Here is a 72,089-nt window from a genome sequence, read left to right as displayed (position 1 = left end):
AACAATTATTATTATTATTATTATTATTATTATTATTATTATTATTATTATTATTATTATTATTATTATTATTAATATTATTATTATTACTTGTACGTATGGCTATGAAGTGCTGTACATCCATTTAGTATTAGTATTATTATTCACGCAGTCGAATGATCTATTTTGTGTGAGGTTATGTCATGAAACATGTGCTGTACATACACATTTATATCAGTTCAATATATCTGTATATATAATTTGTAATCCAAAACTGTGAAACACACTGTATCTTCCAGAATGGTAATAAGTGACGAGAACGATGGAGAATAATCTGTAGATTTTAATCTATGTATTAAGCACTCTAGAATTTTCACGAAGGTAGTGTTTTTTTAATGTATCTTTCTGGAAGCCTGGCCAGGCACATATATAAGGAGACGATCTCGACGGCGATTGTTTAGTAGAATTATGGTCACAGAGTACTGGTTGACGACATGACGAATTATTGGTTAGGGAGTTATTGGAAGAGAGTTACTGGTTAGCGAGTTATTGTTCAGTAGAGTTATGGTGTTGCAAGATTATACTTGTGATATGCTTTTACGCAGTCATCTGTTTCAACTGTGTGTTAAGGTTGTAATCTCCATGTGCAGCGATTGGCAGTTGTTTTAAATGGCAGTTTGTGATGTGAGTGTTTTGTTGTGGCAGCAGTGATTAAGGTTATGTGTGCGTTTAGTTTTTAAATAGATGTAAATAAAATAATTGTACCAACTGACAGCATCTCGTGTGCGTCTTTGTGGATACGTTAAAGTCAGGTGATACAGGTAATATTAGATTAGGAAGTGAAGTTTTAACAGAAGTAGATAAATATTGTTACTTTGGTAATAAAATAACCAACGATAGAAGGTATAAAGAAGACATAAAATGCAGACTAGTACAAGCAAGAAAGTCCTTTCTTAAGAAATTTGTTCACTTGGAACACTGATATAGGAATTAGAAAGAATTTTTGAAGACTTTCGTCTCGAGCGTGGCATTGTATGGAAGTGAAACATGGACGATAACTCGCTCAGTAAGAAAAAGAAATGTGGTGTTACAGAGGAATGCTGAAGGGGAGATCGCATCACGAATGAAGAGATGTAAACTGGTGAGAGGAGATTGATTTGACTGAAGTTGACTAGAAGAAGAAATAGAATTATAAGGCACATCTTAAGACACCCAGGACTTGTTCAATTAATTTTTGAGGGAAGTGTAGACGGTAAGAACGGTAGGAGTGGACCAAGGTATGAATATGCTATGCAGATTAGAAGAGATGTAGGATGTAGTAGTTATGTAGAAAAGTAAAGATTAGCATAAGATAGGGTGGCATGGAGAGCTGCATGAAATCAGTCTATGGACTGATGACTCGAACAACAACAACAACAACAACAATGCATATACGGTAAGAGACAAATACCACTCGCTGATTACTGCATCTTCACATCCAAAAGGCCTATAAAGCTGAAAGGACGAAACGAAGCTCATTCAATGTCGTAAGTCCTTATGGGACCAGTAACCTCGTTTCAAAGCCCTAAAACCAATCGTTTTCGAGATATTTGCACTAAACTGCCACCAGTATTCAGTTTCATTGATGGAGAGCGAATGCTGACACGGTTTTTCGTCATATAAATTGTGTTTGTACTTCCTACCGCCATAACTACACCATCCACTACACCAGGGCCTCACAAACGCCCAAAATCTCGCGAGTGTAAACCGAGGTGCAGAGGTTCCGTGCACCGTGCATCGGTCCGACTCGGCTCGGTTCGGACCAGCGTTTTATCTCGAGGTGATTCGGCTAAGCTCGGCTGAACTTGGCGCGGATGGCGGAACGCTGCTGAGCGAGTCAGGAAGGGGCAGACAGGCGGGGCGAGCGAGACAGGCGTAGGGAAGGAGAGATACAGCTCTATTGCTTCAAATGGAGGAGTGGGGAGGTCTGCACTCTGGTCAACCTAGCGAAGTCGTCTTTTGCACCTTGTGTCGCGCAATGCACCAGTGCATGTACCCTGAGAGGCTATCACACTTACTGACAATTAGAAACCTTTTGAACAGCAACAACAAAGAAATCAAGGAGTCTCGCCTTAAAATAAACATAACTCACAATAATAAGCAAAAAGCGGTGGTAGCGGTTAGGGGGATGAGGAGGGACATCCTCCTCCACCCCTCCCCCCCCCCACTTTATGGAGAAAATTTGTATTTTTATTCCATTTTAGCCACAAAAAATTAGGAATTATAAACAAACGATTTATACAAAACCTGTTGTTTTATCACCCACTTCTTTCATTTGTGTGTGTGTGTGTGTGTGTGTGTGTGTGTGTGTGTGTGTGTGTGTGTGTGTGTGTGTGTGTGTGTGTGTGTGTGTGTGTGCAACCCTTGTCCCGTTTCTCTACGGGGTCGGGTATGAGGTGAGATGAGTCTGTTGTGGCGGGTTTTTATGACCGGATGAGTGATATATGATAGTAGGAAGGGAGAGGGTGAAACCCGGTGCCGGTACGTAGCCTACTCCTGTCGAATACTACCAAGGAGTGTGCTCAAAGCTTAACGTCTCCATCTGACGGACGAATCGCTATCAAGAGCGTCATATGCCCTCACTGCATATGAGTACCGCTGAGATGATTGGAATTTAATCCAGGCTTTAGGCACACAATCTAGTGATTAGAAAATGTATGCCACCACCTCCCATACCCCACCGGCCAAGATTTGGATGGTGAAATGTTTTTCGACCAACGGGACTCGAACCGGCTAACCTCGGTGTCAGGCCGTTTAGACTTAAACGCCTAATTATTTTCTTTAATTTCTTTTTATATTAAAACAATTACTTTGCGGAAATACGCACAACATTTTTTCAACGCAGCTAAGGGATTCGTACAACACCATATACACAAAGCGTCACTTATACAAAGTCTAATTCTACCCATTTTCGACTAACGAAGCGTTATACGGTATACAACAGTTTAAACAGCACACTCGATACCAAATCACAGTGCGCATACAACGCATGTATCCGCGTGCAGAAGCGCGATTACTATCTGATGGTACAAAATCTTAGTTGTGCACTAAATGAGTTTTGTATGCGGACAAGTCCATGTGCTGCAGAACGTTCATTTTGCTGGTTGCTACGGAAGAGTTCACGTTGGCACCTGGTAACTACGTGAGGGTAGAACGGCTTCATTTCACTCCCAATAGCTCAGCAGTAGTTAACCCCTCCACCACCTTCCTTCCCCTACTTTTCCCTTCAAGCTCTACGCGCAGGTGTGTACCATCAGATAGTAAACACATTTCTAGCACGAGCTCTGAGGAAGGGAATCAGGAGTATCCAAAGGGCACTAGGAAAGTTTTGCAATACGCAAAAACGGTTGGCTGGAAACCCCCGTTATGGTGCGGGATGAAAAGAGGGGTGAAAACCGGTCGCACCAGTTGTTACCAAGCAGTGGGACTGAAAGCAAGTTAAGATGACAAAATATGGTCTAAAGGTGAATATCGCGCAATTATCCGCTACAATTTTGCTCGTGGATAAACTGTTGACCAGTGCCTGGAGGAAATTACCCAAGTGCTGGGGAAAGTCGGTTCATATCGGACAAAAATTTTCCGCTGGTACAAAGAGTTCCAGGGGGGAAATTTTGGGGTTGAAGACGATCCTCATTCTGGGCGACCGTCTGAATCAGTGACTGAGGAAAACATTGAAGCTGTGAGGAAAATTTTGCAGCCAGAGAGGCGGTTGACATATCGGCAGGTAGAAGAGACCCTATGCATCCCTGCACCAGCTATTGATTCAATTCTATGCGATCACATCCATGTTAGAACGGTCTGTTCACTTTGGGTGCCCCATTCACTTTCAAAGGAATAAAGGGCACACCGAGCGAAATGGTGCCGAGAAATGCTAAAACAATTTGAAAATGGGACTCCGCGTAACGTCAATAGCAACGTTACAGGTGACGAAACTTGGCTTTGTTATTGCGATGTCCCTACAAAATGCCAGAACTAGGTGTGGCTGTTTGAAGACGAGGGTATTCCTGTGACTGTGCGAAAGTCATGGTCAGTGAAGAAAAGGATGAGTGCAATATTATTCACTAAACGGGGCGAGCTGACTCGGGTTGTGCTAGAAACACAAAGGACAGTTATTGCGAAGAGGTGCAGTGAGACTTGTCTGCCTCAGATCATCCAGGCTCTCAAGCAGCTCCGTCCAAGGTCACGGCTCAACACTTGACTCTTGCATCACGACAATGCTCCAGCACATCGTCCTAATGTAACAATGGATTTTCTTGCCAGATCAGGGTTGGCTGTGCTTGATCACCCTCCTTGCAGTCCTGATCTTGCCCCATGTGACTTCGCACTCTTCCCAGAAGTGAAGATGAAGCTGAAAGGTTGGCGTTTTGCATCCGACGAGGAGCTTCTGGCAGCATGGGATCAAGAGTGTGAAAATGTAACCGAAGAAAAGTGGCAGAGTTGGTTCAGTGACTGGTTTCGACGTATGGAGAAGTGTATTGAGCGTGGTGGAAATGATTTTGAAGAAGTCTAAAGCGTTCACTCACATTGCAAAACTTTCCTAGTGCCCTTTGTATCTATGCAAAGGTCGTGGACAATGAGATATGATCCACCCGCTTGTCGCGCGCATTCGTCAATCTGCCAGTCTCAGTCAGTCAGTCAGTCAGTCAGTGTGTGTGTGTGTGTGTGTGTGTGTGTGTGTGTGTGTGTGTGTGTGTGTGTACTTCTATTTAGTGTCGTGTTACTTTCTTGGTTTGTACTCAACTAAACGACATTTTATTCTATAATCAGGCCGTGCTTCTATTTAATTGCAATACATGTCTAATTGTCCCTTTGTTGAAAGTGTATTGTTATAGTTCTTTCCTTCTTGGGAACCGGCCAAACCTAGGACCACGCCAATACCACTTCACTTCCTTCTTACCATCCCTTCTTCCTTCCTCTTTCTCCACAGTGCCTTCATTCCTTCAGAATGTTGCGCTCCTTCTTTTCTTCCACAAGAATTATGTTGGAACCATGTGTCCATAGAATCGCAGCCGTCTTTTCCTTATTGTTGTTTCCAGATCTTCTGTTCTTTTGTATATCTCCTTATTTGATCGTAATATGTAGTTTCCCTCTACCACCCTTGGGCCGTAAATCCTCCTCAATATTCTCCTTTCAATCTTAAGTAGTTTTTCGAGGTTCGTTGGTGTTGCTGTGTCTACCCCATACAGAATCACTGGTCTTACCACAGCATCATAATGTCTTAGTTTGACATTAATGGGAAGATTCTTTTTGTTATAAATGGCTTTGGTGGCAGTGTTTAGCCTTTCCAGCTTAAGTCTCCTATTTTTCATGGCCTCTTTATCCATCCCGTTGCTGCTGATAATCTCTCCCAGGTACTTAAACTGCTTTGTGACCTTCACTTCGCCATATTTCGTCTTCATTGTTCTCTTCACATAATTCCTGTCCGTGCTCATCATCTCTGTTTTTTTGAAAGAGATTATTAAATCTGTTTTCTCGGCTATCTCCTGTAGTTCATTTATCTGTGTTACTGCTTCCTGTTCTGTCTCAGCGAAGAGTGCCAAATCATCAGCAAAGGCCAAACACTTGGGTTTGACATGTTTATTTTTACTACCTATTATAGCACCTGAGTCATTATGTTTCAACAGTGTTTTATGACCTTATCTAGAACCACGTTGAACAGTGTTGGTGATACGCTGTCACCCTGTCTCAGACCTGTTTTTATCTGGAAGGGTTTGCTGATCTCTCCTCGAAATTTCACTTTCGATATGTTGTTTGTTAGTGTTAACCTAAGTTGAGTGTTTTTTGATCGATGCCATATTCTCTCAAAATTTCCATCAATGTGTCTCTATCTATTGAATCGTATGCTTTTTGAAAGTCAACGAAAGATATGATTATCATTTTTAGATTCAAGGTTTGATCCTGGCAAGAGCGCCCTTTCCTGAAGCCACCTTGATACTCTCCCAACTTGTGGTCAGTTTGCAGTGTCAGTATGTTCAATAGGAGTTTAGAAAAAAGCTTATACGTGACAGATAAAAGTAATATTCCTCGGTAGTTGTTGACGTCTGGTTTCGGTCCCTTTTTATGTAGCGGGTATATTAATGCCACTAGTCAGTCTTCTGGTATGTTTTCATCTCTCCAAATATTCCGGAACACTTCTGTCGCTTCAGTGATAAAGGCGTCATTGGCTATCTTCCACAGTTCTGCTATTACTCCATCTTCACCAGATGCTTTGTTGTTCTTTAGAGGGAGTTTATTACTTCTCTTACCTCTTACTCGTCTGGGTTCTGGATTATGTCCTTCTCAATCTCCAATTTTTCCCCGTGGCGATTCACAGTTAAGGAGGTCTTCAAAGTACTTTGCAAGGATCTCACAGTTATCTTTATTGTTCAGAGCAAGAGTTCCGTCCATTTTCTTTAAATGCAGGCTCGGTGCTGTATAGCCTTTGATTCTATTTTGAAAGGCCCTATGGAATAATATGGTTTTTTTTTTCTTGAAGTTCTCATCCATTTATGTGACTTCTGCTCTAAGGTGTTCTCTTCTGACTCTTCTCAGCGTTTGATGTGTTTGTTTCCTTATTTATGGTGATTTTTTCCAAATTTGTCACAGTCTTATTCTCGTTCCATGGTTTCCACACCTCAAATCTTCCTTCGATTGCATTCCTTTTTTCATTATTTTCAATGTCTGATTTCCTGTTCAAAATTAGCTTTCATGACTCATAAATAAATTCAAGTTCATTGTCTGTATTAGCCGGGCTGAATGGCTCAGAGGGTTGAGGCGCTGACCTTCTCACCCCAACTTAGCAGATTAGATCCGGCTCAATCCGGTGGTATTTGAAGGTGCTCGAATACGTCAGCCTCGTGTCGGTAGATTTTGTGACACGTAAATGAACTCCCGCTGGACTAAATTCCGGCACTTCGGCGAAAGCCATGAAAATAGTTAGTGGGATGTAAAACGAATAACATTATTATTATTATTATTATTATTATTATTATTATTATTATTATAAAGTTGCTTTACGTCTCACCGACACAGATAGGTCTTATGGCGACAACGGGATAGGAAAGGGCTAGGAGTGGGAAGGAAATGCCCGTGGCCTTAATTAAGGTACACCCCCAGCATTTGCCTGGTGTGAAAATGGGAAATAACGGAAAACCATCTTCGTTCTTCTGTCCACTTGGCTCCTGTTTTCTTTTTGTGGTTTCTCTCTGACTCTAATTCCCACTTGCTGATTTTCGTTCTGTAGCAGGTTCGGTCTGCGATGTCGCCCACTTTGTTTCCTGATTTTTCCAGGTCTTGGCGGATTTCCGTTGTCCACCTACTTATTTTGATGTTTTCTGTTGCCTCTAGTAAGATTCTTGTCAGTCTGTTTTTTGTAAGGCGTTTGATGTGCCCGTAAAATTTCAGGCGTCTTTTTCTGATGTCGGTCGCAAGGTTTGAGAGCTCCTCGGTTTTTGTACGAGCTTGCAGTCGATATCTTTTGTCAGTCAGTTTTAGGCCGAGAATTTTTCTGATGATTTTTTTACATTCCTCTTTCAGGATGTCTTCGACTACTGTTTTTCTGTGGAGATCCAGTGTTTCACTCGCGTATAGTGCCTATTTCAGGTTTGACCACGGTGTTGTAATGTCGAATTTTGGTGAAGACTGAGAGGCATTTTTTGTTGTAAATGTTTTGCGTTTGTCAAGGGCTCTCTTCATTTTCTGGATGCGGACCTCGAGGGCCTTCTGTTCTTTTCCTGTTGGTACTACAATTTCTCCAAGATATTGGAACTCAAGTTACTTTTTCGATTGTGCCAAATGTTGTGTTCCAATCCGGGAGGCCACAGTGGTTGCACATGACCTTGGTTTTCGAGAAGGAGATTTGCAGGCCGAATTTTTCTGAGCATTTCTTGAGGGTGTCGATCTGGCTGATTGCCTGTTGTTCGTTTGTTGCGAGGATCGCAGGATCATCTGCGAAAGCGAGACAAGAGACCCTGTAAAAATCTCTGGTGTTGTAGTTGCGGAAGTTCTGTTCGGCCGACTTCAGTTGGTCTTCCAGGTATTTCTTCTTGGTTTCTCTGATGAGTTTAGAGGTCTGTCTGCGGACTTCGCAGAATTTTTCCTCGTTTTCAGGTGTACGGTTGCTGATGGACGTCTGGTATACTTTTTTCTATTCAATATGGCTTGGTCACATTTGGTGTTCCAAAAATGGTGTCTGCACTTTTTCTTTAGTGGGATTTGCTCTGATGCACTCTTCATGATTTTGTCGTTTAATTCCTTCCAAGTTTTGGCTGGGATTTGTTCCCACGTTTTCCTGAGACTTGATGTTTTTATTGTGTTATGTACAATTTTTGTTTTCCTCGGATTTCTGGTAGAAGCGTTTTGGGGTAAATTTCATTTTAATTCTCGTTAGATGATGGTCCGAGCCAACATTGGCTCCTCTGCGGACTTGGACGCTGTGCTGGGAAGGAGATGGCAACGTGATCGATCTGGGTTTGCCGCAGCAGGTGTTGGGTGATTCCCATGTGAAGAGCTATTATTATTGTTACGGAGTTGTCCGTGGTAGTTAGAGGTGAAAGAAGGTCCGGGCGGGAATAGGTCTCAACTACAGAATTAAAGTTAATTTAAAACTTTAACAAAGGTTATATTTTCTTTCCACATTCAACAAATGACAACAAATAACAAAAGTGTAACAGGTACCAAGTAGCAGATCAACAATTTAAGATTTACAGATTACAGTCGTTACAAGATTTGGGCTTCGAGCCCCAAGTTTAATTCCTGAGCTCTCAGCTCACAACCACCATAGCTGAAGGGCAAAAAACCCCTAAGTACGAGGAGCACTTGCTCCTAATTACAATGTTAAGAGGAAAAGAGCAGACCCGCTCTCAATTTTACAAGCCTATCAAAGGCTACAACAAACTTCATTCCTAACTGCCCTCAAGACACACATACAGTGAAACAGGGGTATCTTGTACCCAACCTACAGGGCCTTCACATGAAGAAAACAAACTCAGGGTTAATTAAATGGCCCAAAAAACCAAATTGACTGGAGGCGTAGCCTGCACTCCTACATGAAACTTCTTAAAACCTAGGTGGCACTCGGCCAGTTATACAGGGGCTAATCCCAAGCTAGGGAGGTGACACGTATGAGAAAACTTTACTACATAAAGAAGAGCAGAACGGTTATGACAGCGTAGTTACCTCCTTTTTCAAAAATGAAGGTGAGTTCGAGAGGGTGAAGCACTCTCTATCCCCGCTTTACAGATTTGTCATTTATAGATAGACAGAAAATAATTTACATTTTAAGAAGGTAGGTTACATACTAAAGGTTTCGAACCCTCCCCGAGAGTTAAACTGCTGAGCTAATAAGAAATAAAGATGTTAACAGCCATTACCTTGTAGATGAACTGCCGCTTGAAGAAGGAGGCGCTTCCCGCCCCCTGCTACATATTCCACACTAAGAGAGATGTTACTGAAGTGGCCCGGAGACAAGAAAATCAGCAGTTTTTATACCCTCGTGGAAAATTCGAGACCTTTCAAGAATGAATAGACACACCCGTTCAACTTTATTGGTAGATTAGGAATTACACATGGAAACCTGAGGAAGAAAGCTATGATTGGAGGAAAATTAATTACAGAAATTACTGATTGGTTAAATTCAAAACTGGCGGAAAGAGAAGGGTTATACTGCCAACCCAAAAAATCAATGAAAGAAATTTAACAAAGAACAAACTTATGAATACCAAATTTCTTCAAAAAACAGTTCCTTCACTTCGCACTAGGGTGCATAATTATAGTTCTTAGGCAGTGACATCTAGAAGAGGACGTCCACACTTCTTGCTAGATAGTAAACAAAAACACGTCGGAATAGACACAGTTCAGAAAATTTCAAAATTACACCATTTACCGTAGAGACATCTTTTAAGAAATAGTAGAATTAGTTCAGTTTTCAAAGTTCCAAACTTCTCCTGTAGAGGAGTTTAAATTGGCGCAATATTTGAACTAGCGGCGTGGAGGTGTACCGCCCGGTACAATTATTATTATTATTATTATTATTATTATTATTATTATTATTATTATTATTATTATAGACCGTTATGTCTTTCAGCGTTCAGTCTGCAAGCCTCTGTGAATTTACTATACGTCGCCACAATCCTCTATTTGCAACGAGTGATGTGCCCTCATTTAGTTCTATGTATCTTATCTTTAAATCGTTAGAAACTGAGTCTAACCATCGTCATATTGGTCTCCCTCTACTTCTCTTACCCTCCGTAACCGAGTCCATTATTCTTCTAGGTAGCCTATCCTGCTCCATTCGCCTCACATGACCCCACCACCGAAGCCACTTTATGCGTACAGCTTCATCCATCGAGTTCATTCCTAACTTAGCCTTTATCTCCTCATTCCAAGTCCTCTCCTGCCATTGTTCCCACCTGTTTGTACCAGCAATCATTCTCGCTACTTTCATGTCTGTTACTTCTAACTTATGAATAAGGTCTCCTGAGGCCAGCCAGCTTTCGCTCCCGTAAAACAAAGTTGGTCTGAAAACAGACCGATGTAGAGATAGTTATTATTATTATTATTATTATTATTATTATTATTATTATTATTATTATTATTATTATTATTATTATTTCAGGATGACTTGTAATGCATGCATGTCACAATGTGAGTATAACTGTAACGGTTCAAATCCCGTTACAAGATGATATCTGTATTTTTATTATTGTATGATTTTATCTGTATTTTATTATTATTATTATTATTATTATTATTATTATTATTATTATTATTATTATTATTATTATGTCAGTATTATTATTATGTTATCTGTGATATTGTACTATTATTGTAATTATCCGTTTTATTCAATTTTGCAATTGCCTGTTGCTTGCAAGATTGCACTTAGATGTATACATATATACGTATGTGTAGTATAACACTCAATACCTGTACAGTGAGAATTATTGTATACATCAGAGATTGGAAGTGACGTTGGTGCATTGTGCAATATTGTTGGCGATTCTGCCAAGTCATCGCCACTCCATGGCTATGTCATCGTATTTATTTAGATATGCGCGCACGGACTCGTCGCCGCGGGGCTATTTCACCACTGGATGTAATATCTGTCGCGTAGGTGGGAGTATGTCATTGTTATTTCTGGAGATTACGTAGTTGTGTCAACCAACGTCTATATAAGGTGGATGCACATTGTAGCGTCAGTCATTACTTATACGGATGCAGTACAGTGAAGTAGTCTACTAGATCAAGAGGCCTTAAGTGGTCAGCCAACCAGTGTGAACGAGAGATGGTGAAGACTCAGTGAGCCATTATTGGTCATTGAGAGAGTGAGACCAAATGGTTGGTCCGTCACTTAGTGGAAGACGCGGACGCAAGGCTTACCAAGGAGTCAGAGAGGGCAACCCTGGACCTACCAAGAGGTCATACCATATTGACTTACAAAGAAGTCAGATGATATGGAGAAGAAGCAGTCTCAAGGATGTATCACCACGTTAGGCGTGACACATCTACAGTAAACACCAGAGCAATGGATTACGTCGTAATTACACTAAAAGTGTTGAAGGTACAGTCAAGTGAATCAGTGAGGGAAATATTTCGTATAAATTGTTAAATGTCCGGTCAAGAAGAATTCAAATTCATGCCTAGTTTCTTTTAGTTGCAATGTCATGATTTCACATTCTCATCTGTTTTATCGCAACAAGACTCACTATTTTTTTTATATATTATTTAAAGAATATATATTGTTCTATCAAACGAATTCATAGTTTCATTTCATTGACAGTAAAATATCTTAACCTCAAAATTAATGGGGAAACCGAACGCCAATCTCCTTTTCCCAGAACTTATATGGTATGTTGTCAAAAGTAAGCTTATTACCCCACACCCTAGAGATGGTCAAGAGTCTCATTCTATTATTGCTGTACTGAGTGACAGCTGGCGCCCTTCAAATAACGTATGTGTAAGTAAGCAGGTAACAAGTAAGTGTGAGTACAGGGTTCGAAGAGTGTGTATTTTATTTAATGAATGTTAATTTTCAGATTTTCCATTATAAATGCAGATATTCAGATTTTCCAATTAAATGCAGAGTTTTATATATGTTTCAAAAGTTAGTCAGCAACACAGGAAAAACTTACAAAGTGTCGACGCAACGTGGGACTCGAATAAATTCAGAACTTGGTCTGAATGACAGCATATCATGGGTTCATTTTGAGAAGAGTATGCGCATTTAAGCCAACGGAAATTATTACCGGTAAATTTCAGGACTATAATTTTGTGATATATATTTGTATTTTCGGGATATGTCAAGGGATTTGAAGAGGGAAATTAATTTGAGATCGCGTACTATCACTAGTGAACCAAAGATGGACAAGGAAGACAATAACAAGTCATGTGACGACGAGGTCATTGCTTCTGCGGACATCCAAGGTGAAATTCAGAGTAGGGAGCAGGTGAATGCGATGGAACCTTCTGAGAAAATTCAGGAAAGTGCAGAAATTGAGAAGCACACTGAAACTCAGAAGGAAGTCCCAAGGGGGATGAACCAAGATCAATTTTCCTTGCTGATGGCCGCAATAATTAGTAGTAATGAAAGTCAGAAAGAGATGAAAGAATTAATTAGTACTAATAATGATAATTGCAATAAACAGATTAGCTCTCTAAGTAGTAAAATGGAACAAATAATTAGTAGTAACGAAAATAGTAAGAAAGAGATAAGTAATAAAATGGAAGAAATGATTGGTATTAGTAATGAAAATAATAAGAAAGAGATGAAAGTATTAATTGACAATAGTAATGAAAATTGTAATAAACAGATTAACTCTTTAAGTAGTAAAATCGAAGAATTGATTAATGGTAACAGTGCGATTAATGATAAAATAGATGGGCTAAGTGAATCACTTAATTCTAAAATAGATACTAAGATAGTAGAGGTAACTAGTCAAATATCTAAGTTAGAAGATAAGGTAAATAAAGAGTGTGTTGACCTTAGAGAAGAAATGGAGTCGAGTCGGAGCGATCTTCATACTCAAATTGAGCATGTCAAAGGAACTTGTACAGAGAATATCAAAGAGTTAAGTAATAAAATTTCGAGTAATAGGGAAGAAATTCCTGAGGTAGTCGAGAAGAGATTGGACAAGATTTGCAATGCAGTTGGGGAAGAGATGGGGGAACAGGTTAGTAGAATCGAGCAGATTGAAAGCAAACTTGTGGAGGTCACTGAACTACGGAAAGAACGGGAAACGCTATCACAGCAGGTGAAAGAGGGAGAGGAAGAATTGCAGGAAGACGTGAGAATAGTGGAAGAGAATGCTGAGAGAGTAGCGGTAGAAGAAATTTTGAGGTGCCAGGAAGTGATACGGCAAGAAGGTACAGGTGAGATGACGGGAGAAATGATAGTGGCGAGTGGTTTGTTCAGTAGGGATTGTGATTTAACCAAGTTTTCTGGAAAACAGTTTAATACTATACAGTTTGTGAAAATAGTTGAGAAAAGATTTGCTAGTAAGTTGAGGAATAATAATACTGAATGGGAATACGTACTGGAAATCTTGTCGAATGTTTTTGTTGGTGAAAGTAATATGTGGTTTCGAGTATACTGGAATAATATGTCTAATTTAGGAGAGATTAAAGGCAAATTCATTGATAGGCTTTGGGAGGAATGTGTGCTAGGGCGCGCGCGAGAGAGAGAGCGCATGATAGCTGGGGAATGTAGTATAGTAGAGAGAGAGGGAAAAATGTTAGCCGTGTATCAGAGGAGAGGGGGTGATCATGATCCGCAGAGGATTAATAGTTGTGTTGATGGTGATAGTGGTCAGAAGAGTAACGAGAGAGAATCGGAAGATGGGAGGCGTATGTATTTGAGTTATGAGAGAGAAGGTCAGAAGAGTAATCAGAGAGAATCGGAAGATGGGAGGCGTATGTATTTGAGTTATGAGAGAGAAGGTCAGAAGAGTAATCAGAGAGAATCGGAAGATGGGAGGCGTATGTATTTGAGTTATGAGAGAGAAGGTCAGAGGAGTAACCAGAGAGAATCGGAAGATGGGAGGCGTACGGATTTGAGTTATCAGAGGGATTATGATAGTCTTAATATGAAGGTTATCAAGGTGTCGTTATCGAGCCAGAGTATCTCAAATTCACAGGGAATCGGGTAAATTAAGTGAACAGTCTGAAGGTAGTAGATGAACAGGTATTTAGTATAAGTAGTTATGTAGTGAAAGTAAATTTAAGAGTAGTGTGATTGTAACCTAAGTAATGTTAAGTGAGATATTTAAGTAATGACGTAATCGCAGATAATGAAGTAATTAATAGTAGTAGTAAGGTAGACGTAAGAAGTGTTCTGTTAAGTGATGTAAGTACTTGTAATGCCGAGAATGTGATGTAAGTAGTGAGGGAATAACTCCGATGATGGAAATTGTGATATGAAGAAGGTAAGTGAAGGTACTATCAGATCTTATAACAGCCGTTGGGTGAGTCAAAGTGAGTAAATAAAATGATAGCGTTACCAATCATAATTGAAGATAATTGTAAGTTTCAGCCACGCCTTGTTGTACCAGATCTTGTGTATCCAGTGATTTTAGGAGCTGACGTGGTTGCAAATCATGGAAGTAGAGTAGACTTTAATTTAGGTAGTGTGTGTTTGTTCTGGGAGGAAACTAGCAAAGAAGTACGTGTTAATTATGATGGTCTGAGGTAAGTGTGTCGGTGACGTGTGTTCTTTGAAATATATGAGAGGTAAGTGAAGTTGTTCCTAGTGAGAGGAAATGTGTTGAAGTGTGTCAGGTGTCTATAACGACCAGTATCCGAGGGATAGTCGGTATGAGGCAGTGACGTGAGGTAATTTGAGTGAATTACAGGAGGAGTAATTGTGGTCGATGTTAGGTAAGCATCGAGATGTATTAAGTGGTAAGTGAGGAAGAACACGTATATGAACATAAATTTGTAGTAAATGACCATAGATCGTTTGTGGGAGGTAAGTACCCCAGTCAACTTAAAAATGCTAGTGACGTTTAAGAACAAATAAACATTATGCTGGATTACGGAATAATTGAACCATCTTGTAGCTATGGTATTGAACCTTTAATTATTGTTGCCAAGAAGGATGTGATTTATTGATATATGTAAGTCAATGAGGGCAAAATAGATTCAGTTTGCGTGACAGAGTGCTACTCAGAGTTCCATTTCATCATCTGCAGAGGCGGGAAATATGTTGAAGTTATTATTTTGTATCAGGGGTATTTCACTATTGTGAACCGTATCGGGAAGTGTGCATATTCCTTAAAAGATCAGGAAGGGGATATTGTCGGTATTTGTAGTATATTATATGTAAAGGAGTATTTCACGTGAGATTTGTTGAAATAAGAGTAAGATGATTAAATTTTTGTAAGAAACTGGCAAAATAAAACTAACATCTGCGATATGCGTGTGAACCAAGTGTCGTATTGGTGTATTGGAAGAATAAGTGCTACATTGTCATGTACTGTGTGACAAAAAAACGGAGAACAGGACATTGGACAGTTAACTGCGATAACAATATGCGAGAACAGTTCTCATATAAGTGATATTTCACAAAATATTTTGATATGTTAAAAAAAAGGAGAAGAATGTTGTATATTGATTGAAAATTATTTGTGTGTGTTAAATCAAGTGCTATACTCTTGTGATTTGTATGAGAGAAAGAGAGAGAATGGGACACTGGACAGTTATCTACGATGGCAATGTGCGAGAAGAATTCTCATATTTGTGATATTTTATAAAATGTATGGATGTTGAAAAAGAAAATTATTGTTGTATACTCATTTAAAGTGTTTATCTGTGTCAGTGTTATATATATAATTTTGTTCATAAATCAATCGATTCTTTGTTCTTCGATTTATTTATGAGGGAGGCGAATTGTAACGGTTCAAATCCCGTTACAAGATGATATCTGTATTTTTATTATTGTATGATTTTATCTGTATTTTATTATTATTATTATTATTATTATTATTATTATTATGTCAGTATTATTATTATGTTATCTGTGATATTGTACTATTATTGTAATTATCCGTTTTATTCAATTTTGCAATTGCCTGTTGCTTGCAAGATTGCACTTAGATGTATACATATATACGTATGTGTAGTATAACACTCAATACCTGTACAGTGAGAATTATTGTATACATCAGAGATTGGAAGTGACGTTGGTGCATTGTGCAATATTGTTGGCGATTCTGCCAAGTCATCGCCACTCCATGGCTATGTCATCGTATTTATTTAGATATGCGCGCACGGACTCGTCGCCGCGGGGCTATTTCACCACTGGATGTAATATCTGTCGCGTAGGTGGGAGTATGTCATTGTTATTTCTGGAGATTACGTAGTTGTGTCAACCAACGTCTATATAAGGTGGATGCACATTGTAGCGTCAGTCATTACTTATACGGATGCAGTACAGTGAAGTAGTCTACTAGATCAAGAGGCCTTAAGTGGTCAGCCAACCAGTGTGAACGAGAGATGGTGAAGACTCAGTGAGCCATTATTGGTCATTGAGAGAGTGAGACCAAATGGTTGGTCCGTCACTTAGTGGAAGACGCGGACGCAAGGCTTACCAAGGAGTCAGAGAGGGCAACCCTGGACCTACCAAGAGGTCATACCATATTGACTTACAAAGAAGTCAGATGATATGGAGAAGAAGCAGTCTCAAGGATGTATCACCACGTTAGGCGTGACACATCTACAGTAAACACCAGAGCAATGGATTACGTCGTAATTACACTAAAAGTGTTGAAGGTACAGTCAAGTGAATCAGTGAGGGAAATATTTCGTATAAATTGTTAAATGTCCGGTCAAGAAGAATTCAAATTCATGCCTAGTTTCTTTTAGTTGCAATGTCATGATTTCACATTCTCATCTGTTTTATCGCAACAAGACTCACTATTTTTTGTATATATTATTTAAAGAATATATATTGTTCTATCAAACGAATTCATAGTTTCATTTCATTGACAGTAAAATATCTTAACCTCAAAATTAATGGGGAAACCGAACGCCAATCTCCTTTTCCCAGAACTTATATGGTATGTTGTCAAAAGTAAGCTTATTACCCCACACCCTAGAGATGGTCAAGAGTCTCATTCTATTATTGCTGTACTGAGTGACAGCTGGCGCCCTTCAAATAACGTATGTGTAAGTAAGCAGGTAACAAGTAAGTGTGAGTACAGGGTTCGACGAGTGTGTATTTTATTTAATGAATGTTAATTTTCAGATTTTCCATTATAAATGCAGATATTCAGATTTTTCAATTAAATGCAGAGTTTTATATATGTTTCAAAAGTTAGTCAGCAATTCAGAAACATGTTACAATAACATTATACAAAATGGTAAAATGTTCGACTATTATTCTTTTAAGTACTCGTAGCTTGTGAAATTCTTTATTGCCGAAAGCGTTATTGCAGTCACTTGTCACAATCTGAGCCGTTTTACAGATCAAGGCCACCTCCTCGGAAACATGAAACGGTATTCACAGCAGCTGATCCCGAACGTGATAGTGGAGGGGGCTTGGAGAGCTTCAAGGTCTAGACAAGGAAGTCAACAACTCTATAGCGGAAGCAAGCTTATCATGCGGAAATGGTAGTCTTGTGGCCTTGAATACTGTCAAGTTCTTTGATTGCGAGCATTCTGGATGTTCTAGATCTGTGCGAAAGGAAATGTCTGTGACCTGCTCTGCATAAAACATTAGACAAATGCGTAATTTTACAGGCGAAATTCCTTAAATGCATGAAGCATTAGTTTTATCAGTCAAGCCGTTTTATTTAATATGGATGTAAATTTGTCTCATGATTGGAGGTCATCTGAAATTTGCGACCGGGCAAGTTGGCCGTGCCGTTAGGGGTGCGCAGGTATGAGCTTGTATTCGGGAGATAGTGGATTCGAGCGCCAGTGTCTGCAGCGCTGAAGATGGTATTCCGTGGTTTCCCATTTTCACATCAGGAAATGCTGGGGCTGTTCCTTAATTAAGGGCACGGCCGCTTCCTTCCAACTCCTAGCCTTTACCTATCCCATAGTCACCATAAGACCTATCTGTGTCGGTGTGACAAAAATCCAATTAAAATATCCAGAGTCCTAGTCATTCAGGCAAGCAGCTCAATATTGAAAACATTCTAGGGATATGAGCTACGTATTTTAGGGAAATAAAATATATATAATAAAGTATGAGAATGTATTCTTTAAACAAACTTTCATCCTATTTCCCCCATCTAGCGACGAGAATAGGAATTGTGCCGACTGCCGAAGCCTGTCGCACTCCTCTGAGGCAATGATTATTGACTGACAGATGAAATGAAATGATAGTGGAGAGTGTAATGGAAGATGACAGGGAAAAGCGGAGTATCCGGAGAAAAAACCTGTCCCGCCTCCGCTTTGTCCAGCACAAATCTCACATGGAGTGACCGGGACTTGAACTACGGAACGCAGCGGCGACAGGGCCGGCGCGCTGCCACCTGAGCTCACACGAGACCCACCTCCCAACTCCTTCAACATAGCAAATCTCCATCCCTCTCTTTCAAATCCATCAAATCCTCCAAACCCCGCCAAATCTCTTGGCCAGAAAGAAGGCGTAACCTTCTAGGTGGCCCGCCCCTTCCCTTAGGGAAGGGGAATGAAAACTTTTTTCTTGGTCCTTGGTCCACTGAGGCTCATATTCTTTATTTACTCCTCAAATTATAATCCTTTCCTTAATCATCGCTATTCGGTCGATTAGATTAGCAGTTTGTTTTTTCCTACCACATCGAGGGCTAATGTGACACAGTGCAATTCTTTCACTTAAGCCCTTATAATTTTAACTGCATTTCGTGTAGACATTTTTCAAAAAATCTGAGAGGTCTGAAGGTATAGAACCAAGGAACACATTACAGAAAGAATTATGTAAATAAGTTCATTTGGCTAGGATCTGAATATTAAAAAAAACGAGTAAGGAAACAGGTAATTCAGGTTGTTTCTTCGGAACTGCATTTTTTTCTTGTTATTTGCTTTACGTCGCACCGACACGGATAGGTCTTATGGCGACGATGAGGGAGGAATGGGCTTGGAGTGGGAAGGAAGCGGCCGTAGCCTTAATTAAGCTACAGCCTCAGCATTTGCCTGGTGTGAAAATTGGAAACCACGGAAAACCATCTTCAGGGCTGCCGACAGTGGGGTTCGAACCCACGATCTCCCGAATACTGGATACTGGCCGCACTTAGGCGACTACTGCTATCGAGCTCGGTGGAACTGCATTTAAGCTGGAAGTGATTTTAGAAATGTGTGTTTTGTTTGATAGAGCTATCCAAGACTCACAATTTGAAACCCTTCCGGGTCCTTTAGCCCTTCAACTTTCGGCACAATTGAGGAAATTGCTTAATTTTACATTTTCCGTGGTGTGGGGACCTCTACTTTGTCTGCTAGGACATGTTTTCAACATTAAAAATAAATTTAAAAGAAATTAGCGATGCAAAATGGGTGACGTGGTTTTATCAAATACGCGACACTTGCGGATTTAGCCTTGCTAAAATGGGAGGCAATTCGACGGTGGCGCTCCTAGTGACTTGACCTGAAAAGTCGCGCTCAATTCATATATCAATGGAAATGCATAATATACGAAAATGGATAAATAAATTACGTCTAGAAAGAAAGTATTATTGAGATATTAACTTCGAAGTTGCTAAAGCAATTCTGGATAAATGAATGAAGAATTATTTAACAGGTTATTATTTAAAGACTGAAATTAGACACATAAACAAGATGTGAAATGGACTGCTGTGAAATGGCTTGATCTTTCATTTATGCATTACATTTTTTTTTTTCTTTAGCATTCCTGCCTGAACTTTTACGGTTAGATTTGTCTTTTTTCTCATTTAAAAACATTGTATCATCACATTGAGACACTTGTCAATAAAAATATCGGCACATTCCTTACACACATGATGCAATAAATTAACATTTAAAAGCTGTACAATTTTCCGCTTAACATGAAGCCTACTAACAGAAAGAAAATCTATAAAATCCCGGCTTTAATCTGAGAAGAGGGATAAAAGAAAGAAAAGTATGAAAATGTTGTCGATAGTGATGCTTTGAGGAATATTTACGTACAATTAGAGTAAAAATTTAACATACCCTTGGCTGTATAGTCGAGGATTTTTAAAGTTGCTGGTCTGAAATGATCTGAACAGATCTTATAATTCTTATATAAGCGTAACGTCCCTTCTTTCTTGTACACCTTATCCAAATCACTTCTGTGACATTTCAAAACCCACAGATCACACCTACAACAACACATCGGTATTGAAGGTTAACTGCTGCACTATACACTATGCACTATACACTATGCGTATTATATTTTAAGCCAGTTAAAATATGGGTCGAGCAGGTCAGAAGATTATGAAGTACTATAAAAATTTCTTTGTCACTGGAAGAATATATATGCAAACACAATATTACTTACATTTTCTTGTCACGAGGGTAGCGAAAGAAAGACAGCGCATTCTTCTCAACTTCATAGTTACTGCACCCAAACACAGCTCATACCTTTCCCCTCATGTTGAGAGGAGATATCAAGGAATGACACACGCTACTATTTAATTATGTCAACTCACTGAAAACGCATAAATAACACCAAAAACTTCACACACAAATACACGTGCTCTTATGGCAGAATCAGTAGTTCTCAGGTCTACCCGCTAGAGAGAGCTCTAATAGCTGTGCCTCGATATCTCGCTGAGTGTCGCGTATTGTCTCTACTGTATTTGGTTTTACCTAGCAACCGTTGATGGATGACCATGACCGGGAGAAATATATTCATGATCATGATTATTGATTGATTTTCCCAAAGAAACGTTTAACACCGCTTTTAACACGGATTATGCTTTCCGTGTATAAGGAATTACGATCATGAGTTTCCCAACAGTATAGTAACCATGGCAACCAGTTGTACACTAGGTCAGTAGCGTCATCTTCTCACTGTGCTCTTTCTTCCTGTAACTAAGAGCTTGAGAAAATCTTGTATAAAGTGAACCTCGTTCTACTCCTCTGTCCAGAATTAAAATCCTCCCAGCGCTCAGCTGTGAGCTTGAATTCAGGAGATAGTGGGGTCCAGCCCCACTGTCGGCAGCCCTGAAGATGGTTTTCCGTGGTTTCCCATTTTCACACCAGGTAAATGCTGGGTCTGTGCTTTAATTAAGGCTACGGTCCTTTCATTCCCACGCTTAGCCCTTACCTATCCCATCTTCGCGATAAGGCATATCTGTGTTGGTGCGACGTAAAAATGTTGTAAAAAATCCCTTGAACTGGCCGGAAAACGAACCCAGGACCTTAGAATGAAAGACAGGCACACTATCTTTGCACCACAGGGATATTTTTTTTGCTAGGGGCTTTACGTAGCACCGACACAGATAGGTCTTATGGCGACGATGGGATAGGAAAGGCCTAGGAGTTGGAAGGAAGCGGCCGTGGCCTTAATTAAGGTACAGCCCCAGCATTTGCCTGGTGTGAAAATGGGAAACCACGGAAAACCATATTCAGGGCTGCCGATAGTGGGATTCGAACCTACTATCTCCCGGATGCAAGCTCACAGACGCGCGCCCTTACGCGCACGGCCAACTCGCTCGGTCCACACAGGGATTATTATTGCCATTATTATTATTATTATTATTATTATTATTATTATTATTATTATTATTATTATTATCATCATTATTCCTGCGTTACGGCCTACTAGGGACTCCGTTCCAATTTCAATTCTTCATCCTTTGTTGTTACTCTTTCCTTTTCTTCCAACATTCCTTCATTGTTTCACTATGTTTCTGTTTTCTTTCTTCAGACCACTTTGTATCGGTTTTCTTTGCCTCCCTCCCTTGTAATCCTTCCATCTTTAAAACTTTCTTCCTGAAAATTTCTCTTTTTAATACTTCTTTTACTCTGATGTTGTTTCTTTCCAAGTCTTTGTTTTTATCTCTTGAATCCAGGGGCTTGTTGCCTTTTTCTTCCAAAGATTCGTGAAGATATTTATCAGCGACCTTGAAAACACTTCTGTACCCATTTTTGTTTCACTCAAATATAATATTTTATTTATGCCCACTGTGCACTATGCAATAATGTTTTAATTTTTGGATTGAATGGAGATGGACCTGGTGACGTGACATAGTCTGAAGGCCATCTCCATCCTTCTCACCCTCTCTTTTAATACTTCCTTTCCATTCGGAGTTAGAATTTCTCCCAGATATTTAAATTTATGATCACGATGAATGTCGCCAAAGTGAGTTTCAATTTTGTCCATGACAACTGCTTTGTCTGAGCCTGTGAACTGTTTTGGCCGCAACGTATTTTAATTCCCCGGCTTGTTTTTGGTTATGTTAGGATTGTCTATTATCAGAACTACGTCATCTGCGAAGGCTACTCAGTCCAACATGAGGGCATTCTTCCCACAATCTAACTTTACCCCATTTTGAGTTTCATTTTCAGTCATTCTAGATCTCCATTCCCTGATGACACTTTCTAGGATGAAATTAAAGGCTATCTCCTTGACTTAAGCCTGCTTTTATCTCAGATGGATGAGTAAGTTCACCCATAAATTAAACATGGGTTTGCCTGATTAGTGCCAAGAATTTGTCATCACTCCAAACTGCCGGAGATCGTTCATCAACAATCCACGATCTATATAATCATACGCCTTCTTAAAATCTACAAAGGTTACGATTTTCATCTTCTGGTTCCTCATTGATTTTATTTTGAATAATGATTTTAAGATACCGTATATTTTTCTTCTGCACATGAACGCCCTTTCCTGAACGACTAAGATTATACCTATTCATATATTGCTGTCCGCTCTCTAAGGAGCACGTAGAACAATTAATTTCTTGTTCTTATTCTTCTTACATACGTATATCATTATATACCGTTATGCCTTTCAGCGTTCAGTCTGTAAGCCTCTGTGAGTTTTCTCAAAGTTGCCACAATCCTCTACTTGCAACTAGTTCTACGGCTCCGTTTATTTCTGTACTTCTTATATTTTAATCGTTATAAACTGAGTATAACCTCTATTTCCCTTACCCTCCATAACAGAGTCCATTATTCTCCTAGGTAACCTATCTTCCTCCGTTCGCCTCCCACGACCCCATCACCTGAGCTGGTTTACGCGTGCAGCTTCATCCATCGTTTTAATTCCTAACTTAGCCTTTATCTCCTCATTCCGAGTACCCTCCTGCCATTGTTCCTACCTTATCGTACCATCAATCATTTCCGCTACTTTCACGTCTGTTACTTCTAACTTATGAATAAAATATCCTTAAGTCCACCCAGCTTTCACTCTCATAAAGCAAAGTTGGTCTGAAAACAGACCGGTGAAAAGATAGTTTTGTTCGGGAGCTGACTTCCTTCTTACAGAATATTGTTGATCGCAACTGCGAGCTCACTGCATTAGCTTTACTGCACCTTGATTCAAGCTCACTTACTAAACTACCATCCTGGGAGAACACATATCCTAAATACTTGAAATCATGTACCTGTTCTAGCTTTGTATCACCAATCTGACATTCATTATCCTTGATTTCTTACCTACTGACATCAATTTACCCTTCGAAGGATCATTGCAACTATTTTCAAGTTCCAAGATATTAGACTGCAGGCTTTTGGGACAATCTGCCATTAAGACCAAGTCATCAGCGTAGGCCAGACTGCTTACTACATTTCCACCTAACTGAATCCCTCCCTGCCACTTTATACCTTTCAGCAGATGATCCATGTAAACTACGAGCACAAAAAGGTGAAAGATTACAGCCTTGTCTAACCACTGTAAGTAAGTAACATTTTCATCTTCTGGTTTCTCATTATCTGCAACTAATTGTCAACATGAATGCCTTCTTACCTTCCCAAAAATTCCTCATACTTTCACTTTGGCCCTCTCTTCATTCTTGCGTCCATGTGTTTTTGAGTTTCAAATTCCTTCCTGTTGGCTTCTTGGGTATGAAGTCATGTGTATGTATGTATGTAGTCCGTGAAGTTGCCAGTGAGTCAATATCGATTTCTGTGAGGATGTCCTCCAGCCAGCGGGTTTTGGATTGTCGGGTTACCTTGAAGATGTGGAAGATTTTATTTGTCAAGCGAGAGTCGTCCATTCGTAATTCTGAGCCTTTGGGAAAAGCATCTTGAAGCATTCACTCCCGTAAAGCAAAGTTGGTCTAAAAACAGACCGATGTAAAGATAGTTTCGTCCGGGAGCTGACTTCCTTCTTACAGAATACTGCTGATCGCAACTGGGAGCTCACTGCATTAGCTTTACTACACCTTGATTCAATCTCACTTACTCTATTACCATCCTCGGAGAACGCACAACCTAAAATTATCGACCTGTTCCAGCTTTATCACCAATCTGACATTCAATTCTGTTGAATTCTTTACCTACTGACATCAATTTAGTCTTCGAAAGGCTGACTTTCATACCATACTCATTGCACCTATTTCAAAGTACCAAAATATTAGACTGCAGGCTTTCGGCACAGTCTGCCATTAAGACCAAGTCATCAGCATAAAACCAAGAACTCATTCTACCATCAATTCTCACTGGAGCCCAATTGTCAATATAAATACCTTTGATTGATTTCAATAATCTACCATTAATTGCATAGTCCTCTAGTAAATAAAGAAAATAATCATTTTAACTTAATGGATAAAAAATAACTTTTATATAAACGATATTTTCGTATTACACAAATTTCTAGTGAAAACTCCACAAGCCAAATGATCGAGAGTGTTGCCACGTCCAGTCCTTGCTACTTAAAATCAAGTGCTGGCGGTGATGTATGTTTCAAGAACAAGAACAACTTCGTAACCATCCTTTGACACTAATCAGAAGGAAATTGGAAGAGGTCCGACACTTCGAAAAATGAAGGTATCGGCTAAAGAATGGGAAGGACAAGGAGGAGCTTCAACATGAAATGCTCCCTAGGTCTCGCAAATCCAATAGCGTCAGGGTCGGGGAAAAAACAAGAATTGACCAAGGGGGGTCAGACAGAGTGAGGAACCTGATATAAGTAAGACTCAGCTAGGGGAACCGTGGTCGCCAACCCACACTCCCAAGTGGAGAGGTCCTGGTCCCACTTACGACAGACAGGGGATCCCCCTTTTTTTTTTTTTTTTTTTTTTTTTTGCTACTTGCTTTACGTCCCACCGACACAGGTAGGTCTTATGGCGACGATGGGATATAAAAGGGCTAGTAATGGGAAGAAAGCGGCCGTGGCCTTAATTAATGTACAGCCCCAGCATTTTCCTGGTGTGAAAATGGGAAATCACGGAAAAGCAATGTTCAGGGCTGCCAACAGTGGGGTTCGAACCCACTATCTCCCGAATGCGAGCTCACAGCTGCACGCCCCTAACCGCACGGCCAACTCGCCCGGTACAGGGGATACCGTTGACGTTCTTCTATTATCCCCACCCACAGGGTGATGTAAGATTAAGTACTAAAATGTGAGGCAGATGTGTGTTACGTAGCTTACATTAAAACACCTTTATTATTTTAGTGCCCAATTTTTGTCATTATAAATGCCTATTTTACTATTTCCCAAAAAGTGCAGATTTGCCTGCCTATTTTAGCAAGAATAAATGGCAGAACTTCCGGACTCTACTTATCACCATTACTTTTGTTTTGCCTGAATTTATTTTCATGTTAATTAATTAATAATTAATTTTTTGCTTTACCTCCCACTAACTACTCTTTTACGGTTTTCAGAGATGCCGAGGTGCCGGAATTTAGTCCCGCAGGACTTCTTTTACGTGCCCGTAAATCTACTGACACCAGGCTGACGTATTTGAGCACCTTCAAATACCACCGGACTGAGCCAGGATCGAACTTGCCAAGTTGGGGTCAGAAGGCCAGCGCCTCAACCGTCTGAGCCACTAAGCCCGGCTATTTTCATGTTAAATCCATATGTAATGATGATGATGATTTTTGTCTAAACGGGCCTAATATCGAAGGTCATCGGCCCCAATCCATATGTAATAGTACTGTTACTGTATTTGCGGGTTTATATTGTTCGAATAGAGCCGCACCTTTTCCTTTGTGAGGTAATTTTCACCGTCTCTTGAATCACGATCTCTGATTTGTTAAACCGAATGTGAGTACGTTTGTTCCTCTAATCCAAGCTCTGTGTGAGATCTGTTGCTTTTTTAATGACATCTCTTGTTGCAGATATATGGCTTATGCCTGTTGCTCACGGTAAAATTTTCTGTCAAATTTATTGTACAATAATTTAATTTTATAAAATTTCTGTTGCTCATGGTCAAATTCAAGTTTTATAAAACCTTTGATAAAACTTTTCATAAAATAGTACATGTTCTATTCCGTAAAATTAATTTTACGAAACGAACCAATCAGCGAAGCTGACATCACAATGATGCTGGCGCTACGTCGTGAGAAGATTGCGAAGGTCTATTGTAAACCAACACTTCTTTCTAAAATGGCAGGATCCGGGTGGACTAAGGAAGCTGTTAGTGTTTTACTGACGAATACTAGAAATATCCTTGTTTGTACGAAGTTAAAACACCACTTTACCACAACAGAAATGCAAGAAGAGAGGCAGAAAACACAATCGCCGAATTCCTATATGAATGCTGGTCTTCTAACCTCAACTAATTTTCGACTAAGGACAGCAATCCTCTACCTTCTTCTCTTCTTTTGATTCAATCCCGAGTCCAGCATTTCCTGGCATTTCTTTTCTTCCTTTTTACCACTGTACAACATATAAATGCAGCTAAAGCAGCAAGTCTTGCTTTGTTTGTTGGAGCCATACTCTCAAACACACTGTACGTTGAACAGCTGATTCTTGGTTTACCGATAGATAGCAGCACATACACATCTCAGTTCGAAAGTTTCATAGATGGCCATCCTGATGTTTCCACGGATTTTATAAAATCATTTTACCGTGAGTCCGCCCCTGTGCGGGTTCGATTCCCGGCTCTGCCACGAAATTTGAAAAATGGTACGAGGGCTGGAACGGGGTCCACTCAGCCTCGGGAGGTCAACTGAGTAGAGGTGGGTTCGATTCCCACCTCAGCCATCCTGGAAGTGGTTTTCCGTGGTTTCCCCACTTCTCCTCCAGGCGAATGCCGGGATGGTACCTAACTTAAGGCCGCGGCCGCTTCCTTCCCTCTTCCTTGCCTATCCCTTCCAATCTTCCCATCCCACCACAAGGCCCCTGTTCAGCATAGCAGGTGAGGCCGCCTGGGCGAGGTACTGGTCATACTCCCCAGTTGTATCCACCGCCAAGAGTCTGAAGCTCCAGGACACTGCCCTTGAGGCGGTAGAGGTGGGATCCCTCGCTGAGTCCGAGGGAAAAACCGAACCTGGAGGGTAAACAGATGATGATGATGATGATGATGATGATTTTACCGTGAGCAATAGGCATTACTTTCGAGTGCAAGTAATTATTAAAACTAGTACTCCTGTTTAGATGTTGGTGTTTCTGCCAGCCCACGTCTCCATGTTCAGCGTGTTCAAAAGAATGTATTACAGTGGCTAGCTTTGCAATTCCTTACATAATACTGGACGTGTCACAACAACACAAATATGCTTTACGTGGGCATAACACTGCTTGGAGAAAGTCGGAAGTGAGTTAGCATCAGAACTAGGTCAGACGAAATGTTATAGGGATATAGTACCTGCAATGCCAAGGTTAGCCGGTGTTCTGTCAACAGGAAACAGTGGAGAAAAAGTGTCATCAATCCAGGCACCTGAATGGCGTAGTCAGTTAGATGTTGTCCATGTGTTAGCAACATAGCGGGTTTAATTCCGTCTGGTTTCGAAGTCATTTGAATTTTTCGATTGAATTTAAATTTATCGTAGGGCTTATACATTATTTAAAATGTCGGGTTCGATTCCGGCCAGGTCAGGGATTTTTACCTAGATCTGAGGGTTGGTTCGAGGTACACTCAGCCTACGTGATTAGAATTGAGGAGCTATCCAATGCTGAGATGGCGGCCCCGGTCTAGAAAGCCAAGAGCAACGGCCGAGAGGATTCGTCGTGCTGACCACACGACACCTCATAATGTGCAGGGCTTCGGGCTGAGCAGCGGCCGCTTGGTAGGCCAAGGCCCTACAAGGGCTGTAGTGCCATGGGGTTTGGTTTGGTTTTTAAAATAATTTTTTAAAACTCTTTATTACCGGGAGGGTTGGGCATGCGGTTAGGGCCGCGCAGCTGTGAGCAGCGGCCGCTTGGTAGACCAAGGCCCTTCAAGGGCTGTAGTGCCGGTACATAGCGGGTTCGAACCCCCACTGTCGGGAGCCCTGAAGATAGATTTCCGTAGTTTCCCACTTTCACACCAGGCAAATGCTGGGGCTGTACCTTAATTAAGGCCTCGGCCGCTTCCTTCCCATTCCTAGGCCTTTCCTATCCTATCGTCGCCATAAGACCTATCTGTGTCGGTGCGACATAAAGCCACTAGCAAAAAAAACTCTTTATTATTTAGACTAGCAATTAATAATTGGTCCGCCTCTGTGGTGTAGTGGTTAGTGTAATTAGCTGCCACTCCCGGAGGCCCGTGCTCGATTCTCGGCTCTGCCACGAAATTTGAAAAGTGGTACGAGGGCTGAAACGGGATCCACTCAGCCTCGGAAGGTCAACTGAGTAGAGGGGGGTTCGATTCCCACCTCAGCCATCCTCGAAGTAGTTTTCCGTTCTTTCCCAATTCTCTCCAAGGCAAATGCCGGGATGGAACCTAACTGTAGGCCACGGCTGCTTCTCTCTTTCTTCCTTGTCTATCCCTTCCAATCTCTCCATGCCCCATAAGGCCTCTGTTCAGCACAGCAGATGAGGCCGCCTGGACGAAGTACTGATCCTCCTCCCCAGTTTAATCCCCGACCAAATGTCTCACGTTCCAGGACACTGCCCTTGATGCGGTAGAGTCCGAGGGAAAAATCAACCCTGGAAGTAAACGGATTAAGAAGAAGAAGAAGAAGAAGAAGAAGAAGAAGAAGAAGAATTAATAACTGAATTGAAGAAAAATATAGAGGGTTGAACACTGCATAATTTAATTTTGAATCATTTTTATATAAATGATTTGAACAGATGTAATTTGTAAAAATTGTCTTAGGTATGATAGGTCACTGGAGAGATAGCGTGGAATGACAATGGTAAGCGATTAATTTCAATCGGAGCTTTTTAAAAGTGGGAAAGATTATAATATGAACTCAAAATTGGAATTCAAGAGGGAAAATTGGGGATAATAGTCTACTCGTTTATAGGAAGATGAGTTAGGAATAATTTACCAAGGGAGGTGTTTGATAAATTTCCGACTACTTTCGTATTAGAAGGGTTCCTTCGGAGATAATCATAAGTCACAAACATGCTCTTTCAAAGTTTGATCAAATCGTAAAATTGAGAGGCAATCAGAATACCAGATAACAACTTTGGATTATAATACCTTAACTTGCTACCAGATATCAGCCAAAGAGATATACAGAGAGGTACGTTTGTTGGAAAGCATCACAGCCATTAATCTATACTAATATAATAAAGAGAGAGTGCGAATTTTGTGAAAGTGTTTATGTGTGGAGGGTAATCTCAGAAACTACTGGACCGATTCTAAAAACTCTTTCACTAATAGAAATATGCATTATCCCTGAGTGCTATAGGCTATCTTTAATATTGTTAAATATAAGATTTCACCGACTCCCAAAGGCGTTTAATGGGTGTGGCAGAAAAAAAGGCCCTTTGGTACATTAGCATAGGATAATATGGGCGAAATATTCAATTTGTCGTACAAGGACAAGATCTCATTTTAAGCCTCACGACGCGAAGAACAAAACTCGGTTAGGCCCCGAAAACCATGTTTTATGGGCCTAAAACCAGCCGTTTTGGAGATACTGGCATGACACTACCCCGCTCTGGGAAGTGAATTGAAGAAATGACCAGCAGGAACCATGGCAACGCCAGTTCAAGGATTCTACAGTAGAACACAGGCCTAGTGTTCGAAGTAGGGACGTGCGTGAATGTATATCATATGACTGTCTCGAAAAAATCACTGTGGGGGTAAGGTTGTGATCGGGAGAGGGTCGCGTATACAAAAATAATAAAAGTAATAGAAAACGACTAATATTAAAGTAGAATCCATAGTGTCCACCTCTGTGGTGTAGTGGTTAGTGGGATTACCTGCCACCGCTCAGATGAACTCCGCGCATGTCGTTGAAGTCTACTGTAGGTTCAGTCCCCATCGGCATGGGATTGAGAAGGGCTAGGAAAAAAGTCTGATGTTGTTAAATGGCCCAAGCATGCTAAGAAGGAATGAATGGTGGCGTGCCACTAGCGACCGCATAATCTGTAACCGTGCCGGATGCGACCGGCGTTGACAAGCAAATTGTCATTTGATAAGTTGTGTCATCACCCAAGATAAGGTAAGCTAAACGCAGTGCAATGTAATTTAAAAAGTCTTATAAGCAGCTACTGCCCCTACTTTACATAACACTTCTGGGGGAAACTCGTTTTACAACACGAAATATGGTGATGCGTTTACGTCTTTTCCCACCGGGCGAGTTGGCCATGCGGTTATAGGCGCGCGGCTGTGAGCTTCCATCCGGGAGATAGTGGATTCGAATCCAACTGTCGGCAGCCCTGAAGATGGTTTTCCGTGGTTTCCCATTTTCACATCAGGCAAATGCTGGGGCTGTACTTTAATTAAGGACAAGGCCACTTCCTTCCCACTCCTAGCCCTTTCCATTTACGACTTAGGCCTACTTACTTATCGTGTCCTATTAGTGCCGGGAGTGTCCGAGGACGTGTTCGGCTTGCCTGGTGCGGGTCTTTCTACCTGACGCACATGGGAGGCCTGCGCGTCTGGATGTGAGATTATGATAATGAGGTAGGGAAAGATGAAACCCGGTGTCGGCACGTAGCCTACTCCTTTCGAATAATACCAAGGGGTCTGCTCAATGCTTTACGTCCCCATCCGAGGGCCGAATCACCATCAACAGCATCACATTCCCTCACTTCATTTGAACACTGTGAAGAGGTTTGGATTTGAATCCAAGCTTTTCGTACGCAATCTAGTGATTACAAATTGTATACACCAGCTTTCCTACCCTGCCGCCTACATTAAGATAGTGAATTTTTTTCATCCTGACTAAGTGGCTCGACGGCTCAGACGGTTGAGATGCTGGTCTTCCGACTCCAACTTGGCAGGTTCGATACTGGCTCAGTCTGGTGGTATTTGAAGGTGCTCAAATACGTCAGCTTTGTGTCGATGGATTTATTGGCACGTTAAATAAGTCCTGCGGGACTAAACTCCGGCACCTCGGCGTCTCCTTAAGCCATAAAAGTAGTTACTGGGACGTAAATCCAGCAACATTATTATATTTTTCTTTCGACCAACGGCACTCGAACCTGCTAACAACGATGTCAGACCTTTATTTTAGAAAAGACCAAGTTAGCTACTGATAAACAATCTGCCACTTGGTGACAGCCCTTAATGCAGATAAGTTGTAAGTGATTGATGGGTCGCATGCGGCACGATGCATATCCGCTCGGTCGCTATTGGCACGATAATGGCCGGGTCGCATCCGGCACGGTCGCATCTGGCACGTAACCGAATGAATATACGTGAGTTTCCGTGTAGCCGATGAAAGGCGTTATCTCATGGCAAGCTGATTTCTGGCCTGTGCTTATCTGTAGGTGTGAAGGAGACAGTATTTCCTTGTGGCAGCCTCGGGAGACAAAATCCAATCTTTAGCATAGTGGAGTTCAACATTTCTTTTCAGCTCGTAATCTACCCGGAAGTACATGACGGATGACCGCGCTGTTGAGCGCTCAAACGCAGCAGAAGGAGGCAATGTTGCCCATTGCTTTCTTCATGATATCAAGGGTTATTTATATGTTTTTCTCTTACAGGATGATGTTTTACATCGTTATTTGTGATTGTATACCTTGTCTCGTTGTTTTAATAGGGAACAGCCCGAGTGCTGAAGTATTGTTGGTTTATCTAGTTCTGTCTAGATCTTTTGCAGTGAACCGGGATTCACATTAGAATCAGTGTAGCATTTAAGATTTTACTCGATATCCGATATATATAGATGTGTTTAGTTTGATTATTTGAATTGTTGTAAATATAGTGTAGGATTTGCCCCTAGTATTTTGCATAACTTACATAGCGTCCATTGTGTCTTAATTATTTTTCTTTCCGTCGTAATTTTTCTTTATTATGTAACTTTTATTTTACGGAAATAGTTTAACGACTCTCGGGATTAACTTAACTTTGAAACCGTATCGTTGGGATGCGATAGTGTGAAACTCCATACGGAAATACCACATGTCAGTGTTTGCGTACACTTGTTGCCATACAATTTAAACATTGGGCTATAAGAAGAAACTCAGTCTTGATTTATATAAATGTTCTTTGTTGAACTTGTTTTTTTTTAATGTCAAATTTGGTATGATCATTCAATTAACGTTTCTAATTTCGACTTATTTCTAATACTTTGAGTTCATTTTTTTACAAATTATTATTTTTCTTGATTTAATTATTTTCTTGTGATATGATCGGGGATATTTATTAATAAATCCATCTTACCCCCCTATGATTGTTTCTCATTCGTGTTATACCTCCATTTCCTGTCATTGATTGCTATTTTAGTGTAGAACTTCGACTTTTATCCTGACCCAGTCGACAACCAACCCACACTCTGCCCAACCCTGAGTTAGTCGGATGTTCATACAGGAATGGAGGCATCGTCCTAGAGGGTATTTACCCCTGGGTACGGTACAGTGCCTTTCGGAGGAAGAGATCAAATGTAGGGAAAAAATGAAACTGTACAATAGAGCCAGGAAACAAACTCGTCACACGAAATGTGCCTCAGAATGTCAGCAACAGTATGAAGGTTCGACAGGAATGTAATCGTAATCATAGCTCCTTCAACAATTTATACAACAATAGTTCAAATAACAATCTTTATTTCCACGGGTGTAACGTACAAATATTGATACAAAACAGTACATCTATTCTGTTTGCTAAAGAAATAGTCGCGACAAGTCTATTATATCCTAAACAAAAGAAAGTCTGAACTAACATGTAAAATACAAATTTATTTATCACAGCACCAGATGCAAACAATATAAGTGGTAATTTCTAAATTACACATTTGTTAATACTGCACAAAATGTGATGTTAAATGCATCCATGAGCTGAAGTATGCCATCAGATAAAATATTTCACGGTCAATGATTGTGGCGTAAATATGTACTGGGGTGTAAAGCTATATTTCGTGAACTGCAGAGTTGCGCAGCAGGGCGCCCGGTGAGGCTAGCCTACTGCGGCCGGGCTGGCTTGAGTTAAGTGCGGGCAGCGTACGTTCTAGTCAAGCGAGAGAGTGAACAAAATTGGCACAAGACAGGAGCAGTTCGATCGTGGATGTATTAATGTTGAAAAAAATGTCTTAGCAGACAAAGTAGGGGTCCCAGTACTACGAAACGTAAAATTAAGCGATTTCCTCAATTGTGTCAAAAGTTGAAAGACTGAAAGGCCCGGAAAGGTTTCAAATTTTGAGTCTTGTTAGCTATATCAAACTTTAAAAAAATTGAAAATATCTTCCGGCCTAAATGCAGTTCCGGCAAAAACAGTCTAAAATCGCTTATTTCTTTACTCGTTTTCCCTTTCATTAAATCCTAACCAAATTATTTACGTAATACTTTTTGTGATGTGTTCCTTAGTACAATACCCTGAGGGTTTTTATTTATTTTTTGAAACATGTCCACACCGAATGTAGTTGCAAGGGCTTAAGTGAAACAATGCATTGACTCTCAGTAGCGCTCGTAGTGGTAGAAAAAGGGAAACTGCTAATCTAATCCACGGCCGACTTGATGCGTCGCTCAGGAGCGCAGCGAGGGATCCAGTCGGCCTTGTCTAATCGACGGGATAACGATGATAAAGAGAAGTATTGTAATAATTAGGAAGAAAATATATTCTCATACACTATTATATCTTATTTACCTAGAATTCGTAGCTCATATCCCTCGGTTGTTTTCAACATTGAGTTGCTTTCCTGAAGGGCTAGATTTTTCTGACAGTGTGTGAGATTTTCTCGACATGACAATATACTTCCTCAGATTTCCCTTTTCATCCATATTCCATCTCTACAAGAATTTTCCGTATAATTTTCCTTTCTTGCTCTTCTATGTCTTTGATTAATGATATACCAACCTTGATTAAGATTTCCAATGCTTATAATGCTTCGAGTTTGATTACTGAATTATAATGCCTTAGTTTTGCTTTCCTATATATTGAATTTTTTGTTACATGAATTCCAGGTGATTCAGTAGGTTTTTTGTAATTTAGATATTCTCTCCTTATTTGCCTCACGATTTGACTAAGAGGGTTGAATCACTTGAAAAATCTTGCCGAATTTAGTTATCAAAAGTTGTCCATTTAAATATTGAGGAGCTCTTTTTCATGTACTGAGTTTTCTGCTCCAGGATTTGAAGTCCTGTTTTGATGATAACTGCACGGAGTTTTTCGGCAGATTGAATGGCTTCTTGTCTATTATTGGAAAAAAATTGCTAAGCCATCTGAAAAGGCGAGACACGTCACATCAGTAGTCTGCGGAGTGTCATTCCTTTAATTTCTTTTTCCCAAGTTCTGATTATTTTGTTCAAGTACAAGATTGAATAAGAGAGTTAAGAGAGGGGATAGTCCATCTCCTTGTGGGACCCCTATGTTAACAGTAAAAGGCTCAGTTATTTCACTTGTTTTATTATTATTATTATTAGTAGTAGTAGTAGTAGTAGTAGTAGTAGTAGTAGTAGTAATCGGGAGATAGTGAGTTCGAGCCCCATTGTCGGCAGCCCTGAAGTTAGTTTTCCGTGGTTTCCTATTTTCACACCAGGCAAATGCCGAGGCTATACCTTAATTGAGGCCACGGCAGCTTCCTTCCAATTCCTAGGCCTTTCCTATCCCATCGTCGTCATAAGACCTATCTGTGTCGGTGCGACGTAAAGCAAATAGAAAAATTAAAAATTGTTGTTGTTGTTGTTGTTGTTTCGTTATGCCCATTCATAGAAACGTTGGAACTTTTTTCATCGCTTGATGACTTTCGCCTTCCTATTCTTCAAAACAACTCTTCATGAACTCACTATGTTGCCTCTTCCGTTCTTCTGACCACTTTGTACCAGTCCTGCAGCTAGCTTTCACCGTAAATGTGTGTTTATTTAGCGAGGTCCTGAAGACTTCGCGATTTCTCATGACGTCTTCCCAGATGTTCAATTCATACAGGTCCGCTCTTGCTTACTCTAGCCAATTTATTATTATATTTTGGGAGTCTATTATTATCCATCCTAAAATCGTGTCCAAAAAATTCAAACATCTCATCCGCACAGTATTGATTAAACTATCTGTGTGACTATAGAAGTCTGCAGTTTGCCTTTCTATCCAAGTTCCATTTTCTTGTGTGGGGACGAAAATTTTCCTAACAATTTTATGTTCTTGTTTTTCAATATCTGCAATAATTTTAGAATGACCTTCTAAAGTTAAGATTTCACTGATTCCGGGAGGATAACTATTTTTTAATGTTTCATTTTTAGCAATACGTGTTATTACTCGTGTATTATAACTTAGTGATCCCTTTCTGTATTGGCCAAACTGTCTTATCCCGAAGGAAGAATTATTTCTCCAAGGTATTTCTAAAAGGATGCCTGTGAAAATGTCCCATAGCCGTTTCGATTTTATCTTTCTTGGACTTTTGCTGAAAACTCTGAATGTACTCACACAGTTTTATTATTATTATTATTATTATTATTATTATTATTATTATTATTATTATTATTATTATTATTATTATTATTTCCGATGAGGCCTGCTAAGGACCACGTGCCAATTTCAATTCAGTTCTTCATTCTTTGTTGTTTTCTCTTCCGTTCCTTCCAATATTCTTTCATCCTTTCACTATGCTGTTTCCTTCTGTCCTCGGACCACTTCGCACCAGGTTTCTTGTTCAATCTTCCTTGGAATTGTTCCATACTTACTACCGTCTTTCTAAAAATTGATCTGTCCATAGTTTCTTCTTCTCTTATATTATTTCTTTCTAAATCTTTCTTTACTTCTTGAATCCAGCTAGTTGTTGCCTTTTTGTCCCAAAAGGTACTGAAAATCCTTTTTGTTAAGCTGGAATCATCCATTCTCTAAATATGTTCGAAAAATTGCAATCTCCTTTTTCTTATGGTTTCTGTTATGTTTTCTATGTTCCTGTATATTTCATCATTAGATCTTAATTTCCATACTTCTGTTGTTTTCACAGGGCCTAAGATTTTTCTCATGATTTTCCTTTCTGGTACCTCAATTTTATCTAATCTATAGTTTAATACCAGGCATTCACTTGCATATAGGCATTCCGGTGCCTTATTTTAAGATTTTTAGATAGACACTTTTTGTTATAAAAATTCTTTGTGATACCATATGCTCTTTCCATCTTGTGTACCCTTTCTTCTACAGCAGATTTGTCTAAACCATTTTCTTGAATTATTTCTCCCAGATATTTGAATTTCGTTACTCTTTCCACTGTACCAATATCTGTTGCCAAAAATTTTAGAGCATTCTTGATGTTTGTAATAAATTTTGTTTTTTCTAAGGAGATTCCCAAACCTGTCTTGTTGGCTATTTCTTCCAAGAGATTGATTTGCGTTGTTGCATTTGTTAGGTTTTCTGACAATATAGCGAAATCGTCTGCAAATGCTATTATTATTATTATTATTATTATTATTATTATTATTATTATTATTATTATTATTATTATTACTATTATTATTATTATTATTATTATTATTATTATTATTATTATTATTATTATTATTATTATTATTATTATTATTTGTATATTTATTTGTTTTATTTCTTAATATAAACCGTTTCATATTCCAGTCAGACCTGTTATCGTTTAATAATAGTGTTTTACTGCATTTTATTAAAATGTTCGTAGTGTAAGTTTAGCGATCCTGGCGTTTATTCGGAGCTGTTGTTATATAATTTTAATCACTAGATTGCTTGCCAAAAGCCTGGGTTCAATTCCAAACCTCTCCATAATGTTCATACGGAGTGAGGGCAAGTGATTCATACGTCGGATGGAGACATTAAGCCTCGAGGAGACCCCTTCGTTTTATTCGGCAGGAGAAGGCTACTTGCCGACACTGGTTTTCACCTTGACTCTGCCTCATTATCAACATGTCACACACAGACGCGCAGGTTGTCCATGGCCGTCAGATAAGAAGAACTGTTCCAGGCGAGCCGAAATTGTTCTCGGACACTCTCGATACGCTAGAAAGCCTACGGTTCGACTCAAGACAAGTCCAACGAGGAACTATCTGATGGGAGAGTTAGCGAACCCGATCACGATGATGTCTGACTCAACCAGTATCTGTAGATGATTTAACTGGGTAGCAGTTATCTTGGCAGCCAAGGCCGTAAATGTTTTTGCACCACAATCTTTTTCGTTCTTTATAAAATTTGTAATCAATCTCGCGGCATTAACTACTGATGGCATGTTTCAGTCTCAATACATTTCGGGGAACTAATTCTAAATGCAGGATTTTCTCCCATAGGTTGGCAATACTGCGTTCAGTCTATTCTGGCAGGATCTCGTCGTACGGTAGATGAAGGAAGATACTGTTGGCGATCTGCAGTGCCACTTCCTCCACCGTCTCCTCAGCAACTGGTCGGACGACATCTAACACCTGCCGCATGTTCTGGTTGATGAAGTTCGCCGCAGATTCAGCTGGAACAAACATGGCGTATTACATGCAAAGTGGAACAAACATGGGCGTTCATTCGTAGATCTAAGCAAAGTATTTCTCAGAGATAAGTAATCATCATCATCATCATCATCTGTTTACCCTCCAGGTTCGGTTTTTCCCTCGGACTTAGCGAGGGATCCCACCTCTACCGCCTCAAGGGCAGTGTCCTGGAGCTTCAGACACTTGGTCGGGGATACAACTGGGGAGTATGACCAGTACCTCGCCCAGGCGGCCTCACCTGCTATGCTGAACAGGGGCCTTGGGGAGGGATGGGTAGACTGGATGGGATAGGCAAGGAAGAGGGAAGGAAGCGGCCGTGGCCTTAAGTTAGGTACCATCCCGGCATTCGCCTGGAGGAGAAGTGGGAAACCACGGAAAACCACTTCCAGGATGGCTGAGGTGGGAATCGAACCCACCTCTACTCAGTTGACCTCCCGAGGCTGAGTGGACCCCGTTCCAGCCCTCGTACCACTTTTCAAAAATTTCGTGGCAGAGCCGGGAATCGAACCCGGACCTCCGGGGGTGGTAGTTAATTACGCTAACCACTACACCACAGAGGCGGCCTAGAGATAAGTAATACGACATGTATATATAACATATTAATACTGTACTATGAGATATAAGATCTATTTAAGATATATTTACAATAGGCCAACCAAGTAGGTGGCTCCTATAAATAGAGAAAAGCAAATGTAATTCGCGGTTCTAAACTCCCATTGCTATCGGCTCCTCCATAACTGGAATACTATGGTGGACCACTATGTCAAGTTCCAGGCAATGGGTTAGTACCATATCTGAAATATTTCATTAGTTTGCATGAAGGAGCGGTACCAAATTTGAATGGAGAGTTGAAATAGCAGTTCCAGTGTGCATATAATTACAGTGTTTGCAGACTCTGAGAAAGCATTCCTTCTGATTATATTAGACACATTTGAGAAATTACTAACTACTTTGATAAAAGGTAGTTCAGGTTTAGGAAAGGTTATTTCAGTGAAGCTCAGCTTGTAGGATTCCAGCAAGATATAATAGATTCATGAGGACAAAGGGACTGTATCGCTCTTGACCTATCCAAGGCTTTCGATAGGGTAGATTATGGGATATTACTAAAGAAAATGAGAGCTATCAGACTAAACAAAAGAGTGCTTGAACTCAGAGAATTAAAATAGCTGAAATGTAGAATGTGCCCGTAATGATTAAGACAGCGATGTTTTACAGGACAGTATTATTGGACCTTTACGTTTTCTTATATGTATGGTATGAGTAAAGATCTGGAATCAGAGACAAGGCTATTTGCGGATGATGTTATACTGTGTAGCGGGGCGTCTCAGGGTGCATGCACCAGTGCATTGCGCGGTGCACGATGCAAAATACTACTTCGATTGGTTGACCAGAGCGTACACCCCCACTCCTCGATTTGGGGAAATATCGCTGTCTCTCTCTTTCCCCACGTCTGTCTCGCTCGCTCCACCGAGTCGCCCCGAAACGAAGCGTTGGTCCGAGCCGAGCCGAGTGGGACCGATGCACTGTGCACAGGAACTTTGCGCCTCAGTTTGCACGCGTGAGATTTTGGGCGTTTGAGAGGCCCTGCTGTATAGAGTACTAAATGAGTTGTAGGATTGTGAGCGACTGCAGGGAGACTTAAAAAATGCTGTGAGATGGACAGCAGACAATGGATCATAAATGGGATGAAAAGTCAAGTTTAAAGCTTCACTAAGAGGACAAGTCTTCTCAGTTTTATTTACTGTGTTTATGGGGTAATAGTACCTTATGCGGAACGCTGTAAGAACCTAGGTGATAATATAAGGAATGTTCTTCATTGGGGTAATCATATCAACGAGATTGTTATGGGTATGAGAGTATTTAGGATGTGCTGTAGAGGACGTATGTCTCTAGTAAGATCCCAAATAGAGTATGGTCCCAGTGTGTCGTTCCCACATCAGGATTAATTGATATGAGAATTGAGATCCAAAGGAAAACAGCACGATTTGTTCTGGGTGATTTCCCGCAAAGGAGTAGTGTTACCAAAATATTACAAACTTTGTGCTGGGAAGACTTGGGAGTAAGTAGACGAGCTGCTCAGCTAAGCTGTCAATGGAGATTGGCGTGGAATGACATTAGTAGACGAATAAGTCTAAATAGAGCTTTTAAAAGTAAGTTTTACTAGTGGCTTTACGTCGTGCCCACACAGATAGGTCTTACGGCGACAATGGGATAGGAAAGGCCTAGGAGTTGGAAGAAAGCGGCTGTGGCCTTAATTAAGGTACAGCCTTAGCATTTGTCTGGTGTGAAAATGGGAAACCACGCAAAACCATCTTCAGGGCTGCCGAACGTGGGATTCGAACCCACTATCTCACAGAGGCAAGCTCACAGCCGCGCGTCCCTAACCGCACGACCAACTCGCCCGGCTTTAAAAGTAGAATATGAAGATAAAGTTAGAATTCAAGAGGACAAATTGGGGTGAATATTAATGTATAGGGCGAGGAATAAGGGATTGCAATAATTTGTCAAGGGAAATGTTCGATAAATTTTAAAGTTTTTTGAAAATATTTAAAAAAAGGCTAGGAAAATAACTGATAGGGAATCTGCCACCTTGTCGCATATCATTGATTGATTGATTGATTGATTGATTGATTGATTGGTTGATTGATTGATTGATTGATTGATTGATTGATTGATTGATTGATTGATTGATTGATTGATTGATTGATTGATTGATTGATTGATTGATTGATTGATTGATTGATTGATTGATTGATTGATTGATTGATTGATTGATTGATTGATTGATTGATTGATTGATTGATTGATTGATTGATTGCGATAACACAGCAGTGAGAAGAGCGCAGGTCTGGCTTATTAGAATGTAAAGGCAGAGGTCAGGAGGTGAGCCTGTTAGTCGCCTTTGGTCACATTTCAGTATTCGCGGGGAGTTTAAGGGTTGAAAAGGAGAATCTACGGATAGCTATGATAGCTGAGAGTAGAAATATAACCCACACCACAACGAATCACATTCCCTGGGGCTCAAAATGTTACACACTCGAGTCGTTCAACTTCGTCTAAATATTCATATCAGGACCGGGAATCGAACACAGAACAATCGAAGGGATAGTTCGGTGGTCAAGTGTATATCATCATTACTTGTAGTGTTATAATTCGCCACAGTGGGGTGGAACGCTGGCAATTTGTCGAACAATAAACGGGTCAATCAATCAATCAATCAATCAATCAATCAATCAATCAATCAATCAATCAATCAGTAATCAATGATCTGCATTTAGCGATGCTGTGCAGGTGGCAGATTCCTTATTAATTATTTACTTAGCTTTTTCTTAAATATTTTCAGCGAACTTGAAAATGTATCGAACCTCTCCCTTGATAATTTAGACCAGTCTCTTACTCCTCGTCCTATAAATGAATCTTTTCCCCAGTCTGTCCTCTTGAATTCCAACTTCGTCTTCACATTATGATCTTTCCTACATTCAAAAGCTCCACTCAAGCGTGTTCTTCTACTTGTGTCATTCCACACTAACTCATAACTGACAGCTTAAAACATATCACATACCGGGCGAGTTGGCCGTGAGGTTTGGAGAGCGCAGCTGTGTGCTCGCATCCGGGAGATAGTGGGTTCGAACCCCATTGACGGTAGCCCTGAAGATGGTTTCCGTGATTTCCCATTTTCACACCAGGCAAATGCTGGGGCTGTACCTTAATTAAGGCCACGGCCGATTCCTTGCCATTCCTAGGCCTTTCCTATCCCATCGTCGCCGTAAGACCTATCTGTGTCGGTGCGACGTAAAGCAACTTGCAATATATATATATATATATATATATATCACATATTCGAGAATCTCGTTTCCTTTCTCCCAAGTCCTCCCAGCCCAAAGTTTGGAACCTTTTCGTAACTCTACTCCTTTGTCTAAAATCATCCAGCTGATTTCCTTTGGATCTTTTCCACTTCTCGTATCAAGTAGTCCTAGTGAGGGTTCCATACACTGGAACTGCGGTCTTACCAGAGACTTACACGCCCTCACCTTTACATCCTTACTACAGCCCCTAAATACCCTCATAACCATGTGAAGAAACCTGTAACCTTTCTTAACCACCTCGTTAACATGATTACCCCATAAAAGCCATTCTTTAAATCAACAATATTACTAGGTACTTACACTCTTCCCCATGAGGTATTATCACCCCATCAACACAGTAATTAAACTGAGAGGACTTTTCCTATTAGTGAAACTTACAACTTGTGTTTCATCCCATTTACATTCATACCATTGTCCGCTTTCTATCTCACAACATTGTCCATCTCTCCCTGCAGTCACTCACAATACTGCAGCTCATTTACTACTCTATACAGTATAACATCGTCCGCAAATATCCTTATCCGTGATTCCAGATCTTTGCTCATATCAGTTATATATATATATATATATATAAGAAAATATAAAGGTCCAATAATACTATGGTGGGTGTGGCGCCGGTCTTTCCTGGCGGCTCCCCTTGGCCCTGGGATGATCTCTGCGCAAAATATAAAATAAAAATTTCACCTTTTACGTATATACAAACGTGCCCGTCAGTCTTTCAAGTGTGCTACTGCAATAAATTCCTTCCTCTGGCCCAAGAGCCTCTAGTCCGGCTGTCGGCAATTGGGACAGGAAATGAAATAACTTCTTGCTTCGAATGGCTTGTCACGACGGCGCGGCGCACTGGCTGCCAGCGTCTTGGAATAATATGACAATCTAACTATTGAGCCCACTGAACGACACAATGGTAATTTCAAGATTGAAAATGCCTAAAATTCTTCAATAATTTCATATTCGTAGTTAAATTATGGCTTTCTTCTCGGAAGAAACTTTAATAAGAAATAATAATAATAATAATAATAATAATAATAATAATAATAATAATAATAATAATAATAATAATAATAATAATAATTGCATACAAACTAAATATGAACACTTACAACAAGAAGAACATCGTGATCAATGCAAAACTCAGACAGTCATCCGCCTGGAGGCTTTATATGCTGCTGAAAGTTTGAACCTGATAAAAACAGGATTGGTCAAGAAGTTTAACTAGTGGAGAGAAAGATTCTGAGGAAGATACTGAGACCTCAAAGAACAGAGGGTGGGTCATACAGAAAGAAAGGAAACCAAAAATTATATCTCAAGGTGGAAAAAATCTCAGATAAAATTTGGAAGAAAAGAGCCTAATAATAAGATCAAAGCTCCAAAACGAACATCTTGTACATACAATAAAACAACGTCCATCAATGAAAAGAAAATTAAAATAAAACATTACAAGACGGAGGCTCAACCGGAGGTGACATACGGAAACGAAACTCTTTTTAAACTCACTCATAGAAACAGGATCGACAAAATCCTAAAAGTATAGATAAGAATAACTAGAACAAGTATAAATAAAAACTATCATAAAGATGGACAAATGAAGTGGTGTACAGAGAACTGGAGCCCATCACAGAAACTGTACGGAAAGAGATGATCACCACAAACCAGATTGCCATGAAAATGTACAGAGAAACTCTGGGATCTGAAGAAACAAGTGGGATGGATTAAGGAAATTAGAGAGGATATGAAAAATCTGAAAATAACTCTGAAAGATTTGTGAAACAGAAAATTTAAAGAAAGTGTAAAACATAAAAATAAGATTTGAACCAAAAATATACAAACGACATATAGTGATTAGAGTATTTGCAGGTGAGGAACGACACTAAAGAACAGAATGAATGAAAAGATAATGGGCAATTCGAAAGGAAAACTTATCAAAGAAGATGTCAGAAAATGATTGAAGTGGTCCAATGAAGCCATAAAAGTAGAAGAGGAAGAAAATTTTCAATATTTGGGGGGAAGTAATTGAAATTAATTTTCTAGGCAAAGATGCAAATAAATCAATAGCAAGGAAATTAGAACAAGCTTACCAACTGACCAAGGATATCTATAACAGGAAGAGATTCTCCATAAAACTAAAATCATGCACTACAACACGGTAATTAAAACAGAATGTCTCTATGCTTCAAAGTGTATGTTCTCCATGAAAACAGGAGAAATGGAAGTGATAGAGGAAAAGGAAATAAAACGTTATTCCAAGGAAAAATCTGGAGAGTTCAGACACAGAAGAATGCAGACCTTTAAAACAATAAAGAAACTGAAAGAATGCCCTATACAATCAGAAAGAGGAGAGTTAAGTTCGTTGGTCACATAATGATGATAGATAATGCCAGACTCACAAAACAAATTTTTTATCAGTTTTACAAAAGCAAGAATGACAATCAGTGGATTTCAAAGTATAGAGAGATATGGCAGAGATGGGAATAACAGCACGTATAATACAGGACACAACAACTTTTAGGAGATTGATACAAAATTTCAACTGTTTCCAGGAGGAAATGAGGGAACGGAATAACATATGGACAGAAGAGAGCTGGGAAAAACACATTGAAATAATGAAGAACACTTCGAAAGCAATAAATGAAATAATGAAGAACACTTCGAAAGCAATAAATAAAATAATGAAGAACACTTCGAAAGCGATAAATGAAATAATGAAGAACACTTCGAAAGCAATAAATGAAATAATGAAGAACACTTCGAAAGCGATAAATGAAATAATGAAAAACACTTCGAAAGCAATAAATGAAATAATCAAGAACACTTCGAAAGCAATAAATGAAATAATGAAGAACACTTCGAAAGCGATAAATGAAATAATGAAGGACGCTTCGTAAGCAATAAATGAAGCAGTGAGTTACTTTACACGCTCATAAGTTGGCCAAAGTCGATAAAAATGAATAAATAATAATAACAATGGCTTCATAGAGTAGTAAGATTAGCATGGATTGTTGGTAAAGTACCTTCAGATTGAACAAAAGCAGTAATTGCGCCATCTACAAGCAAGGGAACAGGAAGGATTGCAACAACTATCGAGGTATCTCATTGATTAGTATACCAGACAAAGTATTCACTGACATCTTGGAAGGGAGGGTGTGGTCAGTGGTTGAGAGGAAGTTGGATGGAAACCAGTGTGGTTTGAGACCACATGGGGGCTGTCAGGATCAGGTTATCAGTATGCGCCAGGCAACTGCAAAATGCTACGAGAGGAATAGACAGTTCTGTTTATGTTTCGTAGATCTGGAGAAAGCATATGACAGGGTACCGAGGGATAAAATGTTCGCCATTAATTAAATGGAATTAAAGATAGATTACTAAAGTCAATCAAAGGAATTTATATTGACAATTGAGCTGCAGTGAGGATTGATGGTAGAATAAGTTCTTGGTTCAGGGTACTTACAGGGGATAGACAAGTCGGTAGTCTTTCACTTTAGCTGTTCGTAGTTTACATAGATCGTGTTCTGAAAGGTATGAAATGGCAGGGAGGGATTCAGTTAGGTGGAAATGTAGTAACCAGTTTGGCCTATGCTGACGACTTGGTCTTAATGGCAGATTGTGCCGAAAGCCTGCAGTCTAATATCTTGGAACTTGAAAATAGGTGCAATGAGTATGGTATGAAAATTAGCCTTTCGAAGACTAAATTGATGTCAGTAGGTAAGAAATTCAACAGAACTGAATGTCAGATTGGTGATACAAAGCTAGAACAGGTCGATAATTTCAAGTATTTAGGTTGTGTGTTCTCCCAGGATGGTAATATAGTAAGTTACATTGAATCAAGGTGCAGTAAAGCTAATGCAGTGAACTCGCAGTTACGATCAGTAGTATTCTGTAAGAAGGAAGTCAGCTCCCGGACGAAACTATCCTTACATCGGTCTGTTTTCAGACCAACTTTACTTTACGGAAGAGAAAGCTGGGTGGACTCAGGATATCTTATTCATAAGTTAGAAGTAACAGACATGAAAGTAGCGAGTGTGATTGTTCGTACAAACAGGTGGGAACAATGGCAGGAGGGTACTCGGAATGAGGAGAAAAGGGCTAATTTAGGAATGAACTCGATGGATGAAGCTGTACGCATAAATCGGCTTCGGTTGTGGGGTCATGTGAGGCGAATGGAGGAGGATAGGTTACCTAGGAGAATAATGGACTCTGTTATGGAGGGTAAGAGAAGTAGAAGTAGACCAAGACGACGATGGTTAGACTCAGCTACTCAGTTTCTAATGATTTAAGAATAATAGGTACAGAACTATATGAGGCCACAGCACTAGTTGCAAATAGAGGATTGTGGCGACGTTTAGTAAATCCACAGAGGCTTGCAGACTGAACGCTGAAGGGCATAATGTTCTATAATGATAATATAATGAATAATAATAATTTCGATGAAATATCCATAAACTTATTCCCAGGTACTTACCGATTGCTCTGGTAGAGTTGTCATGGTTACCAAAGTCCACTTCGGATCCTCCGACGCTCAGCTTGGCCTTGATGGTCGTTGCCTCCACGTATTTGACGTCGTCTTTTGTCACTATCTTACCCTTGCCAGACATTTGTACTTTGACGTCAGCTATACAACAAAATTAATATCAGTTAGGAAATCATCGCGTAACTATAATATTGCAGATGACATATAGGCTACGTAGTAGGAGGCCTTGAACAAAATCAGGTGTAGATGTGCTGAGTATTACATTGATATATTAAGAAGAACTTTTCCTCAGTTGTTGGTGCTAGGAACTATTTGTGGTTTGAATATATGTTGCTGACCGTGTATTGGTGTTGCCTAGAGACTACGATCTGTTATTAGAGATATGAGGGTCATATTTTGCTATATTTTTGTGCCCTAAATGTCTTGACATCTTGACTTCTTTACAAACCATTATTCTCTTCATTGTTCCGTATTGAAAACAGCTTTATCACTAAGTTTACACAAGGAGTATTTTATTACACCACCTATTCAATGCAATCCACTGTTGCGTGGTTAAATGATCATAGAAACTACCAAATTTTGAGGTACATGTTTCGCCCCTCTTTTACTGGGCATCATCAGCCTTATTCAATCCTAGAAAAAACATTGGTCTGAAGACCTTATCCAATTTATATAAACTATACTGTTGAATTCTTAATAGTATTGATACTGTGGTTCAGTATATTTACAGTATAAAGATACTTGAGAAAACATATATACACACAATAAAATTACTTTTAAAATGTTCTTAGCACCGATTCTCACCAACACCCCAATGTCTACTAGCACTCGTTATTATGCGATGATTTTTTACCCATATCGTCTTTAATTTGACTACGGATTTTTAACCCTTATATATCTGGAAATAGATCTCACCCTCAACATGCAAGTTTTGACATACTGATCCTATCCATTGATGCCTTGAGTTCGATAATCTGGACCCAAGTGTTGCTTATTGTTCAAGCATTTTACGAAGAGGATCCGTTTCAGATTCAGACATGAATTATTTTTAAGAAATAATGTGACACAAAATTCTTTTGGACGAACATTTTAATAATTTTTAAAGTATAGTTTATATGAATTGGATAAGGTTTTCAAACCAATGTTTTTTCTAGGATTGAATAAGGCTGATGATGCCCGATAAAAGAGGGGCGAAACATGTACCTTAAAATTTGGTAGCTACTATGATCATTTAACCACGCAACAGTGGATTGCATTGAATAGGTGGTGTAATAAAATACTCATTGTGTAAACTTGGTGATAAATTTTGACTTCTTACAATCAAGCCATAGATGACACTAGTTAGAAGAACAATTTTAATGTTGAAACATTTCTTAGCAAATTAGGGGTCCCCAAACTACGAAAAACGTAAAAATTAAGCAATCGTATTAACGAAGTATTATTATTATTATTATTATTATTATTATTATTATTATTATTATTATTATTATTATTATTATTATTATTATTATTATTATTATTATTACTTGTGAGCTATGGCTAAGCAGTGTTTACATCCATTTATTAGTATTGATATTATTAACGTAGTTATGTAAGGACGGTCGTATTATTTGTGAGGTTGTCATGAAACGTCTACTGTATATATATTAATGTGGTTTATTTAATGTAAGAACACATAATTAATAGTATATCATTTATTATTACCTGTATATATGATGTATAATCCAATGTAACATTGTGCAACACACTGTAATATCCAGAATAACGTATCTTTGGCACTAGATAGTTGTAGAAACTTCTTTACGTTGTAACTAGACAATTGGAGACTCTCGAATTTACGATAAAAACATGTTATGTCAGATTTTTCTAGAAGCCTGGCCAGGCAACATATATAAAGAAGCAGTCTTGTGAGTAAGAGTTGAGTTGGTTTGATGAGACGTGTGTGGAAGTCGTGTTAGCGAGTGTTTGAAGTCAAGTATGTGAATTGGCTTTGTTGGGTTCGTAGTTGACATACATCTGTTGCAGTCTTCTTATTCTTCATGATAGGCAGTTGTTAAAAATGGCGGTTTATTGATGTGTGTGTAATGTATAGGTAAATTGTAAATAAAAACAGTGTACCGGTACACAAGTGATAGCATTTTGTGTGCGTCTTTGTGGATACATCAAGACTGTACAGTTTCATAAAACTAACTGATAATATTAGAACGCATACAAATAATTATTGGCTAACCAAATTCTGTTTTATAAAGATTTACACATGACTAATAACATGTCTTCACTCATAATATTAGTTCATTAGTCAGCTGATACAAGTGGAGGTTAGAATCGGTCCGTTGCGTTATTTTCCTGGTTTGTGTTTGTTCCTAACAGTAGGCTAGTGCTTGACTACAACCGAATATTAAGCCATATGTTCGATAGGCTCACCGATGTTTTCGTTTTTGCGACTTTGATACATATGAGAATGGATATAAGAAGTGAAAATAATGTGAGAGAAGAGTCTATTTCTTGCTATTTGCTTTACGTCGCACCGACATAGATACGTCTTATGGCGACGGTGGGATAGGAAAGGCCTAGGAAGTGGAAGGAAGCGGCCGTGGCCTTAATTAAGGTACAGCCCCGGCATTTGCCTGGTGTGAAAATGGGAAACCACAGAAAACCATCTTCAGGGCTGCCGACAGTGGGGCTCGAACCCACTGTCTCCCGATTACTGGATACTGTCCGCACTTAATCGTCTGCAGCTATCGAGATCGGTAGAGAAGAGTCTAGGCACCCATGTGGATGACACCTTTCCCAACTGTAAGTGGCCGTGCATGATCCGCTGCAAGGTGTTTCGGCTAATTCCCTTGGCTGCCTCCATTTCCGTAAATGTGATGCCTTGGATGGCCTGTTCGATCCGGGCAATGTGGGCTGGTGTTGACATTTCCAGAACTGGTTCCCTTGTCCACCTATGTGCGCCCTGTTTTCCAACCTTCTACCCAGTCGTAAACTGTTTTCTGTGACATCGCATGTTCTCCACAGACTGCCACCAAGCGCCGCTGAATTTCGGCACTGGTCACGCCTTCCTTTCATAGGAACCAAGTCTTAGAGCGCTGTCCATGACGGTTGCTTTCCATGTTGTCTGTTCCTACGCTGGCAGTGTTGTTATGAAATAGCTATGACGAGTGCATTCGTTGGCCCCTGTGCGTGTTCTGCTAGAAAACGGTGGAACAAGATCCTAGTTACACGTCACCACCTTAAAGTGAAATGTGAACCATACCCGGACGTACCAAAATAAAGTGTAAAACAATATATTACGCCCTTCGTATTACCAGTATTAAGGGTTTCTTACTGATAATATTAAGGAAAGATGTTTTATGAAACAGGGCCCTGAACTCCTGCTGTGAGAGGCTTGTAATTAGACAGCAATTAGTAAGTGTGACTACGCATGGTTGAATTGCACTGTGTGTGTACATTTGTTAGAATAAAACAAAAGGTGTTTTATTCGTAACAATATTTTTTTCTGCTGATTATAGGTTGGGCACTGAGTGAATATAACTTTAACATACGAGGGAAGATCAGTGAATAAGTTGCGCTTCCCAGTTATGGCCATTTATTACACCACCTATACAACAGCAACACGATTATAACGACATACACTGTAACGTCACTTTTCCACATACTATTTTCCAAGAGACTCCAAACATTTCTGCGAACGCACAACCAACTTGTCAATGCCGGATGCATAGAAATTTCCTCCAGCGTTCTGCAACCACTCGGAGACAGCGGCCTTCACCTCTTCATCGGTCTGGAAACGTCGACCACCGAGCTCCGTTTTGACCTTACCGAACAGATGAAAGTCACATGGCGCTAGGTCGGGACTATAGGGTGGATGTTGCCAGACCTCCCCACTTGAAACGCTGCAGCAGTTCTCTCGTTTGGCGGGCCTTGTGAGGTGTTTCGTTATCATGCAACAAAATCACACCGGCGCTCAATTTCCCCCGGCGCTGCTTTTTAATCACTTTACGCAACCGGTGCAACGTTTGACAATAGGACCCCGCGTTGATCGTCGTTCCTTTCGACATGAATTCCACGTGCAGCAAACCCTCCATGTCAAAGAACACTGTCGCCATAACCTTACCGGCTGAAGGTTGAGCCTTGGCCTTCTTTCGTTGTGGTGATGAGGGGTGCACCCACCCATTCGCTTCGTTTCGGGGGTGAAGTGGTGGACCCACGTTTCGTCGCCTGTGACGATTCGCCGCAGAAACCCGTTGCCGTCTGCGGCATAGCATTGCAAAAATGCCAGGGAGGATTGGAAACGCTGTCCCTTGTGCTCATCGGTGAGAAGACGTGGGACCCATCTTTGACACAGCTTACGATATCCAAGGTCCTCGTGAACAATGGCGAACACACTGCCATACGACATGTTCAGCTGCGTCGCGATTTCTCTCAGTTTAATGCGCCGGTTCTGTCTAATGATCGCATTCACACTGTTGACCTTTGCACTGGTCCTGGACGTTGCGGACCTGCCTTCGCGATGGTTGTCCGTGATATCCGCGCGTCCGGCTTCGAATTGCTGACACCACTTTATGATACCTTGCCGGGAAATGACCCGCTCCCCATACACAGCACTAATTTCACGATGAATGTCCGTGTATTTCTTCCTTTTGGCCCATATGAATCGGGTCGTCGCACGAACCTCATATTTGGAGTGAACATCAAGTTGACGCGCCATTGCATTTGGCCGCTATTCACACAATACTAGACGAGACACCACAGCGACCTGCCTAACAGACGTGTGGGCAGTGTCTGTCCCTTCCCCCGCTGTGCCCACGTTTGCGACACACAGCGCGCTGCTGCGGCGCGTTAGTGCAACTAATCTTTTGATCCACCTACGTAATTTTATATTTCAAAAATTAAAAATGGAGTTGAACATTTTGATGTTTGTAGTTCAGGTAGTATTTAATGATGAACGATTTAGAGGGCTTTGCTGACATACATTACAATATTTTTCCCGTTGTACGTAGAACATCTTGATACAACTTAGGCATGTAAGTTACACTACTTGAAGGTGCAGTGCAGTTAACATTACGTACGCATACCGCCTGAAGCATGGTACAGCGGGTAGTATAAGCTGAAGGGCAAACGAAGCCACTACCTACCTCACAAACATCGCACTCTACTTTAAGCTCCTTCTTCGGAAAGACCACTCAAAACCATTCTTACTTCTTTAATTATATTTTACGAACTACAGACATTCACCCCTACCTTCCATAAGGTTATTTGTAAATACAACTGATATCGAATTTCTGTCGGAAGTCACACTCCTAACAAGTGCTGCATTCTGGTTGGAAGAAAACAATGTTGCGGTTGAGAAACATGAGTTTGAAGTAATACTTACTGAAGTTCCCTTTAAAGAATCCCTTTCCCTTGAGGGGAACGACCAGAAGTTGACCATCGACATCATACTCGCACGTCGCGTAAAGCTTGGGCAAGGTGACCGCCATTTCCACAGAGAGACCTTCTATGTCAGTCCTGAAACAGAGAGGAAAAATATCTTCATGTCACATGGAAACTTTCGCCTTATAAGGTGTTCTGTGTTCACCAGAGGCGGCGTGTGGATTAAACATCTTAGGGTTCACTGCTCTGAAAAATAACGTGTTCAAATTTATTCTTACTTGATTGTAAATAGTGGCATTACTTCATTAGCAATGCGACTTTCCTTTTAATACACGGCTGCAGAAGTTACCAAAACAACGAGAAATGAAAGAGAGGGGTTATGAGGTGTAATTATCTTAACCAGATTCAGTTTCATCTGATGAAGATGTTGCTGGCGTTGCAAATAACTGCGTCGTTGGTGATTAAAGAGTAGACTTCGTCCCACGGCTCTACCGTCGCTCTACGCCTCTGAATTCTGGAGATGGAGAGGCTCTGAATCCCACCGTCGGCTGTCCTGAGAATGGTTTTCCGTGGTTTCCCATTCTTCTGCACTAAGGCGAATGCCGGGACAGTTCCTAGTTTAGGACACGGCCTCTGACCTTCTCCGCATATCTCTTTCACATCTCCCTGGCCTACGAGACAGCGTTACCGTCTAGGAGCCCCGCCTCCCACTTCAGGGACAAAATGAAAACATGTGTAGACAATAAATAGACAGGTAGAAGCGTAGAAAGATAGATAGGAATAACTGTGTCAAGATCGTGTTAGGCGGACTGCTGTTATTTATGGTCTTGTCTTGAAACATGACGAATATAAGACCAAGTGTAATAACTCAGCCATTATAACACGATAGTTAGTGGTCCCGCCACTGCAAGCACTGAAAGCGATTATATCCAAGACGTGCTCCAGTAGTTCCGGCAAGCCGGGTATACAAAATTGCGTGGGACGTTACTGTGCGAGATATTTCAGTGAAAAGTTGAATTTTCTTTACTTTCAGTTCCTAAACTCAGTACTTCAAGCATGTATCTTATGTGCGTTGATTAATTTAACAGTTCAGCATGCTGTACTGTTGTGTGGCTGACTGTAAGTCAGGCTATGGTAGAGTAGTTGATGATATGCGATTTTTTCACCGCCGAAGGATAATGGGCCAGAGCTACTCCGCGGAAGGATACTGAGTTAACGCATAATAGCAGAATTCGTCATGTTCATTTCTCTGATGATTTGATAGTAAAATCAGATAATTTTATAGTGAATGGTGAATTTACAATCTCGAACATTTGCCAAATCTTCACGCAAGCTTTACAAAGTCCAGTAACCGACAAATTGAGTTGGTAAGTAGAGTATTGCCTTTGAATAGTTCATGAGTGTATCCTTTAATATTTATCTGTAAACGTTGCTTTCCGCAACTTGTGATGAAGGCAATGGATTTATTTTCATGTATAGTCTGATTTTTTCATTTTACCCTGCCTTGTTATTTTAATTGTAATCTCTCACCGTGAGATAGCTCCTCAACTGTAATCACGTAGGCTAAGACAACCAGCCCTCAGATCCAGGTGAAAATCCCTGCCCTGGCCGGGAATCGAACCCGGAGATTTCGGGTAAGAAGCAGGCACGCCACGACTACATCACGAGGCCGGCTATTACTAATTAAATGTCTACAGTAGTTATATAAACATACGCCTATTGATGCTATGTAAATCATACTTACCAAGATATTCTGTTTTTTGCTATAAATGGTACCAAAATGGAAAAATCGTGAAATTAAAATATCTTCAAAACCTACCACATACGGCAAGTTTTAACCGCGCGCTCTGTGATAATACTTCAGATAATTTTGGCTTTTTCCGTATCTGCCGCTGGCTCCCTCGCCAGCGATTCCTGAGCTATGTTATCCTTGCTCCTCATAACTCTTCGCCTTGCGTACCCTCCTTACGACACACAGATCCGCGCCCTCAGATCAGAAACTTAGCCTCTTTCCAGGCTCCAGAGAGCAACCGAGTGTTGAAGTCAAGATTATCGCTACATGCGCGAATATACAGAGCTAAATAAAGTAATAGGCTCTGGATAAACAACTTTACTAAGACGTACCTATTTCGACGGGATTCATTGAACCACTGAACATATGCCGCCCGATGTTGACTTCTTTGCTGGTACGAACAGTGTGTGTCTGTTTGTTCGTATTTTAACCAAACATCCAGCAAACAAACAAACAAACAAACCCACATTGATCTGCATTTAGGGCAGTCGCCCATGTGGCAGATTCCCTATCTCTTGTTTTCCTAGCCTTTTCTGAAATGATTTCGAAATTTATTAAACATATCCATTGGTAAGTTATTTCAATCCCTAACTCCTCTTCCTATAAACAAATATTTGCCCCAGTTTGTTCTCTTGAATTCCAACTTTACCTTCATATTTTGATCTTTCCTACTTTTAAAAACACCACTCAAACTTATTCGTCTACTGATGTCATTCCACGCCATCTCTCCACTGACAGCCCAGAACATACCAGTTAGTCAAGCAGCTCGTCTTCTTTCTCCAAAGTCTTCTCCGCTCAAAATTTGCAACATTTTTGTAAGGCTATTATTTTGTCGGAGATCACCCAGAACAAATCGACTTGCTTTTCTTCGAATTTTTTTCGAGTTCTCGAATCAAGTCATCTTGGTGAGGATCCCATACACAAGAACCATACTTTAGTTGGGGTCTTACCAGAGACTTATATGCCCTCCCCTTTACATTCTTACTACAACCCCTAAATACCCCCATAACCATGTGCAGAGATCTGTAACCTTCATTTAAAATCCCATTTATGTGATTTCCCCAATTAAGATCTTTCCTTATATTAACTCCTAGGTACTTACAGTGATCCCCATAGGGAATTTTCACCTCATCAACGCAGTAATTAAAACTGAGAAGACTTTTCCTCCTTGTGAAACTCACAACCTGACTTTTAATCTCATTTATCATTGCCTGCTGGCCATCTCACAACACTATCGAGGTTTTCTTGCAGTTGCTCACGATCTTGTAATGTATTTATTACTCTATACAGCATAACATCAACCAGAAAAGGTCTTGTCTTAAGTCTTCACATTAGAGAGAAATGTCGCATCATGGAAAAGATATATTTAAATATGAACTCACTTGAACTTATCCACCACGAATCCATTTGCTCCATAGGCTGTGATATCCTTCATGGAGGCCTTCACTTTGAGAGCCTCCAGGTCTCGAACTACATCCAGCGCGGGGATTACTAGAGGATCATAAGGGGGTACATGCATCTTGGGGATACCTGAAAGAGCAGAAATGCCACAATATTGTTATACATTTTAGTGATTAATTAATTTATGTATTAACTGGTTACAGTACCCGGTCCTGCTCGGATACCTTTTGGCATGTTTGCTTTTAGGATTTGTATAAGTTTCAATTTGAGATTATTTACTTTCGAGTTAAACTTGACCTTTGTAGCAGCGCAGATTGCCTGGGAAGTAGTTGATCCTTTCATATTAACAATAAAAATAAGTTATAACTAAAGTATATGTCAGGGCCTCTCAGAGTGCACGGTGCAAAAGACGACTTCGCTTGGTTGACCAGAGTGCAGACCCCCACTCCTCGATTTGGAGCAATAGCGCCCTCTCTCTCTCTCTTTCCCCACGCGCCTGTCTCGCTCACTCCACCAGTCTCCCTCTTCCTCTCTTGCTCCGTAGCGCTCCAAAGCCGAGCCGAGTTGAGCCGATCTTACCCGAGTAGCCCAGAGACGAAGCGTTGGTCCGAGTCGAAGCAAGTGGGACCGATGCACTGTGCACAGGAACTCTGCGCCTCAGTTTGCACGCGTGAGATTTTGGGCGTTTGAGAGACCCTGCTATATGTATTTACGCGTCGCGCTATAGTTATGATGGGACCGTCTCCAATCAGCTTAGGGATCCCGAAAACTGTGGATTCAACACTAATCTCTTAAGGTTTCAATTATTATTTCAATGCACCTACTCCCCCGCCCGAAACCATTGGGGTTCTACGGATATCTTACCTCACACTACCATTTTCCAGACATTAAGCCATGTGTGGGCCAAGTTTGATTGATATTCTTGCTGGAACATACAGACATACATCCACAATCTCGGTCATTTTGTTCCAATTTGTCCTCTTAAATTCCAAATTTATATTCATATTGTGATCTTTCCTACTTTTAAAAACACAACTGAAGCCTATTCGTCTACTAATGTCATTCCACACCATCTCTCCACTGACAGCTCGAAACATGCCACTTAGTCGAGCAGATCGTCTTCTTTCTCCAAAGTCTTCTCATCCTACAATTTGCACATTTTTGTAACGCTATTCTTTTGTCGGAAATCACCCAGAACAAATCGACTTGCTTTACTTTGGATTTTTTCCAGTTCTTGAATCAAGCAATCCTGGTGAGGGTCCCATACACTAGAACCATACTCTAGTTGCGGTCTTACCAGAGACTTGCAAGCCCTCTCCTTTACATCCCTACTACTACTACAACCCCTAAACACTCTCATATCCATGTGCAGACATCTGTACCCTTTTTTACAATTCTGTTTATGTGATTATCCCAATTAACACTCAGACACTTACAATGACCCCATCAACACAGTAATTAAAACCGAGAGGCCTTTTTCTCTTTGTGAAACACACAACCAGACTTTTTATCCCGTTTGCCATCATACCACTGTTTGCTTTCCATCTCACAATATTGCCTAGGTCTTTTTGTTGTCACTCATAACCCTATAACATTTATTACTGGATAGAGTATAAACATTATCTGTAGAAACCCTGGTCTGTGATTCCACTTCTTTACTCGTTTCACGAATATATGTAAGAAAAATGGTTCAATTACGCTCCCTTGGGGAACTCCTCTGAATCATTAAAAGGGCCAGAGAACGCTTCACCTACATCTTTATATTGTTTCGGTTCTATTTTCGATGTTATGGTATATTTCCTTATTACGTTTTAATTTCCATTGTTCTGTTGTTTACATTGGGCCTAAGATTCTTCTCGCGGTCCTTCTTTCTAGCACTTCCAGTATTATCTAAACTATAGCTCAAAAGTAGACATTCAGTTGCGTGAAAACACTCTGGTTTCAGCACTGAATTGTAGTGCCGTATTTTAAGCTTTGTAGACAAGCATTTCTTGTCGTATAAATTCTTAGTGATACCATACGCCCTTTCCATCTTGTGTAACCTTTCTTCTACAGTAAATTTTTCTAAACCATTTTCTTGAATTACTTCTCCCAGGTATTTGAAATTCTCCACTTTCCCTATTCAACCAATATCCGTCGTCAAAAGTTTTGGAGCGTTTGTTTTCTTATATTTCTAATAAATTTGTATTTTTTTCTACAGAGATTCTCAAACCTGTTTCATTGGCTATTTCTTCCAAGAGATTTATTTGTGTGTTGCATCTGTCAAGCTCTCTGAAAGTATGACAAATTCGTCTGCAAATGCGAGGCAATTAACACCTTTGTTTTTCTCCCCAATTTAATATTATTATTTATTAATTCATGGACAAGTGTAGACTAGAGGAAGACAAAAGAAATTTTATAAGTAATTCTGAATTAGTATATTTGAAATTATGTGGTCTCATTAAGAAGTTTGGAAGATTTGATTCTTCAGGATTTGGATGACATATGTCAAAGTTCTCACTGTAACTTCTCTTATTAATCTCTGATCGAGGTAAAATGATTGGTAGAACTTGAAGAAATAGATGGGAATGTATCCGATTATCGTCTAACCCTCTTATCATACCAAACTTTATCCTGCACGTACTTACCTTTCAGTAGATGAGGTCTCAGGCTATCCACTGATTTCAGGACACACGAATCAAAATTTGGATCGTTCTTCTTGCAAACATGGACGTAGCTGGCTGGAAAGAGAAGTTATCGTGATAAGTTACAGATACAGGTAGCCCTATACCTGGACCTTTTGTAGGCTGTTTGAAAGGGACAAGGAATCACAATGAATATAGGAAAAATTGAAGCAAGATGCAACAAAGTTAATATAGAGAACTCCCAGTTGGAGTCAGCTCTCAGCAGTGGCGAAGCCAGGGGGGATGGTGGAGGGGGGTTACTGGGGGTTACACACCCTCTCCCCATCATGAAATTTTCACAAAAGGAAACAAACAGAAACTAGCAATAAACAAGTGAAAGTCGACTCAATGTGCTGGCTCTTTTGAACATTCACAGAGGCATAAGTGTTATACCAACAGATCTTGTTGATCTGCTTTCTAAGAAGCCTCAAAAGTTGGATTTTAGATTTAACTGAACGTACCATTCACTGCAAAACTGTTGAACTTTGTCATATCATTCTTGTTCTGTATTTTAATGTAGGATTTTGTAGTGCACTGGAATCTGAATATCAACATAACTCACTTGCACAGTGTCCTTATAGTTACAAGCCTTGCGTGGGCGCACCACACACGCACAAACACCTTCGTTGTGTTTGTAACTATAAACCGCCCCCCCCCCATGTATTGGTCCACCACGGCTACACTAGTGGCTCTCAGAAGAAATTAATTGCCTTTACATGGCTCATTTTTCAGATCAACTTTAATATATGGATGTGAAAACTAGGTGGATTCAGGATAACTTATTCGTAATTGAAAGTAAAAGAGTAGGGAGAATAAATGTAGGTACAAATAGGTGGGAACAATGACAGAAGGGTACTCGGAATAAGGAGATAAAGATTAAGTTAGGAATGGATTCAATGGTTGAAATTGTGCGTATAGAATAGCGAAAAGTTCGTACCAGGAACATTACGAACCGCTTGCCCGAACGACTGCCTGCGAAATGTCAGTTAATGACTTTAAAATACATAGGACAGGACAGCACGTACCACTTGAAAGAATAATGATTACAAAGGCACTACAACCGTATTTACGTCTTAAATATGCGCTTACAGAATAGTAAGTTAGTAATGTATAGGAGAAAATATGCTATACACCGTAGAGGTATAGTGGGTACAATTAACGATGTACCTATGCAGCGGTCCTGAACAAAGAAACAAATAAAATAGGTGGCCCATATTTCATCCCCTTACCAGATTTGGACTTGTAGAAATTCAGAAATATTATGGACAAAGATAGAAATCGGTGTATATATTACTGAATATATTCTCCACTTAGAGCCTACTTGGCTCAGGCGGCAGAACACCGGCCTCTCACCGCTGGGTTCCATGATTCAAAATTCTGGTCACTCCATGTGAGATTTGTGCTGGACAAGGCGGAGGCGGGACAGGTTTTTCTCCGGGTACTCCGGTTTTCCCTGTCATATTTAATTCCAGCAACACTCTGCAATATCATTTCATCTGTCAGCCATTAGTCATTGCCCCAGTGGTCTGCGACAGGTTTCCGCAACCGGCACAATCTAATTGTCTTAAAGTCGATAAGGCAATGATCTTCTTTAAGTCAAATTCAAAATTAGCCCCTAAACCCGCTATAAATATAGATGGGGGCTTCATTGATTCCATTTTTGACCCGACCGAATCACTGGAAACGGGCTGTGGATTTTCATTTTCCACTTACGGGCAAGTTACAATGAAACTGTTATAACGTAAGGCAGTCGATATTTGACATAAACACTACAAAAACTAAACTACCAACAATGTGTTCGTAATTTCGTCCCCAACCGAATTTATGAAAAGTACAATTAATTTTGACATATTTTTCCTTTGTAACCTTATCAAACACTTTCATTGTAATGAATTACTTGAATGCCATTTATGAAAAATGTTTCCTTGGTATTCTTTTTAACATAGGATTTCAGCGTTGCTCGTAGGATGTTAAATGCTTCACTTGCATGATTGTAACCCATTTTCTTGTCCCTCCTTGCCTTATTAGCCTTTCTCATAGCCTCCTTATCTCACTGCTTGCGTTTTCCCATCTGAAAATAATAACACATTTCAAAAATAACAAATAAAATGAAGGGGGACGAAATTACAAACAATTCCTAATTTTTTATATAATGATCGCTACAGTAACTCACGCCATCCATCTCACTGTAGCGATTACACGCCAGAAACTACACCACACGACTGAAATGCAGTCAGGTATTTCATAGACATATCATTGCTTACTCTAGGAATAACAGGCTGTTAATTTGAATGCTGCACTAACTCAGCTCAGAAGGGAAAAGAATCCTCCTTGTACACAACCAACTATCGCAACAAGAGAATGGGATGAGGCTGCGCGTGTGCGCGTGGCTGAACATTAGGTACCAACCGTACAAACTGGAAATCCCTAGGGTGCATTCCACGTTAAGAAAACAGTATTGCTCTTACGAACTTACAAGGATTGAACACATCCCCTCCAAGTCACCGATAATTCCCCGTGATTGAGAGATATTATACTGTACTTTGTAATAGATAGATAGAAAAGATGAGACATTTTTGACCGTGAGTTATGAAAATAACTACAAAACATTTTCTTTTTCATAAATACATTTGCAGGGAGGAAGCACAATAGCGGAAACAGCCATCGCTTTGTTGCCTTCCTTCAATTCCCTTCTTCTGTGTTGCTCTGATACAACCCTCGTGTAGTGCCGCACTCTGTGAATCGCTGCCAGTTCAGTTCTGTAGTGAAGTCATCTACAGTATTTATTTGTTGCGTGTGTGTATTTAGGCTTTAAATCAGTGCGTAACTGTTTTCTGTTGAGTGAGAGTCATGCGATAAGCCTACGTGTCCGATTTCTTTCTTTAACTTTACTACTGTGATCTTTTGTAGAGTCATCTACAGTATTTATTTGTTGCGTCGGTTTTCTAGCCTTTTATTGCCTGGAGAAATGTATTAAATGCAATTAAAAGCATCCCTCACCTTTCAAGCCCATATACATTATTTGTCTATTTTCTCGCCCAGTTTGTCTTACACTTCAATGCTGAGGTGTTTTATGTGCCGTAGTTTACCGCTGAATGTCTACAAACCAAAAATAACCCCTGTAAAACCTCCGTCCCCTTTAGTTCATAAAAATAATTTTCAGCTTAGTTTATTCCGCTTTTTGTCTTGAACTTAAATACTGAATGTCACTCATTTATGTTCCGCCGTTTTCCCGTGATGGTGTTGAGCAGAGCCGTTCGATATGGCAACTTCTTTGTCTTAAGAGCAATACTGTTTTCTTAACATGGAATGAGCTATAGTGGGACGAAATTAGGTGCGAGGACGGGATTTGGTCCCCCTACGTTACTGCTATATTTAGTTCAGCGTCAGCGAAGTTCTTGGAGATATTTGCTGTAATCTTTTAGTGGCATTAGTAATGTTCTAATAGTTTCTCCTGAAAATGGTTGATGACATTGCTGTTAAATTTTGCACGGGTGTTTCAGCAGGTCCCATGTCTATTAAGTTTCTGAACAGTTAGAATTTGTTGAGAAATAATTATAATACATCTGGATCTGGTGCTATGAAACGTTACAATAGCTGCTTATCATGAGCTGAGCATGGATGAAACATACTTTTTACATAACTGTAATTAACTTTTGTATACGAGAAGCCTCCATAGCTCAGGGAGCAGCGCGCTGGTCTTTCACCGTTGGGTTCCGAGGTTCAAATCCTGGTCACTTCATGTGAGATTTTTGCTGGACAAAGCGGCTTTCTCCGAGTACTCCGGTTTCCCTGCCATCTTCCATTCCAATAACATTCTTCAATATCATTTCATTTCATCTGTCAGAAGTCCGACAGGCTTCAGCAGCCGGCACTATTCCTATCCTCGCCGATAGATGGCCGCTTCATTCATTACCCTGTCGAATGACTGGAAACAGGCTGTGGATTTTCATTTTTATACCAACTATTGTGACGTGATTACATGACGCATATAGATTGCTGTTTCGGGGAGGAATTTCTGTGTTACGTTTCATATTTCAGAATCTAACAAAAGTTTTAAACCACCAACAGAAATCAATTAATAAACTTCTGGGCCTACGGTTGAGGCGCTGGCTTTCTGACCCCAAAGCTTGGCAGGTTCGATCCTGGCTCAGTCCGGTGGTATTTGAAGGTGCTCAGATACGTCAGCCTCGTGTCGGTAGATTTACTTGCATGTAAAAGAACTCATGCTGGACTAAATTTCGGCACCTCGGCGTCTAAAAGTAGTTAGTGGGACCTAATGCAAATAACATTATTATTACGGATTTTACAGTTGTGATGATGGTGATGATGATTGTTGTTTAAAATCGCCTAACATCTAGGTCATTGGCCCTCTCCAGTTGTATTGTTGAGAGTGGTGGGCGTGCTTATGAACATGTGAGAACTACTGTGGGATGCAGTGTACTTGTTCAGCCTATTCCATTATCATCGTCATCGTAAGTTATTACATTTTTATTCCGTGCTTCTATCTTTAGAATATTGTGTACATAAGTTTAGGATTCATATTTAGTGAGTTTATAATTCTGAAAGACCTGTATAGAGTAGAGGAATGTTGTATACCTTTGGTCAGTTATCAATGACACGGGAAGCTGTGAAATAGAGATCAAAAGACGTATTGTTCTAGGCAATATAGAAAGCTACGAAGATGCGCTTGGTGGAATCACTAGTGTTCTCAGTCTTTTTGTACGGTTGTGAGACCTGGATCGTGAATACTAGAGACAAAAGTCGAATTGATGCCTTTGAGATGTGGTGTTGGCGCAGAATGCTACGTGTACGCTGGACGGAAAGAAGAACCAATGTTTCCTGAGCATCAAGAAACGTCTGTCTTTCCGTGTGAGTGAGTGTTACCTCCAGTTCTTCGGCCACATTTTCAGAAGAGAACTTAGAAAAGACTATTCTGCAAGGCAAACTTGAAGGCAGTAGACCGCGGGGAATAACAGCAAGTGGATGGTTAGATCGGGCCTACTTCTTCAGTTCAAGTTAAGGAAAGCTGAACACTTTTCTGGATGGAGGCATCTCGTCAAGGATACAACACAGAAATGATAGAGTTATGAGGTCTTGACGCTCAGCTATGAGCAAAATGACTAATGATGATGATGATAATGATGATGGTGATGATGATGATGATAATGATTTACAATTCGTATTGTGTCATTAACCATTTTAATCCGTGTAAACAAGAGGTAATTTACACTACCGGTCAAATGTTTTCGATCACCTATGCACAAAAATAGATACTTTATTTCAATGTATAAACACATCGTAAAAACTAAATAGACCAACAAAATATATATTTTCTCTCTCTGTCATTAAGTAGAATACAATATGTTTTATATTTTAGCCTCTTCAAAGTAACCACCCTTTGCCCTCCGAACAGCTGCACTAACTCTTGGCATTCTGGAAATAAGATTTTGCCGTGTTTGTGTAGATACTGCAGTCCAACAGCTCTGTAAATTATTAAATAGCTCTTCAACATTAGTTGACCTCAGTTTTCGGACCTCCCTGTCAAGTTCATCCCATAACAGTTCAATGGGATTTAAGTCTGGTTACTGACTTTTACAAATCATATTTTTCAGTTCCCCACATTTCTCTTTTCTATTGACACAATTTAGAAGAATGTTTGGGGGGTCATTGTCCTGCTGCAGAACAAACCCACGAACAATAAGCCCCTTGCCAGATGGAACTGCATTATTGATCAGTATCCTGTGATATCCTTCCTTCTTTAATGTTTCATTAATTCGCACTAGATCACCGACTTTATCACCCGCAAAATATCCCCACACCATTACGACCCTCCACCATGCTGACTCTTCATGCGTTCTCCACGAAGTCGACGAACAAACATTCGACGATGGTTACCAAATACTTCGATTCGTCCGTGAATAATACCTTGGAGCATTGCTGCACGCTCCAGTTTTTATGTTGTTGTGCCCATTGCATTCTTTTCACCTTATTTTGTGTCCGTAATAACGGTTTTTTTGGCCGCTATGCACCCTCTTTAAACCTCGTTCACGAAGACGGCGTTGCACTGTTGAGACAGCGATTGGAGCAGCTCGCATATTATTGACTTCCTCGCGAAGTTCAGGTGCCGTACGAGTCCTCTGACGTTTACTCTGTACACATAGGAACTGATCTTCCCTGTATGATGTTACACGGGCTCTTCCAGATCGCGAAACACTTGCTTTGGCACCGGTTTGCTTGAACCGCTGCAATGTATACACCACTGTTGATTGGGCTACGCCAACTTTTGTTGCTATTGTCCTACCCTTCGTGATGCAGAGCTACGTTCTTCAGTTCCCATCTCCTGCTTCCGTCCCATTTGGAGGTAATATGGTGTGCACCTGATCAGATAAGGTAAATCCGGGACAGATGCCGCTCCGGTAGAGATGCCGCATACACTGTAGCTAAAGGTTCCCATCGTTACAGCTAGATGGCAATATGTGTGGTTTTTCAGTTTCTAAGGAAGAACTACTGTCTGCGAGTGTAACGAAATTTGCTCGTATATTACGCCAATTATAGCCGATATCATGAGGCGAGTACATGTTTCCTCCTGACAAAATTTTTGCGTGTGTTAATTTATTGTATATTAAGTTGGCTTTAAATGCTTAAATCAGACGTTTTTAGTACAGTAGACGTCAGAAACATAACTGTAGTTGAGAGTAAGCTAATTTTGGGCCATGATAGCCTTGAGGTATGAAAACAGGAGGGTGCGGCGTCTCTCCCTGATAGTTGGCCTTCGGGCTGAGCAGCGGTCGCTGTGCAGGCCAGAGCCATTTCAAGGGTGTTAAGTGCCGTGGGGTTTTATATAACACAGTGAAGAATCCATTGCACATGCACATTTATAGTAAATCGAAATTAAAATATGATTTTAATGTTGTAAATTATCAGATAGATTTTTTCCATTGAATGATTATATTATGTGGATATAATTGTCTTGTGGTACGTTCTAGTGTTCGGTTATATTAAAGTTGAAGAAATTGGCTTAAATTTGATTTTGTCATTAATTATTTTACTCTCGGCATCTCTCCCGAGCAAAGTCGGCATCTATACCGGGATCCAGGGAGAGACGCCGCAGATGCAACAATTCCTTTCTTCACTCCTTTCTGCCATTTACTTTCAATTGCCAATATTTTGTTCATCCCTGATCAAATATACATGTTTTCAAATTATGCTCGATGAATTTGCAACAATTTTTAAAGTAAATATACCGAGATATAACAAAAGACATAAAAAGTGCGGCAACTCTCCCGGAATTACCCTACACAAACACACTGCTAGCTGCACAATGTGAACTGCTTGCTACACAGACAGCTGAGAGAATGAGGTCTATTCGAGTGGACACGTCAGTGTTGTTGTGATTACTCATCTCCATGAGGAGAACCGGTCAAAAACACAAGAGTCATTCCGTCTTTACGTGTTTATGCTTGTTTTATTATCAGAACAGGGCTATGATAGATTATTTAAAATTACATTTCTGCTTTAACCACGAATCCATAGTTGTGATGGGTGATCGAAAACTTTTGACCGGTAGTGTAGCTATATGTAAACATATGCCTGTGTTGACAAGCATTGCAGATCCTATCTCCTCACTCATAATGCTGAATGTGACTTCGGTGTTCTTTCATAAGAATTGAGTCCTTGAAGTGCGGTCACTCTGTTACGACGTCACTTACTGTCAGTTTTGTCACGCTTGTATTTCACGAGAGGAATAACTGCGTGACTGATTTCTCCAATATCTAAAGTATGACCACATACACAGTTATTTTTTTTCTTCACACCATTATTATAAAATTTTGAGTGGCAATCGTCAGAAACCATTTGTACGTACGTCATAGCATTTGAAATTTCACAAAAAAAAACCTATGGCTCGAAATTTATTACAAATACATGTAAATCACTTGTTTATTATTCCGTCTCGTGGCAAACACATTTCAGTGTCAGATTAAATTATTATTATTATTATTATTATTTCTTCGATTTTGGCCTATTTGGACCACGGTAAGTCTCATATTACGTATGGTGTCTGTCATCTTCTCTGTCTCTCTGCATAGATCTTCATTTCTCTTATTCCTCCCTGTACCATCCTTTCTTTTCTCGGGTCCTAAGATCTTTCTCAAGATTTTTCTCTCTTTCTTCTCTAACTCATCCATTGCACCTTTCTTATTCAGTATCAGAAAGTTCCTCTGGCTTTATAACCGCGCTATTGTGTCTGATCATTGCTCTTTACGACATCGTTCTTTTATTGTATTTATTCTGTATTAATCTAGAGGCTTAACATAATCTTTCTGGTTCTTCTCTCATTTTCTTCTTTATCAAGCCCATTCGGCTGGATCCATTCACCAAGTTATTTGAATTTATCTGACCTCCTGACTTTCCCATACTTTGTTTCAAGATGCTTTACTAAATTATGTTTGTTTTCTATGTACTCTGTCTTTTCACATGAGGTCCGTAGTCCTGCTTTCTCTGCGATTTCATGTAATTTTTCAAGCATTATTTGGGCTTCTTCTTTATCTTTATTATTATTTAGCATGCAACAATATTTGCCACGCGTCTCATCAAGTTTCACTCTCAGTCTCTACCATTTTAGCACAGTCACCGAAGAAAGCTAGATTCTATACCACAGAATTTCAAAATATACGTTATACACTTAAACAAGTGATATATGTAAATTATGAAAAGCAAGGGTCCAAGAACGGAGCCTTGCATAACCCCGCAACATGTTTCAAGCAACACTTACTACAACCTGATTGTCGACATAACTGCTCTTGATTGCGTACGATAACCTTTCTTTCATCCCATTTATTGTCCAATGAAGTCAACTCCTTGCAAATATATTTTATGCTTTCTTAGGTCCGCGCAGCATGAATGTGGCTCATTTGCACTACCTAAACATTTTGTAACAGCGCGACATAATGAAAACGTAATGTTTATGCAACAGTCAGTGATTATTTTATGTTGCGAGGAATATGTTTACGGAATTTCAAAACGAGTAACCTAAACATTTAACCAAGTGATTTTTTGTAAATTATGAACAGCTAGGGACCAAAAATGGAGCCTTGCATGACCCCGCGACAGGTTTCAAGCAACACTCACTACGAGCCGATTGTCAACAAAACTGCTCTTGATTACGTACAATAACCTTCCATTGGCTGCTGCATACAATATTTTATTTCTTACCATAGTGAATTTATTTATAAATTAAATGAATTTAACTATAAATAATTTTGATTCTTCGCTGCGCATATCGTCCATGTTTGATCTATGCATTGACGTTTTCTTGTTTTGTTATTCGTGTCTTGATATGAATGATATAAGAGGTGTTATATTGTAATAAAACAAAGAAAATAATTTTAAATTAAGCAGTGAACGGTCCATTAAGCTACTAGAGTCATAAACATACTCCTCTGGTCGTGAATTAATGAAGGTAATACGAACTTCGTGATATATTGAGTGATATATGCGATAATTTTGTATTGGAAACAGAATAACGTATACATTGGTCAGTACTGTGATGGCGGCACATTACTTGAGCTGAGAATGTAGAGACGCCATTTTTTTGTGGAGATGGGTACGGAACACGGGGTGCTGCAATTCTGGCGAGGAAACAATTCAACGAGTTTCTCACCATCCGTGTTTACATTATTGTGAAGTGGAGTTCAACCAATGAGAGACGATTTGTTATTAAACAATGCGGAATGTAATTACGGTACGATAAACGGCCATTTTCCGTACTCTTTTGAGTACGGAAAGACAGCAATTAGTCACAGTATGACCTTACTGAAAATTCCATAAATAATTCGACAATTGGTTTAGAAATATCGAAGAAATGTCGCCAGAATTAAACATATTCTGAGTGGACTACAGGCAAATCTCAAAAAGAACTGATAAGGCTAATGTAACACGATTTCGAAGAAAGGTATTACAACATTACTGGAAGTCTACTTGCATTTCACAAGAACTTGAAAAAAAAAAGAGTATCCACTTACGCAGGCATTAGCATGCAGTTCTAGTTTGCTTTACGTCGCACCGTCACAGATAGGTCTTACGGCGACGATGGGATAGCAAAAGGACTAGGAGTAGGAAGGAAGCGGCCGTGGCCTTAATTAAGGTACAACCCCAGAATTTTCCTGGTGTGAAAAGTGGGAAACTAAGGAAAACCATCCTCCGGGCTGGGGAGAGTAGGGTTGGAACCCGCTATCATCCGAATGTAAGCTGACGTGGGTTTATTTCTGATCACTTATAGATGCGAGAGTAGTCTATGAATAGAACAGAGAGTTTGTCACTACATTTCTTGTATCTGACGTTGTATTCTGGGGTACTTAAACAAGTAATTCAACTCCTCATCTGTATATTAAAAGAGTACATTAAAAACATCTTTGGCAAATCCGTCCGTACGTTCTACAGGACTGATATTCTTCATTTTAATTTTATTCTCTACGGAATTACCTGCCTGTGAATCATGAGTGACTGATAGGTCTCTAAGTTCAGCCAATTTTATGGGTAATCATAAAATCAAATCATTGAATGATCACTCCAATAATTGCAGGTGATGGCTTACCCTAACCCGAAATACATTCTGTAGGCTACTTAGCAGGTTTTTAAGCGACTAACACGTTCATTAATATTCTAATATAATGTGATTTTCATCCTTATTAAAGTAATTGCATGCAACCATGTTTGATTACTACCTGTCATGCCAGAGAGTATCCACTTCCTCTCATCACGGAAGAATACTATTCCCTGATAGATACTCCTTGATTCTTAACCTTTTCCAACAGATGGCAGAGTGTTCCCACATACTGTTAAGAGAAAAAAGTCTACGTACAAACAGACCCCATGATGACATACGCCTTAGACATTATTTGGGAACACTTATCTAAGGATAACCTACCTACACCAGAAAGAGTTAAGGTCTCTGTCTGGCAAAAGAAAACGCTCCATCGAGACTAACCTATGAGCTCACGAGACAACCGTTCTACCGTATATAGAAGAACCGCGATTAAAAATACCATTGCCTTCTATGACACAATGCCAAGATCAGGAAATATAGGATTAAAAACGAATATATGCATAGCTTTTTACTAAGCAGACGGCATGAAGACGTTAGAATGGATGAATGCTGGCTACGAACTACGGCATATCATAACACGCTTCTTAATAAATGTCCATAAAACCATTGAAAAGTGCAGGCAAAGCAATAACACTACGACAGACATATCAAGACGAGTTTTCTGACCTGTTTATAACAAATACTGCGGAGCAGCGCGAGTCCTCTAGATTTTTTAAACAAACAGAGGAAAAAAAATTGTATTCCTAGATCATTAATTTCAATGATTACATGTAAATATGTAACTTTATGGTTTTTAGATTGTCGTTTACTGTAGCACTTACCTTCTCGTATCATATTTAGTTCCTGTGGGCTATTTTTGAAATAATTTTATAAATAATATATTTTAGGTTTTATAAAAACCATATCTATGCGATAGTTCCGCCTGAAAAGTTTCTAAAAAATCATTAAATTCCACCCCGTGGATCAGATGTGCTGTCATTCGGGATGACAGACATAAGTAATGTCTTGTTTATGTAAATATTAAATATTAAATAAATATTAAGTGTTTAACAAGCAAAAGCTGTTTTATTTAGAATCATGAGTTACAGAAGGGATTCCTGGCCGAGGTGGAAAAGGCCTGTTAGATTAACACGGAACGATGTGGGTTCGATTCATCGCCAGGAAGTCGAGAAATTTAAGAAACGAATTTTCCAAGAACGCTTCCAAAACAAAAAATGATGATGTTCTCTCAACATAGAATACGACCAAATCTCAAAATACAAGAAGAAGACGACGACGAAGAAGAAGAAGAATGAATGAAATTGATTTTACGATCGAGTAGGTGAAGAGACAATAGAAGTTCTTGAAATGTGGTGTTACAGAAGATTGCTGAAGGTGAGATGGTTGAATTGGTGAGAGGAGAATAAAAAACTCATGGCACTACAGCCCTTGAAGGGCCTTGGCCTACCAAGAGACCGCTGCTCAGCCCGGAGGCCTGCAGATTACGAGGTGTAGTGTAGTCAGCACGACGAATCCCCTCGGCCGTTATTCTTGGCTTTCTAGACCTGGGCCGTTATCTCACAGTCAGATAGCTCCTCAATTCTAATCATATATGCTGGGTGGACCTCGAACCTGCCCTCAGGACCTGGTAAAAATACCTGACCTGACCCGGGGCCTCCGGGTAACAGACAGGCACGGTACCCCTACACCATGGGGCCGGCTGTGAGAGAATAACGATTTGACGAAATTTGACCAGAAAAAGTGACAGAATGACAGGACACATCTAAAGGGGAATATCAAAGGCCTGTCCTGATAATGTTAAATTTAAAATATTTACATCCTGGTTTCTTTGGTACTGTCTAAGGTAATAGAACTAAATTTTATACGATGTAGATATATATCTAATACATTTACTGGTCTAGTTTCTTAGTTCTAGCTTTATGGATGTTAAAAATCAATTTTGCACATTTTAAAATGTATTTATGTTTAACAAATAGGTATTATATCAAACTATGTGTCGTATCTCTACCATTGTAGATCCATATAAAAATATAATGCTGTTAATGAGGGAGAACAATTTCAAAGCTCTATCTTAAGTGGTTTCTGGGAAACATTCTCAAACAACTTTAGTTTATCAGAAATCGCACTTAAATTGTAATGCCACTTACAAGACGTGGATGGTAACATTTTTCTTACCACAACACCAGATATGAAGTAGCATTTTAGCAACCAATGTAGCCAACTTATGCAACAGGATGTTTATTATAAATTGACATAAATTATCGCCTTCTAGAGCAAATAGTTCCCGAGGTATCTTCTCTTAAGTGAACAAGTGCTCACGAAATCTGAAGAAATGGCTTGTGCAGTAACATAAATAGTTACATTGCCTTTGCTGGCGACATGTATTGTTTACAGTGCACGATGTCTTCTGGTACGGGCTAGAATAAATTTGTTACTTTCATTGACCTGTCTCAGTCTCATCCTTGGCTTTGACAATAAAGTGACCAAGGTATAAGTGATGTTAGTAATAACATTCCTTATGCAGCCAGTCCCTATTATGAATGGTGTGAAAATATTGCTCATGAGGTCGGTTCAGTGGGCTTGGGAGACTGATATGTAATAGCAACTTCTAGCTCAGTGAGGAAAGCAATGGGAAACTACCTCACTCCTGATTTCCCTAGTATGCCTCTTCAGTTACGCCTAGGCTATCTATGACAGCTCTTGGCGGAACTGTGGAGGATCGAACCAGCCTTCGGGCTGAATATGCAACATACAAACAGTTACAGTTTTCCAAAATCAATGAAATATACATCAAATTAAAAAAGATACTTCCAGTCATAATTTTCCACAAAAAACTAAAAATATCCTTTTTTACAACACCACTTTTTGACATCCAGGACTTGTTCAGATGGTTTTTGAGGGAAAGTGTAGGTGGTAAGAATGGTAGGGGTAGAACAGGATATGAATATGACAAACGGATTAGAGCAGATGTAGGATGTAGCAGTTACGTGGAAATGAATAGGTTAGTACAGGATAGAATGGTATGGAGGGCTGCATCAAACCAGTCTATGGACCGATAACCCACTCAACCACAAAATTATTATTATTATTATTATTATTATTATTATTATTATTATTATTATTATTATTATTATTATTATTATTATTATTAATTAGAGCCCGAATGTTGATGCATTGATAGGTTAGAATGTAAACTTACTGAAGCGAGTAGCACGTATCGTCTACCTTCACAACGATTATGCTATGGGGTTTGCATAAACATTAGGGGTACGGCCTATCAGGGCCCCTATAATTTATGTTACTCTTGCTACATTATGGAAGAGCGGGTGTTCGACACTTCCTACTAACCAAATTAGTTTGCAATCTAACCTGTTACTGCATAAAAATCCGGGCTTTATTTATTATTATTATTATTATTATTATTATTATTATTATTATTATTATTATTATTATTATTATTATTATTATCAGCACTTACGGATCACTTTCTTGCCAGCCTCGGTAGCTGCGCCCAGGAGGAGGACTGCTGCTAGTACCACCGTGACTGTCACCATCGTTAATGAGTTTCAGCGAATGTATGCCGGCCACTAGTCTGGTTGCACGGTTTATATTGTCCGTAGTGGGGAAACTGCTCTCTGACCGTCAACTCTCTCTCAGCATCCCCCCTACTCCCGCAGCCTCCTGATTTTTAACATCTTCCTAGAACGACCACTCTTCTCTTACGTATTCCCTCATTGTTAGCTTTATTTTTTTCACTAGTTCACAGCACTGATTGGTTAAGGTGATGCGATGCTGAGGTCACTTGAGTAAATTAATACCTTCATCTGGACACGATCTCAAGTACTTTCACCTGGGAGTTCTGAACTGTTAGCTTCTCTGAGGAGAATGATAAGTAATAATTCTTTCCTGAATTCATTTTACTAGAAATCTGAAAACCAACAGCGCATTATTATTATTATTATTATTATTATTATTATTATTATTATTATTATTATTATTATTATTATTATTATTTTGATTTATTTATTTCCTACTCCGTTTACCTTGCAGGGTTGGTTCTTCCCTCGGACTCAGCGAGGCATCCCATCTCTACCGCCTCAAGGGTACTGTTCTGGAGCGTGAAACTTGGGTTGGGGATACAACTGGGAAGAAGGACCA

General features: G+C 39.9%; 1 protein-coding gene across 1 annotated transcript; it reads right to left on the bottom strand.

Moving 5' to 3' along the window:
• Positions 1 to 36,829: 36,829 nt before the first annotated feature.
• On the bottom strand, positions 36,830 to 71,487 carry LOC136885735 (circadian clock-controlled protein daywake). Its single transcript, XM_067158471.2, has 6 exons — positions 71,410 to 71,487; positions 57,287 to 57,379; positions 54,641 to 54,788; positions 51,468 to 51,601; positions 46,082 to 46,231; positions 36,830 to 37,737 (listed from the first exon to the last, which is right to left on the bottom strand). Exons 1-6 carry the CDS (start codon positions 71,483 to 71,485, stop codon positions 37,586 to 37,588), a joined length of 753 nt encoding a protein of 250 aa, XP_067014572.2. The 5' UTR covers positions 71,486 to 71,487; the 3' UTR covers positions 36,830 to 37,585.
• Between the last annotated feature and the right edge of the window lie 602 nt (positions 71,488 to 72,089).

The sequence above is a fragment of the Anabrus simplex genome, chromosome 14 (genome assembly GCF_040414725.1).
Source record: "Anabrus simplex isolate iqAnaSimp1 chromosome 14, ASM4041472v1, whole genome shotgun sequence".
NCBI classification, from domain to species: Eukaryota; Metazoa; Arthropoda; class Insecta; order Orthoptera; family Tettigoniidae; genus Anabrus; species Anabrus simplex.
Note: the sequence above shows the minus strand (reverse complement) of the source record. Positions and strands in the feature narration are given on the sequence as shown.

Bases quoted from the DNA above. Each gene is read 5' to 3' on its own strand.
- LOC136885735 (XM_067158471.2), bottom strand. From the start codon at position 71,485: ATGGTGACAGTCACGGTGGTACTAGCAGCAGTCCTCCTCCTGGGCGCA. The intron at 54,789-57,286 runs GTAAGTACGTGC...CTGCTCTTTCAG, and splicing joins GAGACCTCATCTACTGAAAG to GTATCCCCAAGATGCATGTA. The intron at 37,738-46,081 runs GTAAGTACCTGG...TGTTTGTTCCAG, and splicing joins CAACTCTACCAGAGCAATCG to CTGAATCTGCGGCGAACTTC.